Below are 72,089 nucleotides of genomic sequence, written 5' to 3' on the forward strand. Positions count from 1 at the left end.
CCCCCCCCCCCCCCCAAAAAAAAAATGGAGCACCAGCCGCCGCTGGAAGTAACTCCTCCCATGCAGTCACTCCTCCCTCCAGTGTAGCGTCTCCTCCTCCCATGCAGTCACTCCTCCCTCCAGTGTAGCGTCTCCTCCTCCCATGCAGTCACTCCTCCCTCCAGTGTAGCGTCTCCTCCTCCCATGCAGCGACTCCACCACCTCTCTCCTGTAGAGAACTGATAGGTTTGCAGATTTATTTTATTTTTATAGAGAGACAGTCTGAAGGCTAACAGCTCCTGCTTTGGAAAACCCAGCATGCTCTGGGGATTCTGCGTCATGGGAGCACCCTCTGTTACATGCGCAGGTGGCCTGTAGAAGTCATAATAACATTTTAATTCGGAATCAGAAGTGAAGAAACTTCCAAACAAAACATAACAGAACTGTGTATGGCTTGGGATGACAATACATTTTTGCATGAAAACCCATCCCCCCCCCCACCCCTCCCCCCTTTGCATGAACCCTTGCAATGATAATACAGTGCCTTGAAAAAGTATTCATACCCCTTGACATTTTGTCACATTTTGTCATGTTACAACCGAAAAGTCAATACTTTGTAGAACCCCCTTCCTCTACAAGTCTTTTTGGGGATGTCTCTACCAGCTTTGCACATCTAGAGAGGGACATTTATGCCCATTCTTCTTCTTTGCAAAATATCTCAAGCTCTGTCAGATTGGATGGAGAGCGTCTGTGAACAGCAATTTTCAAGTCTTGCCACAGATTCTCAATGTGATTTAGGTCTGGACTGTGACTGGGCCATTCTAACACATGAATATGCTTTGATCTAAACCATTCCATTGTAGCTCTGGCTGGATGTTTCGGGTCGTTGTCCTGCTGGAAGGTGAACCTCCGCCCCGGTCTCAAGTCTTTTACAGACTCTGATGCCCTTGACACATGGTCAGACTTTCTGGCAGGCAATCCAATCGTGTGTAGGCTAAACCGATCGTTTTTCATAACAAAAAAATCAGACGGACCTAGAAATAGAACACGTTTCAAATCTGTCCAACGGACTCAATTCCTATCGGGAAAACCGTTCGTCTGTGTGCTGCTCCGATGGACCAAATACAAAGCAAAAGGGAAGCTATTGGCTACTGGCTATTGAACTTCCTTTTTTTAGTCCTGTCTTACGTCATCACGTTCAAAAGGAACGGACTTTCGAATGGACATAGTCTGTTCGTGTGTGGCCAAGCCCGTTCGTTCGGAAAGTCCATCGGAGCTCCGCCGAAAGTCCGTCAGGAAGACCGTCGGACCTAGTCTGCTGGAAAGACCGGTTGTGCGTACGCGGGTTTTCTTCTAAGATTGTCCTGTATTTGTCTCCATCCATCTCCCCATTAACTCTGACCAGCTTCCCTGTCCCTGCTGAAGAAAAGCATCCCCACCACATGATGCTGCCACCACCATGTCTCACGGTGGGGATAGTGTGTTCAGGGTGATGTGCAGTGTTAGTTTCCCCCACACATAGCGTTTTACTTTTAGGCCAAAAAGTTGAATTTTGGTCTCCTCTGACCAGATCACCTTCTTCCCCATGTTTGCTGCCCCCTCCCCCACATGGCTTCTCACAAACTACAAACAGGACTTCTTATGACTTTCTTTCCCCAATGTCTTTCTTCTTGTTATTCTTCCATAAAGGGCAGATTTGTGGAGAGACGACTAATAGTTGTCCTGTGTAGTGATGGACGAACGTTTCGCCCGGCGGTCGTTTCGCGGCGAATTTCCGACATTCGCGGTCCGCACGTTCGAACGCCTTTTTCCGTCGTTCGCCGCGGCGGACTTACGTGTTTAATGTATACAAGAACTTTAACCTTTGGTGACACGTTTATCATGTGATACAGGACAGCCAATTGAGACATGACAGCACATGGACACTTGGACATTCCCCCTAACCTATAAATACACCCGATCCGGTGGCCATTTTACATTCTTTCTTCTGTTACGATAGGGACAGGTTCCTGTGTGGAGTAGGGAGAGATAAACCACTAGCTATTTGGTACACAAAAGTTCTTTTCAGGACTGGTATAGGTGTTAGGTGTTGATAGGTTTGCTGTGCTGCTGATTCTTGCAGCAGCCTGAGTGTCTTTTGTTAGTTTAGAGAAAGGGAAAGGACGGTGTATGCTACAGGGACAGCCAGATTAGTCTTTCATCATCATCATCATCATCATCATCATTAGCTGTTACTATCAAGGTCCACAAAAGAGCTGTTCCAGTAACCACTAATCGTTCTCTTTTTTTGCCAATTTGTATAGGGACAGGAAGGAAGCAGTGTTGTCAGGCAGTGAGGGTAATTTTAAAGACTTGCTGTTATTATTAGTTCCACAAAGGTTCTTTTCAGGACTGGTATCAGTGGTACAGTAATAGGCTTGTACATGTATAATATTCTTTCTTCCAAATATAGAAAGGATATTATACTTGACTGCTGCCCTTCTGCTGCAGTCTGCTAAACATTCACAACTCACTTGTTCCACAAAAGTTCTTATAAGGACTGGTAACTTGGTATAGGGTGCTACGGTACATAGGCTTGAGTGCGGTACAGTCTGCTGTTCTGTAAGGACCGCTATCGGTCCACAATAGATAGGGTTGACGTGCACCACTGCTGACCGCTGCCCTATACTGCAGCAGTCCTTCAGCGGTATAGGGACTGACGTACAGTCTGCTAAACACTAATACACAACCTGCTTGGTCCACAAAAGTTCTTATAAGGACTGGTAACTTGGTATAGGGTGCTACGGTACATAGGCTTGAGTGCGGTACAGTCTGCTGTTCTGTAAGGACCGCTATCGGTCCACAATAGATAGGGTTGACGTGCACCACTGCTGACCGCTGCCCTATACTGCAGCAGTCCTTCAGCGGTATAGGGACTGACGTACAGTCTGCTAAACACTAATACACAACCTGCTTGGTCCACAAAAGTTCTTATAAGGACTGGTAACTTGGTATAGGGTGCTACGGTACATAGGCTTGAGTGCGGTACAGTCTGCTGTTCTGTAAGGACCGCTATCGGTCCACAATAGATAGGGTTGACGTGCACCACTGCTGACCGCTGCCCTATACTGCAGCAGTCCTTCAGCGGTATAGGGACTGACGTACAGTCTGCTAAACACTAATACACAACCTGCTTGGTCCACAAAAGTTCTTATAAGGACTGGTAACTTGGTATAGGGTGCTACGGTACATAGGCTTGAGTGCGGTACAGTCTGCTGTTCTGTAAGGACCGCTATCGGTCCACAATAGATAGGGTTGACGTGCACCACTACTGACCGCTGCCCTATACTGCAGCAGTCCTTCAGCGGTATAGGGACTGACGTACAGTCTGCTAAACACTAATACACAACCTGCTTGGTCCACAAAAGTTCTTATAAGGACTGGTAACTTGGTATAGGGTGCTACGGTACATAGGCTTGAGTGCGGTACAGTCTGCTGTTCTGTAAGGACCGCTATCGGTCCACAATAGATAGGGTTGACGTGCACCACTGCTGACCGCTGCCCTATACTGCAGCAGTCCTTCAGCGGTATAGGGACTGACGTACAGTCTGCTAAACACTAATACACAACCTGCTTGGTCCACAAAAGTTCTTATAAGGACTGGTAACTTGGTATAGGGTGCTACGGTACATAGGCTTGAGTGCGGTACAGTCTGCTGTTCTGTAAGGACCGCTATCGGTCCACAATAGATAGGGTTGACGTGCACCACTGCTGACCGCTGCCCTATACTGCAGCAGTCCTTCAGCGGTATAGGGACTGACGTACAGTCTGCTAAACACTAATACACAACCTGCTTGGTCCACAAAAGTTCTTATAAGGACTGGTAACTTGGTATAGGGTGCTACGGTACATAGGCTTGAGTGCGGTACAGTCTGCTGTTCTGTAAGGACCGCTATAGGTCCACAATAGATAGGGTTGACGTGCACCACTGCTGACCGCTGCCCTATACTGCAGCAGTCCTTCAGCGGTATAGGGACTGACGTACAGTCTGCTCACTTCCTTGACCCAAAAAAGCACACCGTACTATATGCCCCTACCCTCCTCTTTGAAGAGGTTGAGCGGTGTCATATTTCTACTGGGGCTGCTTATGATATCCCTGTGCTGTGCTGACTTCCTCCTGGGGGTTCTTATTATGAAGGGATCACACTATCCCTGTGCTGTGCTGACTTCCTCCTGGGGGTTCTTATTATGAGGGGATCACACCATCCCTGTGCTGTGCTGACTTCCTCCTGGGGCTGCTTACGGTGCTGCTGTCAGTGCTGTATGTCACGGTGCTGCTGTCAGCGCTGTATGTCACGGTGCTGCTGTCAGCGCTGTATGTCACGGTGCTGCTGTCAGCGCTGTATGTCACGGTGCTGCTGTCAGCGCTGTATGTCACGGTGCTGCTGTCAGCGCTGTATGTCACGGTGCTGCTGTCAGCGCTGTATGTCACGGTGCTGCTGTCAGCGCTGTATGTCACGGTGCTGCTGTCAGTGCTCTGTATTACGGTGCTGCTGTCAGATGCCTCTATCACGGTGCATGTGTCATTCCGGTATGTCACGCTGCTGGTGATCATCTCCTGCACCCTCTTCTTTGCCTACCCTGGTCCCTGACCTTCCCTCTCCTCCATTGCCTTCATTAGCTCCATAGTCCTGAATTGTTAGAACAATTTCCCAAATAAAATAAAAATGCTTGTAGTTATCGATCCCAAATTCACCTCATACATGTATTATGTCATTGTCCAGATGGTGGGACTACGTTTTACCCCCTAATAATTACCACGTGGCCGCAAATTCGACATGAAGGTTTGCAAAGTTCGCCTCCCATTGAAGTCAATGGGGCCCGCGGCGAACGTTCGGTTTCGCGAACGTTTGGGTCCGTTCGCATTTCGCTTTCGCGAAACGTCCCGTCGGAAGTTCGTCCATCACTAGTCCTGTGGACAGATTCTCCCCCCTGAGCTGTGGATCTCTGCAGCTCCTCCAGAGTTACCATGGACCTCTTGGCTCTTCTCTGATGAATGCTCTCCTTGCCCGGCCCGGTCAGTTTAGGTGGACGGCCATGTCTTGGTAGGTTTACAGTTTTGCCATACTCTTTCCATTTCCTGATGATGGATTGAACAGAGCTCTGTGAGATGTTCAAAGCTTGGGAGATTTTTGTATAGCCTAACCCTGCTTTATACTTCTCCACAACTTTATCCCTGACCTGTCTGCTGTGTTCCTTGGCCTTCATGATGCTGTTTGTTCACAAAGGTTCTCTAACAAACATCTCAGGACTTCACAGAACAGCTGTATTTATACTGAGATTATGTGACACTTTGTGTTGGTCTATCACATAAAATCCCAATAAAATACATTTACGTATTTGGTTGTAAAATGACAAAATGTGGAAAATGTCATGGGGTATGAATACTTTTTCATGGCACCTTATGAAGGACAATGCTAGTCCTAGGAGGAAGATTTGGTCAAAGACATCACCCGGGATGCCTGGCACAGACTGAAGCTGTCAGGGAACTGTTATTTAGTGGCAGAAGTGCTTCCACTGCAAAATGACAGACTTAAGTGGGGTGGAAGGCTGTGTGAATCTTGGGTGTATCATTTGTGAATCTTGGGTGTATCATTTGTGAATCTTGGGTTATGGCTCTACCAATCTTGGTTGTAAGCTATGTGAATTTTAGGTGAAAGCTGTGAATATTGGGTGGAAGCTCTGTGAATCTGGAGTAGCAGCCCCTTTAAATCTTGGGTAAACACTGCAAAAATCTTGGGTGAAAGCTGTCTGAATCTTGGTGCCGAAGCTATGTGAATTTGGGGTGGAAGCTATGTGAATTTTGGGTTTCATACTGTGTGAATCTTGAGTGGAAGATGTGTGAATCTTGGGGTCAAAGCTGTGTGGATTTTAGACAGCAGCTGTGTGAATCTTAGGCAGCAGCTGTGTAAATCTTGGGTGGAAGCTCTGTGAATCTTGGTAGAAGTTATGTGAATCTTGGGTAGAAGCTATGTGAATCTTGAGTAGCAGCTCTGCAAATCTTGGGTTAACACTGTGAAAATCTTGGGCGGAAGCTCTGTGAATCCTGGGTAGAAGTTATGTGAATCTTGGATGGAAGCTATGTGAATCTTGGATGGAATCTTGGGTGGTAGCTATGTGAATCTTGGGTGGAAGCTGTGTGAATTTTGGGGTTGTAGCGTGTGAATCTTGGGTGGAAGTTATGTGAATATTGTGTGGAAGCTTTGTGAATATTGGTTTACAGCTGTGCTAATCTTGGCTGGAAGCTGTGTGAATCTTGGGTGAGGGCTCTGCCAATTTTGGGTGTAAGCTATGTGAAACTTTGGTGAAAGCTGTCAATATAGGGTGGAAGCTCTGTGAATCTTGAGTAGCAGCGCTACAAACCTTGGGTTAACACTGTGAAAATCTTGGGTGGAAGCTCTGTAAATCTTGGGTGAAAGCTGTCTGAATCTTGGGCGGAAGTTGTGTGAATCTTAGACAGCAGCTGTGTGAATCTTAGGCAGCAGCTGTGTGAATCTTGTGTGAAAGCTGTGTGAATCTTGGGGAAGGCTATGGAAATCTTGGGTGGAAGCTCTGTGAATCTTGGTAGAAGCTATGTGAATCTTGAGTAGCAGCTCTGCAAATCTTGGGTTAACACTGTGAAAATCTTGGGCGGAAGCTCTGTGAATCCTGGGTAGAAGTTATGTGAATCTTGCATGGAAGCTATGGGAATCTTGGATTGAAGCTATGCGAATCTTGGGTGGAAGCTGTGTGAATTTTGGGGTTGTAGCTTGTGAATCTTGGGTGGAAGTTATGTGAATAATCGGTGTAAGCTTTGTGAATATTGGTTTACAGCTGTGCTAATCTTGGCTGGAAGCTCTGTGAATCTTGGGTGTATCATTTGTGAATCTTGGATGATGGCTTTGCCAATTTTGGGTGTAAGCTATGTGAATCTTAGGTGAAAGCTGTGAATATAGGGGGGAAGCTCTGTGAATCTTGAGTAGCAGCGCTGCGAATCTTGGGTGGAAGCTCTGTAATTCTTGGGTGAAAGCTGTCTGAATCTTGGGTGGAAGCTATGTGAATCTTGGGGTGGAAGCTATGTAAATCTTGGGGTGGAAGCTATGTGAATCTTGGGGTGGAAGCTATGTGAATCTTGGGTTTCAAACTGTAAGAATCTTGGGTGGAAGATGTGTGAATCTTGGGGTGAAAGCTGTGTGAATCTTAGGCAGCAGCTGTGTGAATCTTAGATGAAAGCTGTGTGAATCTAGGGAGAAGGCTATGTGAATCTTGGGAGAAGGCTATGTGAATCTTGGGGGGAAGGCTGTGTGAATTTTCTGTGGAAGCTATGTAAATCTTGGGTGGAAGCTCTGTGAATCTTGGGTAGAAGTTATGTGAATCTTTGGGGTTGTAGCTTGTGAATATTGGGTGGAAGCTTTGTGAATATTGGGTGATGGCTCTGCGAATCTTGGGTGTAGGCAATGTGAATCTTAGGTGAAAGCTGTGATAATCTTGGGGAAAGGCTGTGTGAATTTTGTGTGGAAGCTCTGTGAATTTTGAGTAGCAGTTCTGCAAATCTTTGGTTAACACAGTGCACATCTTGGGTTGAAGCTCTGTAAATCTTGGGTAGAAGTTGTATGAATCTTGGGTTTGAAGCCGTGTGAATCTTGGATTTGAAGCTGTGTGAATCTTGGATGGAAGATGTGTGAATCTTGGGTGGAAGATATGTGAATCTAGGGTAAAAGCTGTGTGAATCTTGGGTGAAAGTTGTGTGAATCTTGGAATGAAAGTTGTGTGACTCTTGGGTGAAAGCTGTGTTAATCTTGGGGTGAAAGTTGTGTGACTCTTGGATGAAAGCTGTGTGAATCTTGGGTGAAAGTTGTTTGAATCTTGGGTGAAAGCTGCGTTAATCTAGGGGGGGAAAGTTGTGTGAATCTTGGGTGAAAGCTGTGTTAATCTTGGGGTGAAAGTTGTGTGACTCTTGGGTGAAAGCTGTGTTAATCTTGGGGTGAAAGTTGTGTGACTCTTGGATGAAAGCTGTGTGAATCTTGGGTGAAAGTTGTGTGAATCTTGGGTGAAAGCTGTGTTAATCTTGGGGTGAAAGTTGTGTGACTCTTGGATGAAAGCTGTGTGAATCTTGGGTGAAAGTTGTGTGAATCTTGGGTGAAAGCTGCGTTAATCTAGGGGGGGAAAGTTGTGTGAATCTTGGGTGAAAGCTGTGTTAATCTTGGGGTGAAAGTTGTGTGACTCTTGGGTGAAAGCTGTGTTAATCTTGGGGTGAAAGTTGTGTGACTCTTGGATGAAAGCTGTGTGAATCTTGGGTGAAAGTTGTGTGAATCTTGGGTGAAAGCTGTGTTAATCTTGGGGTGAAAGTTGTGTGACTCTTGGGTGAAAGCTGTGTGAATCTTGCATGCTGTAAATTTCTGGGAGCCATTCTTCGTCCTCCCATGTTCTCGGTGATAATCGCTCTCGGTGGTTTTATGTAGTGGATACACACAATTGACTTTCCCCTAAACCTTCTCTCCGTACTTTCCGCGTCCTCCTCTGTTCTCCTCCCGTCCGCAAACCGCAGGGGAGGGAAAACCGTCATTACGGCGGTGAAATGACAGACCTTGGCTCGGAGGTGAAAGGCCACGGACGCAGAAACGTCCCGCGGGATCCGTCTTCCTGCGGTCTAATCACAGGCTGGGATGAAAGAGGCGAAAATATACCAGGCAGCAAACCGCAGCGCGAGGACGTGAACCGTTCCAGGGGCGGAAACAGCTGGCCGAGCCAACGGAAACTGCGACTGTAAGAGAAGTGATAGGAGAAGAGCTCTCCATGGGGATAATCCCATTCCTGCTATTCATTCCGCTCCACTGGGACTAACACCCCCGGGGCCCTCGGTAAGGACCTCGCTGGTTTCCAAAGCAAATCTTTAACATGTGTAGGAAGATCGCAGTGCAAACTAAAACTATGGAATAATGGAAATAATCACCAAGTAATCAGCAGTGGAAAAGAACTGACATGTCAGCAAAAACTTCCATTGATACATCAGCAGTGGAAAATCACTGCCATGTGCCATATTGATACATCAGCAGTGGAAAATCACTGCCATGTGCCATATTGATACATCAGCAGTGGAAAATCACTGCCATGTGCCATATTGATACATCAGCAGTGGAAAATCACTGCCATGTGCAGGGGCGTTGCTAGGTCTACAAAAGATCTGGGGCTAGAGCCCATAGCAGCATACTAAAGAAAGTCATACACTTGGGTGGGCATAATAGGCAGTAATATACATGTATATATATATATATATATATATATATATATATATATATATATATATATATATATATATATATATATATATATCCCCAGAAAGACCCCCACTTAAATCAGGGTTCCCAGAGAGCCCCTCCTTACATCAGGGTCCCCAGAAAGCCTTCCCCTTGCATCAGGGTCCCCAGAGAGCCCTCCATTCCTATCAGGGTTCCCAGAGAGCTCCCCTTAAATCAGGGTCCTCAGAGAGTCTCCCCCTTAAATCAGGGTCCCCAGAGAGCCCCCCCTTACATCAGGGTCCCCAGAAAGCCTCCCCCTTGCATCAGGGTCCCCAGACTGCCCTCCGCTCGCATCAGGGTTCCCAGAGAGCCCCCCTTAAATCAGGGTCCTCAGAGAGTCTCCCCCTTAAATCAGGGTCCCCAGAGAGTCTCCCCCTTAAATCAGGGTCCCCAAAGAGCCTCCTCCTAAAAATCAGGATCCCAGAGAGCCTACCCCTTGCATCAGGGTCCCCAGAGAGCCTTCCTTCCCCTTGGGGACCGCTGCAGAGACTCAGGGCTATGGGCCCCAGATTCAGGGCTGTAGCCCCAAAAGCCACCCCCTAGCGACGCCAATGGCCATGTGCCATATTGATACACCAGCAGTGGAAAATCACTGCCATCTGCCATATTGATACATCAGCAGTGGAAAATCACTGCCCTGTGCCATATTGATACATCAGCAGTGGAAAATCACTGGGGTATAGCTGGGGGCTCTGGATGCGGCTCCAACTGTGGATACTGCTTGCTGACAGTTATTGAAAACAGCTGAGCACACTCCTTTTGTGTCAAATTTTTTTCCTGTGCTGGCCCAGCTCCTCCTCTGATCTCCCTACATAACCTTTTATGTAGCAGCTGTGGGAGGAGTGAAGTGGATTACTATGGCGTGTCACAATCCACACCATACCAGGAGTGCCTGGTATAGATTGGGGGGGGGGGGCCTCCAGGCCATTATTTTACCATTTTTCTATTGCTGGCAAATGAATTGTATTGCCGGGAATTCAAATGTTATTTGTCTCTTTTTTTTTCTCCTTTAGAAATGTCATTTTTGCTGCAGCAGGTTCTATACATGCTACGTTACTGGCAGACTAAGGGGAGCCCCCAGGCACTATATTTAAATGATAAAATCCACAACAGACCTGAAGTGCCTGGTATAGATTGTGGGGGGGGGGGGGGGGGGGGCACCATGCCATTTATTTTTTTTACAGTTTTTTTATTGCTGGCAAATGAATTGTATTGCCGAGAATGCAAATGTTATTTGACTTTTTTTTTCATTTAGAAATGTCATTTTTGCTGCAGCAGGTTCTATACATGCTACTTTACCATCAGACTAAGGGGACAACCCCCCCCCCCCCGCAATACCCGGACCCCCATACTTTTATGGAAAAATACTTGCATAGTGGCAGCCCGTTTATAAGGGGCGTAGGGGCACCGCTCCCCTAGTCCATGTCTGGACCTAATCTACATGCAGGGTGCAGGAAGCATGGATTCAAATGTTTTTTTTTCCCCGAAGCATGTGATTAGAGCCAAAGGCTCTAATTATCTTCAAAAAGGGTGGACTCGGGCTTTGTTCCCCCCCCCCCCCCCAAATGAAGCACCAGCTGCCACTGGACTTTTGATTTTTCCTGTTCCACCTTCTTAGACTTTAATAGAGTTTGCTGTCAGAAGTTTTTCTGGTGTTCAGGAGTTCTGGTGTGAACTTAACAGGGAGGTGTTCGGCCTATCTCTGTATACACCATAATGTCAAAAGTATTGGGACACACAGGGGGAGAGATTGCGGGTGGTGACAGGCACACGGAGAGCCTGAGGCGAGCTGCAGTGGCTTTGCAGGTGGGGGGGGGGGGGGGCGAGCCGCACCCAAGTGACACCTGTCGGCACACCCGGCCGCAACAATCCCCTTCTCTCATGGCAGTGATCAGTTTCAGCTCGGCTGTCTCACACAGCAGAGCAGAGATGAAGCCGCCTCCCCCTCCGTCTTTATGTTTACACATGGGGAGGGGACCCGACATGTCCCACCTGATCATCTGAGGACTGAGGTACAATACAGACCCTCCCTACAGTGCAGACCCCCCTACAATACAGACCCCCCCTCTACAATACAGACCCCCTACAGTGCAGACCCCCCCTACAATACAGACCCCCCTACAGTGCAGACACCCCTGCAATACAGACCCCCTTACAGTGCAGACCCCCCTCTACAATACAGACCCCCCTACAGTGCAGACACCCCTATAATACAGATCCCCCTCTACAATAGGGGGGTCTGTATTTTTTGCTGTCCGTTTTCCTTTGGGGAGATTTTCCTTCATTTCCTGTCCTAGAGACGACACCAGGAAGTGATAGGAAATCTCAGGTCAGAGTCCCTGAATTGTATTCAATGTTACACTCAGCATGAAGAGACATTGTTGCCACTTTTGTCTGCTACCAATGAAAGGACGGAATTCTTCTTTAATCCATCCAATGGGTGGTTCAGTAGAAGTCGGTGATAATTTGTCAGATCGGTTTACCCCCCGGATGCGTTTCGCCCAGTAATGCGCTCCAGGTGGCACGGGCAGGCAATAGTCGGATTCGCAGTCTGTCCGATGCAATCTTGCCGCCTCTGGCTCCTGTCTGGTCATAATCAGGAATGACGAGATGATTGCACCTATGTGTGGGGCGGAGGGGAAATTATTTTGTTTAGAGGTGCCAAGAAAAGCCGTAAAAAATGGTGGACCCCACAAACACCGCGAACGCAGCGCTCCGCGGCCAACGCCTGGAAGGGATACCGTCATTAGTACCAGGCAGCTGTCACGGCCAGAGATCGGCGCAGTGCGGATAATCCACCTTGAAACATTCTTGAGCGACCGCTGCTTCCATTTTTAACATCTATTAGTAATTTCATGATTGTTTCAGGATCTAAAGGATTAGAACAATGTGCTTTTAATTAATCCGGGCCCTGGGCAAAGAAGCCTGACAACCCCGAAATGTAACGTGGCAATGGCACTTCCAACATTAACTCCTTCCTTGTAGCTGCTGTCCAATGAGGCTGCCGTGCCGACAAGCATAAATTAAAGGTCACATCCACCCCAAAAAAAATATTATTTTGTCACCTCTCAGAGAAAATTACGCTGCACTGCTGTAATTTGTGTCTCTGCCCCTCCCACAGTGATGAGATTTCCTGCAGTATTTTCTGTCTCTGCCCCTCCCACAATGGGGAGATTTCCCTGCAGTAGTTTGTGTCTCTGCCCCTCCCACAATGGTGAGATTTCCTGCAGTAGTTTGTCTCTGCCCCTCCCACAATGGTGAGATTTCCTGCAGTGGTTTGTGTCTCTGCCCCTCCCACAATGGGGAGAATTCCCTGCAGTGGTTTGTGTCTCTGCCCCTCCCACAATGAGGAGAATTCCTGCAGTAATTTGTGTCTCTGCCCCTCCCACAATGGTGAGATTTCCTGCAGTAGTTTGTGTCTCTGCCCCTCCCACAATGGTGAGATTTCCTGCAGTAGTTTGTGTCTCTGCCCCTCCCACAATGGTGAGATTTCCCTGCAGTGGTTTGTGTCTCTGCCCCTCCCACAATGGGGAGAATTCCCTGCAGTAGTTTGTGTCTCTGCCCCTCCCACAATGGGGAGAATTCCCTGCAGTAATTTGTGTCTCTGCCCCTCCTACAATGGGGAGATTTCCCTGCAGTGGTTTGTGTCTCTGCCCCTCCCACAATGGGGAGATTTCCCTGCAGTAGTTTGTGTCTTTGCCCCTCCCACAATGGGGAGATTTCCTGCAATAGTTTGTGTCTCTGCCCCTCCCACAATGGTGAGATGTCCTGCAGTTGTTTGTGTATCTGCCCCTCCCACAATGAGATTTCTTGCTCTAATTTGTGTCTCTGCCCCTCCCACAGTGATGAGATTTCCTGCAGTATTTTCTGTCTCTGCCCCTCCCACAATGGTGAGATTCCCTGCAGTAGTTTGTGTCTCTGCCCCTCCCACAATGGGGAGACTTCCTGTAGTAGTTTGTGTCTCTGCCCCTCCCACAAAGGTGAGATTTCCTGTAGTAGTTTGTGTCTCTGCCCCTCCCACAATGGTGAGATTTCCTGCAGTAGTTTGTGTCTCTGCCCCTCCCACAATGGTGAGATTTCCCTGCAGTAGTTTGTGTCTCTGCCCCTCCCACAATGGTGAGATTTCCCTGCAGTAGTTTGTGTCTCTGCCCCTCCCACAATGGTGAGATTTCCCTGCAGTAGTTTGTGTCTCTGCCCCTCCCACAATGGGGAGATTTCCCTGCAGTAGTTTGTGTCTCTGCCCCTCCCACAATGGTGAGATTTCCCTGCAGTAGTCTGTGTCTCTGCCCCTCCCACAATGGTGAGATTTCCCTGCAGTAGTTTGTGTCTCTGCCCCTCCCACAATGGTGAGATTTCCTGCAGTGGTTTGTGTCTCTGCCCCTCCCACAATGAGGAGAATTCCTGCAGTAATTTGTGTCTCTGCCCCTCCCACAATGGGGAGATTTCCTGCAGTAGTTTGTGTCTCTGCCCCTCCCACAATGGGGAGATTTCCCTGCAGTAGTTTGTGTCTCTGCCCCTCCCACAATGGTGAGATTTCCCTGCAGTAGTTTGTGTCTCTGCCCCTCCCACAATGGTGAGATTTCCTGCAGTAGTTTGTGTCTCTGCCCCTCCCACAATGGGGAGACTTCCTTTAGTAGTTTGTGTCTCTGCCCCTCCCACAATGGGGAGACTTCCTGTAGTAGTTTGTGTCTCTGCCCCTCCCACAATGGTGAGATTTCCTGCAGTAGTTTGTGTCTCTGCCCCTCCCACAATGGTGAGATTTCCCTGCAGTGGTTTGTGTCTCTGCCCCTCCCACAATGGTGAGATTTCCCTGCAGTAGTTTGTGTCTCTGCCCCTCCCACAATGGTGAGATTTCCCTGCAGTAGTTTGTGTCTCTGCCCCTCCCACAATGGTGAGATTTCCTGCAGTGGTTTGTGTCTCTGCCCCTCCCACAATGAGGAGAATTCCTGCAGTAATTTGTGTCTCTGCCCCTCCCACAATGGGGAGATTTCCTGCAGTAGTTTGTGTATCTGCCCCTCCCACAATGGGGAGATTTCCCTGCAGTAGTTTGTGTCTCTGCCCCTCCCACAATGGTGAGATTTCCCTGCAGTAGTTTGTGTCTCTGCCCCTCCCACAATGGTGAGATTTCCTGCAGTAGTTTGTGTCTCTGCCCCTCCCACAATGGTGAGATTTCCCTGCAGTAGTTTGTGTCTCTGCCCCTCCCACAATGGTGAGATTTCCCTGCAGTAGTTTGTGTCTCTGCCCCTCCCACAATGGGGAGATTTCCCTGCAGTAGTTTGTGTCTCTGCCCCTCCCACAATGGTGAGATTTCCCTGCAGTAGTTTGTGTCTCTGCCCCTCCCACAATGGTGAGATTTCCCTGCAGTAGTTTGTGTCTCTGCCCCTCCCACAATGGTGAGATTTCCTGCAGTGGTTTGTGTCTCTGCCCCTCCCACAATGAGGAGAATTCCTGCAGTAGTTTGTGTCTCTGCCCCTCCCACAATGGGGAGATTTCCCTGCAGTAGTTTGTGTCTCTGCCCCTCCCACAATGGTGAGATTTCCCTGCAGTAGTTTGTGTCTCTGCCCCTCCCACAATGGTGAGATTTCCTGCAGTAGTTTGTGTCTCTGCCCCTCCCACAATGGGGAGACTTCCTTTAGTAGTTTGTGTCTCTGCCCCTCCCACAATGGGGAGACTTCCTGTAGTAGTTTGTGTCTCTGCCCCTCCCACAATGGTGAGATTTCCTGCAGTAGTTTGTGTCTCTGCCCCTCCCACAATGGTGAGATTTCCCTGCAGTGGTTTGTGTCTCTGCCCCTCCCACAATGGTGAGATTTCCCTGCAGTGGTTTGTGTCTCTGCCCCTCCCACAATGGTGAGATTTCCTGCAGTGGTTTGTGTCTCTGCCCCTCCCACAATGAGGAGAATTCCTGCAGTAATTTGTGTCTCTGCCCCTCCCACAATGGGGAGATTTCCTGCAGTAGTTTGTATCTCTGCCCCTCCCACAATGGGGAGATTTCCCTGCAGTAGTTTGTGTCTCTGCCCCTCCCACAATGGTGAGATTTCCCTGCAGTAGTTTGTGTCTCTGCCCCTCCCACAATGGTGAGATTTCCTGCAGTAGTTTGTGTCTCTGCCCCTCCCACAATGGGGAGACTTCCTTTAGTAGTTTGTGTCTCTGCCCCTCCCACAATGGGGAGACTTCCTGTAGTAGTTTGTGTCTCTGCCCCTCCCACAATGGTGAGATTTCCTGCAGTAGTTTGTGTCTCTGCCCCTCCCACAATGGTTAGATTTCCCTGCAGTGGTTTGTGTCTCTGCCCCTCCCACAATGGGGAGAATTCCCTGCAGTAATTTGTGTCTCTGCCCCTCCCACAATGGGGAGATTTCCCTGCAGTGGTTTGTGTCTGCCCCTCCCACAATGGGGAGATTTCCCTGCAGTAGTTTGTGTCTTTGCCCCTCCCACAATGGGGAGATTTCCTGCAATAGTTTGTGTCTCTGCCCCTCCCACAATGGTGAGATGTCCTGCAGTTGTTTGTGTATCTGCCCCTCCCACAATGAGATTTCTTGCTCTAATTTGTGTCTCTGCCCCTCCCACAGTGATGAGATTTCCTGCAGTATTTTCTGTCTCTGCCCCTCCCACAATGGTGAGATTCCCTGCAGTAGTTTGTGTCTCTGCCCCTCCCACAATGATGAGATTTCCTGCAGTAGTTTGTGTCTCTGCCCCTCCCACAATGGTGAGATTTCCTGCAGTAGTTTGTGTCTCTGCCCCTCCCAAAATGGGGAGATACCCTGCAGTAGTTTGTGTCTCTGCCCCTCCCACAATGGGGAGATACCCTGCAGTAGTTTGTGTCTCTGCCCCTCCCATAATGGGGAGATACCCTGCAGTAGTTTGTGTCTCTGCCCCTCCCACAATGGGGAGATACCCTGCAGTAGTTTGTGTCTCTGCCCCTCCCACAATAGGGAGATACCCTGCAGTAGTTTGTTTCTCTGCCCCTCCCACAATGGGGAGATTTCCCTGCAGTAGTTTGTGTCTCTGCCCCTCCCACAATGGTGAGATTTCCCCCAGTAGTTTGTGTCTCTGCCCCTCCCACAATGGTGAGATTTCCCCCAGTAGTTTGTGTCTCTGCCCCTCCCACAATGGGGAGATTTCCCTCAGTAGTTTGTGTCTCTGCCCCTCCCACAATGGGGAGATTTCCCTGCAGTAGTTTGTGTCTCTGCCCCTCCCACAATGGTGAGATTTCCTGCAGTGGTTTGTGTCTCTGCCCCTCCCACAATGAGGAGAATTCCTGCAGTAGTTTGTGTCTCTGCCCCTCCCACAATGGGGAGATTTCCCTGCAGTAGTTTGTGTCTCTGCCCCTCCCACAATGGTGAGATTTCCCTGCAGTAGTTTGTGTCTCTGCCCCTCCCACAATGGGGAGATTTCCCTCAGTAGTTTGTGTCTCTGCCCCTCCCACAATGGGGAGATTTCCCTGCAGTAGTTTGTGTCTCTGCCCCTCCCACAATGGGGAGATTTCCCTGCAGTAGTTTGTGTCTCTGCCCCTCCCACAATGGGGAGATTTCCCTCAGTAGTTTGTGTCTCTGCCCCTCCCACAATGGGGAGATTTCCCTGCAGTAGTTTGTGTCTCTGCCCCTCCCACAATGGGGAGATTTCCCTGCAGTAGTTTGTGTCTCTGCCCCTCCCACAATGGGGAGATTTCCCTGCAGTAGTTTGTGTCTCTGCCCCTCCCACAATGGGGAGATTTCCCTCAGTAGTTTGTGTCTCTGCCCCTCCCACAATGGGGAGATTTCCCTGCAGTAGTTTGTGTCTCTGCCCCTCCCACAATGGGGAGATTTCCCTGCAGTAGTTTGTGTCTCTGCCCCTCCCACAATGGGGAGATTTCCCTGCAGTAGTTTGTGTCTCTGCCCCTTCCACAATGGGGAGATTTCCCTGCAGTAGTTTGTAAGAGTTTCAGGAGAGTGGTAACTGGCCCGTTGAGACACGTTTGGGTGTTCAGTCATTTAATTGGCCAGAATATAAATTTATTCTGGCCACTGAAATAAACACTAAAGCCCTAAACGCACACTTCTAGATGCGTTTACACGTGTTTAGGCGCCTTTTGGATTTTTTTTTCCAATCTGGCTCCATATCACCTCTATCTACTGAATACATTTTTGCAGCACCGGATTCCGGGTGCAATTTCTGGAATATCAATGTGAGGACTTTAAGCGTTTAGCCCCCTTCCTCATACACCCCAACGCACAATAACGCACTACCGTTAGTTGTGGTGCACTACATTGCAAAAAGTGGCGCATGTCCATTTTTTGTGGACATTTTGGTGCATTTTCAGCCTTAGCGCAACACACGCCAATGAGTTAATGCCCAATTGCGTGTTGTGGCAACACACATGCATTGCTAAAAAAATTTTAAAACCCCCTACTTACCTGGTTCCGGATCCTGTACAGTTAAGATACTCACCGGCCCAGCGGATCCAGCACCGTTCTGCTGTGATCCATTTCTCTTCTGTGCCAAATCGGCGGAGCCTATTTGGGGAACTGGTTCACGGGCAGTGGGCCCCCAGAACTCCAGCCTGGATCCGCCACTGAAGTTTGGTTAAAATCTTGGGACAGTCCCGCAGAATCCGGGACAGTTGGGAGCTATGCTGTTGTGATATACTGCAATGCATGTACGATCCACATCCATTTTTTATGTTTTCTTGAGTTGCCAGCCTATTCTTATAAGTGGGCTGCCTGAGGGCCGGCAATTTGCTCCAGAACTCCAGCCTGGATCCACAGGACTCTGGGGTCTGGATCAAATCTCGGGACAGTCCCGCAGAATCTCCGGGACAGTTGGGAGCTACGCTGTTGTGTTATACTTCAATGCGTGTATGATGCATATCCATTTTTTATGTCGTCTTGAGTTGCCAGCCTATTCTTATAAGTGGGTTTCCCTAGGGCTTCAAAACTCCAGCCTGGATCGGAGGGACTCTGGGGCTTTGTTTAAATCTCGGGACAGTCCCGCAGAATACGGGACAGTTGATATACTGCATTTTGTGATATACTGCAATGCATGTATGATGCATATCTATTTGTTATGTTGTCTTGAGTTGCCAGCCTATTCTTATAAGTGGGCTGCCTTAGGGCCAGCAATGGGCCCCAGAACTCCAGCTTGGATAGGCAGGACTCTGGGGGTTGGTTGAAATCTCGGGACAGTCCCGCAGAATTCGGGACAGTTGGGAGCTATGCTGTTGTGGTGTACTGCAATGCATGTACGATCCACATCCATTTTTTATGTTTTCTTGAGTTGCCAGCCTATTCTTATAAGTGGGCTGCCTGAGGGCCGGCAATTCGCTCCAGAACTCCAGCCTGGATCCACAGGACTCTGGGGTTTGGATCAAATCTCGGGACAGTCCCGCAGAATCTCCGGGACAGTTGGGAGCTACGCTGTTGTGTTATACTTCAATGCGTGTATGATGCATATCCATTTTTTATGTCGTCTTGAGTTGCCAGCCTATTCTTATAAGTGGGTTTCCCTAGGGCTTCAAAACTCCAGCCTGGATCGGAGGGACTCTGGGGCTTTGTTTAAATCTCGGGACAGTCCCGCAGAATACGGGACAGTTGATATACTGCATTTTGTGATATACTGCAATGCATGTATGATGCATATCTATTTGTTATGTTGTCTTGAGTTGCCAGCCTATTCTTATAAGTGGGCTGCCTTAGGGCCAGCAATGGGCCCCAGAACTCCAGCTTGGATAGGCAGGACTCTGGGGGTTGGTTGAAATCTCGGGACAGTCCCGCAGAATTCGGGACAGTTGGGAGCTATGCTGTTGTGGTGTACTGCAATGCATGTACGATCCACATCCATTTTTTATGTTTTCTTGAGTTGCCAGCCTATTCTTATAAGTGGGCTGCCTGAGGGCCGGCAATTCGCTCCAGAACTCCAGCCTGGATCCACAGGACTCTGGGGTTTGGATCAAATCTCGGGACAGTCCCGCAGAATCTCCGGGACAGTTGGGAGCTACGCTGTTGTGTTATACTTCAATGCGTGTATGATGCATATCCATTTTTTATGTCGTCTTGAGTTGCCAGCCTATTCTTATAAGTGGGTTTCCCTAGGGCTTCAAAACTCCAGCCTGGATCGGAGGGACTCTGGGGCTTTGTTTAAATCTCGGGACAGTCCCGCAGAATACGGGACAGTTGATATACTGCATTTTGTGATATACTGCAATGCATGTATGATGCATATCTATTTGTTATGTTGTCTTGAGTTGCCAGCCTATTCTTATAAGTGGGCTGCCTTAGGGCCAGCAATGGGCCCCAGAACTCCAGCTTGGATAGGCAGGACTCTGGGGGTTGGTTGAAATCTCGGGACAGTCCCGCAGAATTCGGGACAGTTGGGAGCTATGCTGTTGTGGTGTACTGCAATGCATGTACGATCCACATCCATTTTTTATGTTTTCTTGAGTTGCCAGCCTATTCTTATAAGTGGGCTGCCTGAGGGCCGGCAATTCGCTCCAGAACTCCAGCCTGGATCCACAGGACTCTGGGGTTTGGATCAAATCTCGGGACAGTCCCGCAGAATCTCCGGGACAGTTGGGAGCTACGCTGTTGTGTTATACTTCAATGCGTGTATGATGCATATCCATTTTTTATGTCGTCTTGAGTTGCCAGCCTATTCTTATAAGTGGGCTTCCCTAGGGCTTCAAAACTCCAGCCTGGATCGGAGGGACTCTGGGGCTTTGTTTAAATCTCGGGACAGTCCCGCAGAATACGGGACAGTTGATATACTGCATTTTGTGATATACTGCAATGCATGTATGATGCATATCCATTTGTTATGTTGTCTTGAGCTGCCAGCCTATTCTTATAAGTGGGCTGCCTTAGGGCCAGCAATGGGCCCCAGAACTCCAGCTTGGATAGGCAGGAGTTTGGTTGAAATCTCGGGACAGTCCCGCAAGATCCGGGACAGTTAGGAGCTATGCCATAGTTTCCTTTTTTGTTTAAGAAACGTTATTAAATTGTCACACAGTGTGTTCATATTTCATGTCTAAGATTTACAGCCACTTTAATGCAATGCACAATAAAATGCATGCGTTAATGCAATGTACCAGGATGCCAAGGGGCCAACGGGCTAGGTTCATACCCAGCGTTTTGGGAACGTGCGTTTTTTTTGCGCACTTAGAGCAACCCAGTCATTTCAATGTGCTGCCCTACCAAAGTAACTTCTGTAGCTTCTCTGGTGCTGAGCGTTGCGCGTTTTGACATGTCTGCTTGCCACGTTTGGAGGCGCCATTGATAATGAATAGCACTGTGGGCACAGCGCTTCTTTTTTTTTTTTTTCGCACATTTTTGTGAATTCTGGAAATGCTAGGGTGTGAACGCAGCCTAGCTGAAATAATAAATACTCCCCCGATTGGTTGCCGTAGTTAACATTTTCATTTGTCCAGTGATACTCCTTTGGGCAGCGAGGAACACAGTGTCTCACAAAAGTAAGTACACCCCTCACATTTTTCTGTAAATCTTTTCTTCTATCTTTTCATGTGACAACACTGAAGAAATGACACTTGTCTACAATGTAAAGTAGTGAGTGTACAGCTTGTATAACAGTGTAAATTTGCCGTCCCCTCAAAATAACTCAACACACAGCCATTAATGTCTAAACCGCTGGCAACAAAAGTCAGTACACCCCTAAGTGAAAATTTCCAAATTGGGCCCAAAGTGTTAATATTTTGTGTGGCCGCCATTATTTTCCAGCACTGCCTTCACCCTCTTGGGCATGGAGGTCACCAGAGCTTCACAGGTTGTCACTGGAGTCCTCTTCCCATCCCCCATGATGACATCACAGAGCTGGTGGATGTTGGAGATCTTGCACTCCTCCACCTTCCGTTTGAGGATGTCCCACAGATGCTCAATAGGGTTTAGGTCTGGAGACATGCTTGGCCAGTCCATCACCTTTACCCTCAGCTTCTTTAGCAAGGCAGTGGTGGTCTTGGAGTGTTTGGGGTGGTTATCATGTTGGAATACTGCCCTGCAGTCCAGTCTCTGAAGGGAGGGGATCATGCTCTGCTTCAGTATGTCACAGTACATGTCGGCATTCATGGTCCCCTCAATGATCTGTAGCTCCCCAGTGCCGGCAGCACTCATGCAGCCCCAGACCATGACACTCCCACCACCATGCTTGACTGTAGACAAGACACACTTGTCTTTGTCCTCCTCACCTGGTTGCCCCCACACACGCTTGTCACCATCTGACACCAAATACGTTTATCTTGGGCTCATCAGACCACAGGACATGGTTCCAGTAATCCATGTCCTTAGTCTGCTTGTCTTCAAACTGTTTGTGGTCTTTCTTGTGCATCATCTTTAGAAGAGGCTTCCTTCTGGGATGACAGCCATGCAGACCAATTTGATGCAGTGTGCGGCGTATGGTCTGAGCACCGACAGGCTGACCCCCCCACCCCTACAACCTCTGCAGCAATGCTGGCAGCACTCATACATCTATTTCCCAAAGACAACCTCTGGATATGACGCTGAGCACGTGACCTCAACTTCTTTGGTGGACCATGGCGAGGCCTGTTCTGAGTGGAACCTGTCCTCTTATACCGCTGTATGGTCTTGGCCACCGTGCTGCAGCTCAGTTTCAGGGTCTTGGCAAACTTCTTATAGCCTAGGCCAGTGATGGCGAACCTTTTTGAGTCTGAGTGCCCAAACTGAAATAAATACGTTGGTTTTGTGTTGTAAAGTGCCAACACGGCAATTCGCGCGAGAGGGGTGCTGAGCAAAAGAGAGGGGGTGTGTGAGAGAGAGAAAGGGGGCTGTGAGAGAGAGAGAGAGAGAGAACACATAGAGAGAGAAAGGTGACAGAGAGTGAGGGGGGGACAGATAGATAGAGATAGGGGACACACACAGAGAGGGGGGGCACACGGGGGGCAGAGAGATAGGGGGGACAGAGAGATGGGGGCACAGAGGGGGAGGGGGGACAGAGAGGGAGAGGGGGGACAGAGAGGGAGGGGTGTGAGAGATGGGGCAGAGAGAGAGAGAGAGAGAGGGGGGACAGAGAGAGAGAGAGGGGGGGGGACAGAGAGAGAGAGAGGAGAGAGAGAGAGGGAGAGGGAGAGGGAGAGGGAGAGAGAGAGAGAGAGAGAGAGGGGGGGGCAGAGAGAGAGAGAGAGGGGGGGACAGAGAGAGGGGGGCGACAGAGAGAGAGAGGGGGGGGGGCAGAGAGAGAGAGGGGGGACAGAGAGAGAGAGGGGGGACAGAGAGAGAGAGGGGGGACAGAGAGAGAGAGGGGGGCGACAGAGAGAGAGAGGGGGGGCAGAGAGAGAGAGAGGGGGCAGAGAGAGAGAGAGGGGGGACAGAGAGAGAGAGGGGGGGCAGAGAGAGAGAGGGGGGGCAGAGAGAGAGAGAGGGGGGACACAGAGAGAGAGAGAGAGAGAGAGAGAGGGGGACACACAGAGAGAGAGGGGGGACACACAGAGAGAGAGGGGGGACAGAGAGAGAGAGAGAGGGGGGCACAGAGAGGGGGGCACAGAGAGGGGGAGCAGAAAGAGGGGGACACGGGGGCTGAAAAAGAGGAGAGCTGAGAGAAAGGGAGACCTCTAGCTCTGTCCTTATCTGCAATCCCTGCTCTGCCTCCCTGCCCCAGTTTTTGTCTGCAGGTATTCAGGGTATAATTGTGCCCGGTACCTGTCTTCATCCCTGTTCCATCCAGTGGCTCCCTCACAGCCTGCGCCTCTCATCTGTCCTTTTCTTCTGGGCCCACGGTCAGTCTGTTCTCCGGGCCTCACTGTTGAAGGAGGTTTGAGGATTCCAAGCTCCGAAAGGCACCAGGGATGCTGCGCCCCTCTTCAGCCATACAATGAAGCAGTGAAGCTCTTCTCTCCCTCCTGTGCGTGCTGTCAGGCCTGTAGCCTACCACACGGAGATTGTAGGGCTGCCCACTCACTCGTGCAGACAGTGTCCCCCTCACCTCGCCGCTGCTTGCTTCTCTCCCTCGCGTGCTCTCAGGTCTGTAGCCTTCCGCGCGGAGGCTGCGGAGCCACCCACTCACTCGTGCAGTTAATTTCCTGCACCTCGCCGCTGTTTGCTGCCATGTTCTCCCCACCGTGAACCAGGACCCTCTCGCGTGCCCACAGAGATGGCTCTGCGTGCCAGCTGTGGCACACGTGCCATAGGTTCGCCATCACTGGCCTAGGCCATCTTTGTAGAGCAACAATTCATTTTTTTTTCAGATCCTCAGAGAGTTCTTTGCCATGAGGTGCCATGTTGAACTTCCAGTGACCAGTATGAGAGAGTGAGAGCGATAACACCAAATTTAACACACCTGCTCCCCATTCACACCTGAGACCTTGTAACACTAACGGGTCATATGACACCGGGGGAGGGGAAAATGGCTAATTGGGCCCAATTTGGACATTTTCACTTAGGGGGTGCACCCACTTTTGTTGCCAGCGGTTTAGACATTAATGGCTGTGTGTTGAGTTATTTTGAGGGGACGGCAAATTTACACTGTTATACAAGCTGTACACTCACTACTTTACATTGTAGACAAGTGTCATTTCTTCAGTGTTGTCACATGAAAAGATAGAAGAAAAGATTTACAAAAATGTGAAGGGGTGTACTTACTTTTGTGAGAGATACCGCACATAGCCACAGCTCCTGTGTCCGCTATTCTTTTTCCCCCGGCCCCCGCCGCGCTTATTGGCTTAAAGCAGTTTTAAGCTCTGCTAATGATTGCTGGCTCCTGCGGGAACAATGGGGTTAATACAAAATGAAATTAACGCACCAAAGCCGTCACAGGCCAACGCCAGACAGCCATCCCGCCATCCCACCGGCCTCGCCAACGTGACTGAGGTTTGGACCCTTGTAAAAAAAAAAAAAATAAATAAAAAATAAAAGCAGCCCTAAGTGCAGCACACCTGCGTGGGAGCCATAAGGTTTATTAGGGATGGGAAACAGATGCCCCCCCCCCCCCCCCCCGTAGACGCTCCGCCAACAAAGACGCAGAGCAGTTATCACCGGCTGCCGTAAAAAAACATAAAATACGCCATCAGGCCGGAGCTGAAACCTGAGAAAGTGCGTGTAAATAAAGCAAGATCCCTGCGTCCAGACAGGAGGGCTCCCGGGCGCCCCCCGGCCGCGCCACATCGCCTCTTTGGTGACTCGTAGAGGTTGACCACAGAGAAGGAGGTCAGCGTCGCCCCGTCTGCAGGAGGAGCCCAACGCCTGGCCTGGTGTCACCGCTCTATGCGCTTAACCCTCCGAAGGGCCTTTAACCCCCCCCCTAATGTTGGTCAATGCGCCTGCCGTACCCTGACGCCGTGACTTGTCAGCAAACAGGGCAAGTGGTAAAGTGGACTTGTCATCTGACAAACATAGTCCTCTCCTGACAATGCCTACATCTGCTTTCTATCCAGAAGGATGGCACCATCTTTGTTTGTGCGTGGTCCGCGCTGCGGATTGAGTTGCCAGCTCTGAGATGACACAATCATGTAAATACTGGTGTCTGTACAGTTCTTGGCTGTGTTCACAAATGCTTGACACAGGTCGGCCCCTGTTACAGCCTCTTACTGGATAAAAGTTACAATGTTGCAGTCTGATCACTAGGGGAGAAGAGGAAATGCTTTTTCCCACCTGCAGCAGACTGATGACTTCATCTAAGTGTAGACAAGTTCAGTGACTGATAACATTATCTCAGCCTAGGCGAAGTCACGGATTGGAGCTCAAGGATGTTTTTTTTTTATGCTGAAAGGTGGAGACGTGTCCAGGATTTATTCATGCAGACTTGTAAGGTCACTGATAGTTCCACTTTATGCTCAACATAAAAACCGGAGAATGGCTGCTGATGAAGTGCCCAATCTGATTAAGTTACATCCCATTCATAGGCTGCAATGCATCTAAAATAACATGCAGCAGTGTCAGGGGCAGTAATAATAACCCTCAGCATTGGCGTCAGTGAATGCAATAATACCCCCCAGCATTGGTGTCAGTGAGTGCAATAACATCCCCTAGCATTGGTGTCAGTGGCTGCAATAATAACCCCCAGTATTGGTGTCAGTGGCTGCAATAATAACCCCCAGTATTGGTGTCAGTGGCTGCAATAATAACCCCCAGCATTGGTGTCAGTGGATGAAATAATAACCCCAAGCATTGGTGTCAGTGGCTGCAATAATATCCCCCAGCATTGGTGTCAGTGGCTGCAATAATAACCCCCAGCATTGGTGTCAGTGGCTGCAATGATAACCCCCAGCATTGGTGTCAGTGGATGCAATGATAACCCCCAGCATTGGTGTCAGTGGATGCAATGATAACCCCCAGCATTGGTGTCAGTGGATGCAATGATAACCCCCAGCATTGGTGTCAGTGGATGCAATAACTATCCCCAGCACTGGTGTCAGTGGCTGCATTAATTACCCACAGCACTGGTGTCAGTGGCTGCATTAATTACCCACAGCACTGGTGTCAGTGGGTGCAATAATAACCCCCAGCACTGGTGTCAGTGGGTGCAATAATAACCCCCAGCACTGGTGTCAGTGGCTGCAATAACCCCCAGCATTGGTGTCTGTGTGCACAATAATAACCCCCAGCATTGATGTCAATGGCTATACTAATAACCCCCAGCATTGGTGTCAGTGTGCACAATTATAGCCCCCAGTATTGGGGTCAGTGTGTGCAATAATAACCCCCAGCATTGGTGCCAGTTGGCATAATAATAACCCCCAGCATTGGTGCCACTGGGCATATTAATAACCCCCCCAGCATTGGTGCCACTGGGCATATTAATAACCCCCCCAGCATTGGTGCCAGTGACTGCAATAATAACCCCCATCACTGGTGTCAGTGAATGCAATAATAACCCTCAGGCCGCGTACACACGGGCGGACTGTTCGCCCAACCTTGTCCGCTGAACAGTGTTTGGGCGGACAGTCCGCTCGTGTGTGGGCTTTCAGCGGACAGTTTCAGCGGACAGTTGGACAGACAAAGTCTTTCGGAAATTCCGAAAAACTGTCCGCTGAAACTGTGTTTGAGCGAACAGTCCGCCCGTGTGTGGGCCTGTCCGCTGTACTTTCGAAATGAGCGGACTGTTCCCGCTCGGAAAGTCCGCCCATTTCGAGCGCGTGTACAGGTAGGCGGGGCCCGCGAAGGATACGTCGCGGGCTCCGCCGCCTGGAATGGGCTTAAAGGGGAACCCCAACGCCGAAAAAAATCGGCGTGGGGGTTCCCCCCAAGTCCAGACCAGACCCTTGTCCGAGCACGCTACCCGGCCGGCCAGGAAAGGGGGGCGAGCGAGCGCGCCCCCCCTCCTGAGCCGTACCAGGCCGCGTGCCCTCAACATGGGGGGTGCCTTGGGGAAGGGGGGGCCGCGCGGCCCCCCCACCCCAAAGCACCTTGTCCCCATGTTGATGAGGACAAGGGCCTCTTCCCGACAACCCTGGCCGTTGGTTGTCGGAGTCTGCGGGCGGGGGGCTTATCGGAATCCGGGAGCCCCCTTTAAGAAGGGGGCCCCCGGATACCGGCCCCCCACCCTATGTGAATGAGTATGGGGTACAATGTACCCCTACCCATTCACCTGTGAAATAAAGTACAAATAAAAACACAACACAGGGGAAAAAAATATTTTATTGCACAGCCGGGGGTCTTCCGTCTTCGGGGGTCTTCTCGCCGGACTCCTCCGCTATGTGTGTGTAGCTCTTTTGCTAGCGGAGGAGTCCGGCTTTCTTCCTCCCCGCCGCCGGCCTCTTCTCCCGACTTCGGGGGTCTTGTCCCCCTCTTCGGTTCTTCTGCCGGGCCACCGCGCCTGGTCCGGTGGCCCGGTCTTCTGTCGCCGTCTTCCGTTCTTCTGTCGCCGCCTTCGGTTCTTCTGCCGGGCCACCGCGCCTTCTTGTAGCTCTTTTACAGGCGGTGGCCCGGTCTTCTGTCGCCGTCGCCGCCGCCTTCCGTTCGTGTTCTTCTTCTTGTTCTTCTTCCAGGAGATGTTGACACGTCGCTCCCTCCGGCCGGAATGCCAGAGCCGCCCTGCGTTGCCACTTATATAGTGACAATGGGGCGGGGTCACATGGTATATGTCACATGGGTTGGTCACATGGGTTGATGTCACAATGTGACATCAACCCATGTGACCAACCCATGTGACATATACCATGTGACCCCGCCCCATTGTCACTATATAAGTGGCAACGCAGGGCGGCTCTGGCATTCCGGCCGGAGGGAGCGACGTGTCAACATCTCCTGGAAGAAGAACAAGAAGAAGAACACGAACGGAAGGCGGCGGCGACGGCGACAGAAGACCGGGCCACCGCCTGTAAAAGAGCTACAAGAAGGCGCGGTGGCCCGGCAGAAGAACCGAAGGCGGCGACAGAAGAACGGAAGACAGCGACAGAAGACCGGGCCACCGGACCAGGCGCGGTGGCCCGGCAGAAGAACCGAAGAGGGGGACAAGACCCCCGAAGTCGGGAGAAGAGGCCGGCGGCGGGGAGGAAGAAAGCCGGACTCCTCCGCTAGCAAAAGAGCTACACACACATAGCGGAGGAGTCCGGCGAGAAGACCCCCGAAGACGGAAGACCCCCGGCTGTGCAATAAAATATTTTTTCCCCCTGTGTTGTGTTTTTATTTGTACTTTATTTCACAGGTGAATGGGTAGGGGTACATTGTACCCCATACTCATTCACATAGGGTGGGGGGCCGGTATCCGGGGGCCCCCTTCTTAAAGGGGGCTCCCGGATTCCGATAAGCCCCCCGCCCGCAGACCCCGACAACCAACGGCCAGGGTTGTCGGGAAGAGGCCCTTGTCCTCATCAACATGGGGACAAGGTGCTTTGGGGTGGGGGGGCCGCGCGGCCCCCCCTTCCCCAAGGCACCCCCCATGTTGAGGGCACGCGGCCTGGTACGGCTCAGGAGGGGGGGCGCGCTCGCTCGCCCCCCTTTCCTGGCCGGCCGGGTAGCGTGCTCGGACAAGGGTCTGGTCTGGACTTGGGGGGAACCCCCACGCCGATTTTTTTCGGCGTTGGGGTTCCCCTTTAAGCCCATTCCAGGCGGCGGAGCCCGCGACGTATCCTTCGCGGGCCCCGCCTACCTGTACACGCGCTCGAAATGGGCGGATTTGCCTCCTCCTTACGTGGGCGAGTCCGTTCATTTCAAAAGTTGAGCGAACTGTTTGCCCAACCTTGTTCGTCAAACAGTCCGCTCGTGTGTGGGCAAGTCCGCTCATGCAAATTTTGAGCGGACTGTTTGACAAACTATTTGCCGAACAAGGTTGGGCGAACAGTCCGCGCGTGTGTACGCGGCCTCAGCGTTACTCTAAATGGGTGCAAAAATAACCCTCAGCATTAGTGTCAGTGGATGTAATAATAACGCCCAACATTGGTGTCAATGGGCGTAATAATAATAACCCCCAGCATCGGTGACAGTGACTGCAATAATAACACCTGTATTGGTGGTCAGTGTTATGCCATTTAATCTCCCCTTCACTGGAAGTCCTTGGCAATCACGAGTTTTCAAGCGGCCATTATGCATTTGTACCCAGCTCCACCAATACACTGAAATTGCACGTTGAAGGTGTTAATGTGGGTTGGCAGATGGCAGGACTGTGGGAATTAAATCTCTGGCGCCCAACAGATGGCGAGCCAGCCAGCACACAGTGGGCCACACAAATACTGTAGAGAGCCAGTGTGCCATGCTTTGGCTACCCAGGTATTTAAACCTTTGTGAGGTTATTTTGACAGTCTTTCTGTCCCGATGATCTGGTATCTTTTATTTAAAAAAAAAAAAAAAAATGTTTGGACTGGGTTTGGGTTTATTTGAGAAAGAACTATAGAATGCCCTTAACTGGGTTAATGACATAACAGAGTACAATGAGGTGTGAACCACAGGACTCTGACTTTCCTCAACTGGGGTTTGGCAAGCAACACAACTACTTCATTGTTGATCAACTTATCTCCTTCGATGACCTACTGCTTCACCACCAATGGAAAGGATGGTCAATCCTGGAAACCTCAGGTTCTTACATCTACTAGACATAACCGTAGCTCTATCAGCATGGACCTCATTGTTTTCCATGAGGTTTCATGGTTTTCCCATGCTTCAACTCATACCCTGGGTTTCACTGAGCCACTGCTTCACCACCGATGGTCACAGGAAGGTCCTTGACTGGAAAACCAGGCTCTTACATCTACTAGACATGATTGCAGCTCTAACAAGTGAGCATGGATCTCATTGTATTCCATGAGGTTTCCTGGTTTCCCCTTGCTTAAAACCTGGTTTAGTCTGGAGACCAAGAGTATAGGTCTCCCTGACCCACTGCTTCACCGCCGTTGGACACAGGAAGGTCCCTCGTTGGAAAACCAGGCTCTTACTTGTACTAGACATAAGTGCAGCTCTATCATATGAGCATGGACCTCACTGCTTTCCATGAGGTTTCCTGGTTTTCCAATGTTTCAAAACGTATCCTGAGTCTCCAGGCTAAACACGGAGACCCAAGGTATAGGTCTCACTGACCCATTTCTTCACCATCAATGGACACAGGTTGGTCCCTCCTTGGAAAACCAGGCTCTTACATCTACTAGGCATGATATCAAGTAAGCATGATCATTATTGTTTTCCATGAGATGTCCTGGTTTTCCTATGCTTCAAATCTGGGTTTAGCCTGGAAAGCTAGGGTATGGGTCTCACTGACCCACTGCTTTACCTCCCACGGACACTGGATGGTCCCTCATTGGAAAACCAGGCTCTTACCTCTACTAGACATGAGTGCAGATCTATCAGAAGGGTATGGACCTCATTGTTTCCCATGAGGTTTCCTAGTTTTCCTCTGCTTCAAATGTGGGTTTAGCCTGGAGACCCATGATATGGGTTTCACTGGCCCACTTCTTCACCATCCATAGAGACAGGATGGTCCCTCATTGGAAAACCAGGCTCTTACATCTACTAGACTAAAGTGCAGCTCTATCAGGTGAGACTGGACCCTTATTGTCTTCTAAGGTTTCCAATTTTTTTCCAATGCTTTACCTCATACCCTGGGTCTCGGAGCTACACTCGCACGGCACCCCCTGGTCAATTTCAGAAAGCTAATGCATCATGTGGAAAATATTCAACCTCCCTTCCCCCATTTCATTCTGAAAAGGCTATCTGCCTGGCTGTCATGATGATCCTCTTGCTTCATTACTTAACACTCCTGATTTGTACACCCTTCACTTGGATCAGTGATAGCCTACCTTGTTTTGTCTTCCAGGGCGCTATGGAAGAACTCAAACCTCAAGCGCCCAGCTGTTGATCACTGTAAGAGCTACTGTATCTCAAAGAGCTTAAACTCAAAACATAGCAGATCGCTCTATCCTCATACGTCCAAAATCCCACCCAAGGGGCTATGGTATTTATATAACAACGTTTCTTTTTCTATCTAAACTGTATCCCAATGGTCTTCAATATCTTGGGAGATATTGACGATTGAGCATGAAACCTCAGCAGCTGGGGCTGGGGGGGGAGGTGTAACGTCCTGCACACGTATCTATAATCTCCCGATCGTGTCGCCGGACGCAGAACCCGCTCTGATACAAAGCGTTAAATCCGCGACACGCTACAACGTCACACCTCAGGATTTCAGGGCCGGTAAAACACACAATGTGGCCATTTGTTTGGGGAGAGTAGGGGGAAGAGGAAAATCATAAAACCCCCCCTTCCCCCTCCCACTTTATGAGCTGTTGCATGATCAGCGCTTGTAGGCGACGTAGCAAGCCTCTAAATCACTTCGGCCAGCTGTTCCCGCTTCTCTGAGGCCCAGCAGGTGTATTGCCCAGCGGGGCTGTCCACCCCCCCCCTTCCCCCCCACCGCCCAGCGCACACATCACAAATAATAAGGCCTTCTGCGCACCGGCAATCTATCATAGTTATGGCCGTCCCGCCGAGGCTTGACTTCTCAGACTCAAGTTTGCTTTACATGAGCCCTTCTCTTCCCGCGGATTATTAGCTACACTCTCTGCGCGGCTTTTAATTGAATAACCTCTGTCCCCTGGTGAGGCGGGGGCCCCAAAGGGTGGGGTGGAGGGTGGTGGGGGGCGAGTCCCCTGTTTATTTGCATGGAGGGAAAAAATAATAGATGCATTGTGCTTTGGTGAAAGCAATTACCTGAGCCGGGCACATCTGGTGTGATTTAGGCTAATGGAAGAGGAGACCAGGTTTAGGGGCCCGGAGCACAGCGACAGGTGATAAGGGAGGCCGGCGGGCCCCACACACTACAAGTGCAGGAGCTGGACACCCAGGAGAAACGTGTTTACTTTCGGAAGGACTACCTACACTTATTGGGACTCATCCTTGAAAGAGGCCTTAAAGAGATCTGCTGAAATTAGACCAAAACTTTACATGTCTGCAAGAATAAATTCCCGACATGCCACCATATACAGCGAAAATATAATTAAAAAAAAGCTCCACCTTTTATCATAAAAAGTCACCCTTGAGCTCCAGTCAGTGACCTTGCCTAGGCTGAGGTGTGGTAATTGGTCATTGACCTTGCCCAGGATAAGGTGAGGTCATCAGTCATTGACCTTGCCTAGGCTGAGGTGTGGTCATTGGTCATTGACCTTGCCTAGGATAAGGTGAGGTCATCAGTCATTGACCTTGCCTAGGCTGAGGTGTAGTCATCAGTTGCTAACCTTGCCTAAGCTGAGGTGTGGTCATCAGTTACTGACCTTGCCTAGGCTGAGGTGTAGTCATCAGTTGCTGACCTTGCCTAAGCTGAGGTGTGGTCATGAGTCACTGTCCTTGCCTAGGCTGAGATGATGTAATCAGTCATTTACCTTGCATATGCTGAGGTGAGGTCATCATTCATTGATCTTGCTTAGACTGAGGTGGAGTCATCAGTCATTGACCTTGCCTAGGCTGAGGTGGGGTCATCAGTCATTGACCTTGCCTAGGCTGAGGTGGGGTCATCAGTCATTGACTTTGTCTATGGTGAGGTGAGGCCGCCAGTCCCTGACTTAGCCTAGGCTGAGTTGTGGCCATCAGTCATTGACCTTGCCTAGGCTGATGTGGGGTCTTCAATCATTTACCTTGCCTAGGGCTAGGCTGAAGTGAGGTCATCAGTAAATGACCTTGCCTAGGATGAGGTGGAGTCATCAGTTATTGACCTTGCTTAGGCTGAGATGTGGTCATCAGCCATTTACCTTGCATGTGCTGAGGTAAGGTCACCATTTACTGACCTTGCCTAGGCTGAGGTGTGGTGATCAGTCATTGACTTTGCCTAGGCTGAGGTGAGGTCACAAGTCATTGACTTTGATAACCACACCTCAGCCTAGGCAAAGTCAATGACTGATGACCACACCTCAGCCTAAGCAAGATCAGTGACTGATAACCACACCTCAGCCTAGGCAGTCATTGATCTTGCTTGGGCGGAGGTGTGGTCATCAGTCATTGACCTTGCCTAGACTGACGTGGGGTCATCAGTCATTTACCTTGCCTAGGCTGAGGTGAGGTCATCAGTCAATGACCACGCCTAGGATGAGGTGAGGCCATCATTCATTGACCTTGCCTAGGCTGAAGTGGAGTCATCAGGTATTGACCTTGCTTAGGCTGAGGTATGGTCATCAGTCCTTTACCTTTCCTAGACTGAGGCGAGGCCACCAGTCATTGACTTTGCCTAGGCAGAGGTGTGGTCCTTAGTCATTGACCTTCCCTAGGCTGATGTGGGGTCATCAGTCATTTACCTTGCCTAGGGTTAGGCTGAGGTGAGGTCATCAGTCAATGACCTTGCCTAGGCTAAGGTGGGGTCATTAGTCACTGACCTTGCCTAGGTTGAAGTGGGATCATTAGTCACTGACCTTGCCTATGCTGAGGAGAGGTCACCAGTCACTGACTTTGCCTAGGCTGAGGTGTGGTCATTAGTCATTGACCTTGCATAGGCTGAGGTGTGATCGTCAGTCATTGACCTTGCTTGGGCCTGAGGTGTGGTCACCCATCATTTACCTTGCATATGCTGAGGTGAGGTCATTAGTCATTGACTTTGCTGAGGCTGAGGTGTGGTCACCATTCATTGACCTTGCCTAGACTGAGGTGTGGTCATCAGTCATTGACCTTGCCTAGACTAAGGTGTGGTCATCAGTCACTGTCCTTGCCTAGGCTGAGGTGGAATCATCAGTCACTGACCTTGCCTAGACTGAGGTGGGGTCATCTCTCATTGACCTTGCCTAGGTTGAGGTGTGGTCATCAATAACTGACCTTACCTAGAGTGAGGTGTGGTCATCAGATTGACCTTGCCAAGGTTGAGGTGTAGCCATCAGTCATTGACCTTGCCTAGGCTGAGGTGTGGTCATCAGTCATTGACTTTACTAACCACACCTCAGCCTAAATAACTTGTGACCTCAACTCAGCATAGGCAGTCATTGATCTTGCTTAGGTGGAGGTGTGGTCATCAGTCATTGACCTTGCCTAGGCTGATGTGGGGTCATCAGTCATTTACCTTGCCTAAGCTGAGGTGAGGTCATCAGTCACTGACCTTGCCTAGGATGAGGTGGAGTCATCAGTCATTGACCTTGCCTAGGCTGAGGTGTAGCTCATCAGCCATTGACCGTGTTTAGGCTGAGGTGAGGTTATCAGTCATTGACCTTGCCTAGCCTGAGGTGTGGTCATTGATCATTGACCTTGCCTAGGCTGAGGTGCGGTCACCAGTTGTTGACCTTGCCTAGGCTGAAATGACTGACCTTGCCTAGGCTGAAATGACTGACCTTGCCTAGGCCGAGGTTGGGCACAGGCTTCAGGATTTACATGATTGTGCCATCTCTGAGCCGCCATTTCAGTCCAGGAAGAAGATGGTGACCCTAGATGAATGTATACAGACTCAAAAGTAGAAGCATTATTAGGACAGTGTTGTAGGATACACAACATCCGTCAGCAGCTCGTTCTACTTTTACTTTTGAGACTGTATACATTGTGCCATTATTTATCATTAATGGAGGGGGTGGAGCTTCAGCTTCCAAAAATGCGTCAGTTTTTTATCTATGATTGGCATAAGCTTGTATCTGGAAATGTATGATGTAAATGTATGACGGTGCGACCCTTCAGGTCCAGATGTCCTGATCCCTATGAGAAGATATGGCGGAATTGGGACTCCTCTTCCGTTCATCCACATTCCCCAGTACTCTCAGTAAGGCTTTTTCTTGGCCAGCCGGATTTGAAATTTCAGCTGAAATGGTAGAAAATTTTTAAACAGTGATGGAATGGTATTCATCCAAACTTTATTGTTGCAGTTTTCAATGGCAAATCCAAGTTGATCCATCCTGTCCGATGGTGGGTCCCCTCCTCCACCTGCCCCCTATCCCACCCCCCTGTTGCAGTGCAGGGTCAGGTAGGCTGTACGGGGCCCTATCATTCCCTATGGTGGCCCTGCATAGCAGTGTTAAAGCCCTGCAGATGGATACAGAGATATCGATCGTTTCCTGTGCAGGGCTCGCAACGTTTTCCTCCCTGTCCCTGGCCAGTAGGGGAAGGGGTGGGGGAGTCTCGGCACCCCCCGGCTACAGTAGGAATGGTTGTTATATTTTACGGTGTGATAAAACGGCACCTGAAGACGGATCGTTCACACGTGTGACTTTTATGCTCCGGTGTTACATTTACAATCGATTTGCAGTTCCGCCATTGTACAAATAAAAGGAGAACTTTCCACTGATACGTTGGCGGTGCGGAGGCTCATAACATTCGAGGGTGTGGAAAATGGTCTCACCTTCCTCGTTTTACTGTGTGGTTAGGGCCCGAGCTCCGGCAGAGCCAAGGATTCAGGAATAAATGAACAAATAGGCACCAGCCACACACAACCAATCAGTAACAAGTCGCCAATTCAATTGCGTAATGCAAGCATCCAACAGATTGGATAACATCTGATACATTATGAGGTTTCCTCATCCTATGAGGGTGTCGGTAACCTGGCAGATCAATAACAGTGGCTAGAAAGTAGACGGTAACCCTGGACGATGCCTGAATAAAGACGGTGCCATCCTTCTGGAGAGAAAAGCAGATGATTTGTTTCCTGGCTGAAGGATGTCCAGGATCATCTAGCCCAGGGGTCTCCAAACTGTGGCCTGATGATGGGGCACTATTCCTCCAACTGATACCAGTGATGGGGCACTATTCCGCCAACTGATACCAGTGATGGAGCACTATTCCTCCCACTGATACCAATGATGGGGCACTATTCCTCCCACAGATGCCAATTATGGGGCACTATTCCTCCCACTGATACCAGTGATGGAGCACTATTCCTCCCACTGATGCCAATGATGGGACACTATTCCTCCCACTGATGCCAATGATGGGACACTATTCCTCCCACTGACCAATTTGTTGAAGTTGTTGTCAACACATCCTGCAGCTATTCCAGGGTCGAAGGTTCCCAGGCCACTATCTCTACATGGGATTTCCATTTTATTGGCAATTGTGAACACTAGGATACCCTGGGACCATGTGTCCCCATTGTCGGACCCCCTTGTTATCACCAAATGTTGCAGCTATTCCAGGTTCGAAGGTTGTCAGATCCCGCACTCTACATGGAATTTCCATTTTTTGGCCATTGTGAACAGCAGGATGTCCCAGGATCCTTTGTACGTTACTACATCTTTTCCAGGGTCAGAGGTGGCCAGATCCCACACTGTATATTGGGGTTCCATTTTTATGGTCATTGTGAACACCAGGATACCGTCCCCGGGACCCTTTGTAAGTCATTATCACCAAATGCTGCAGCTATAGCAGGATCGAAGATTCCCAGATCCCGAAATCTACATGGGGTTTTCCATTTTTTGGCCATTGTGAACACCGGGATGTTCAGGTCCATTTTATCCCTTGTTGGACCTCTTGTTGTCACCACATGTTGCAGCTATTCCAGGATCGAAGGTTGCCGGATCTACATGGGGTTTTCATTTTTTGGCCATTGAGAATACCAGGATGTTCAGGACCATTTTATCCCTTGTTGGACCTCTTGTTGTCACCACATGTTGCAGCTATTCCAGGATCGAAGATTGCCAGATCCTGAACTCTACATGTGGTTTCCATTTTTTTTTTTGCCATTGTGAACACCGGGATATCCCAGGACCATTTTATCCCTCGTTGGACCTCTTGTTGTCACCACATGTTGCGGCTATTCCAGGGTTGAATATTGCCAGATCCCGCACTGCACACAGGGTTTCTCTTTTTATGGCCATTGTGAACATCATGGTGCCCCAGGACCCTTTGTATGTCGCTGCAACTATCCCATGGTCAGAAGGGGCCAGATCCCACACTGTATATGAGGTTTCCATTTTTATGGCCATTTGGGAACACTAGGATACCCCAGGGCCCATTGTAAGTCATTATCACCAAATGCTGCAGCTATAGCAGGATCGAAGATAGCCAGATCCCAAACTCTACATGGGGTTTCCATTTTTTGGTCATCGTGAACACCGGGATGTCCCAGGACCATTTTATCCCTTGTTGGACCCCTTGCTGTCACCACCTGTTGCAGCTATTCCAGGATCGAAGATTGCCAGATCCCAAACTCTAGATGGGGTTTCCATTTTTTGGTCATCGTGAACACCGGGATGTCCCAGGACCATTTTATCCCTTGTTGGACCCCTTGCTGTCACCACATGTTGCAGCTATTCCAGGATCGAAGATTGCCAGATCTCGAACTCTACATGGGGTTTCCATTTTTTTGGCCATTGTGAACACTGGGATGTCCCAGGACCATTTTATCCCTTGTTGGACCCCTTGCTGTCACCACATGTTGCAGCTATTCCAGGATCGAAGATTGCCAGATCCCAAACTCTACATGGGGTTTCCATTTTTTTGGCCATTGTGAACACGGGGATGTCCCAGGACCATTTTATCCCTTGTTGGACCCCTTGCTGTCACCACGTGTTTCAGCTATTCCAGGATCGAAGATTGCCAGATCCCGAACTCTACATGGGGTTTCCATTTTTTTGGCCATTGTGAATACCAGGATGTCCCAGGACCATTTTATCCCCTTGTTGTCACCACATATTGCAGCTATTCCAGGGTCAAAGGTTGCCAGATCCCGCACTGCACACGGGTATTCTATTTTTATGGCTATTGTGAACATCAGGGTGCCCCAGGACCCTTTGTATGTCGCTGCAGCTATCCCATGGTCAGAGGTGGCCAGATCCCACACTGTATATGGGGCTTATATTTTTTGCCCATTGTGAACACCAGGATTCCCCAGGACCCTTTGCCCCCCATTGTTGAATCCCTTGTTGTCACTACATGCTGAAACTTTTCTGGGGCCAAGGGTGGCCAGATTCCTACACTGCACACTGGGTTTTCATTTTTATGACCATTGTGAACACCAGGATACCCTGGGGCCCTTTGTAAGTCATTATCCCCACATGCTGCAGCTATTCCAGGATCGAAGATTGCCAGATCACGAACTCTACATGGGGTTTCCATTTTTTGGCCATTGTGAACATCGAGATGTCCCAGGACCATTTTAGCCCTTGTTGGACCCCTTGCTGTCACCACATGTTGCAGCTATTCCAGGGTTGAAGGTTGCCAGATCTTCATGGGGGGGGGGGTTTCCATTTTTATGGCAACTGCGAACATTAGGATACCCCGGGAACCATGTGCCCTCATTGTTGGGCCCCTTGTTCTCCCGACAGGCTACAGCTATTCCAGGGTCACAGGTGGCTGGATCCCGCACTGTACAAGGCCCTTTACATTTTTCTGCCCATCGCCAGCACATGCTAACAAGACGCACGAGGTCCCAACACCTGGCATCCAGTTATTCTTCGGCTGGGACACATGAAAAGAAATTTCTCTCGTTTTTACCCAGCAGGGAGAAGATGGAGTGCCAGAACTTCTCACTCTGACAGGCCGGAATAATATATAGCGCACATGGAGTGTGCAGCATGTGTGCGGCGATCAAACCTATCTGCCTGCTGTGCACCTCCCCCGACTGAACCTCCACATTACCCGTGTCCATCAGAACGCTCCTTTAAACACCAAAGCTTGAGATGTAATCCTATAACAATCGACCCCAGGTAACCCAGTGTGGCTCTTCCTTCTAATACCTAGGGACATTGAAGAGGTAGTGATGAGAGGGACCCCAGCTTGTTTCACCAGTGGTGGCACTTAGACCCCTTTCACACTGAGGCGTTTTTCAAGCGCTTTTGGGTAAAATTAGCGCCTGTAAAGCTCCTGAAAAACGGCTCCCCTGCAGTCTCAGGTGATGTGCTGGCAGGACGTTAAAAAAAAAAAACTCCTGCAAGCAGCATCTTTGTGTATACACCGCCGCTCCTCCACCGCTCCTCCACCGCTCCTCCACCGCTCCTCCACTTCTCCTCCACCACTCCTCCACCGCTCCTCCACCGCTACTCCACTTCTCCTCCACCACTCCTCCACCGCTCCTCCACCGCTCCTCCACTTCTCCTCCACCACTCCTCCACTTCTCCTCCACCGCTCCTCCACCGCTCCTCCACCGCTCCTCCACCACTCCTCCACTTCTCCTCCACCACTCCTCCACCGCTCCTCCACCGCTCCTCCACCGCTCCTCCACCACTCCTCCACCACCGCTCCTCCACCGTTCCTCCACCACCGCTCCTCCACCACTCCTCCACCACCACTCCTCCACTACTCCTCCACCGCTCCTCCACCGTTCCTCCATCACTCTTCCACTGCTCCTCCACCGTTCCTCCACCGTTTCTCCCCCGCTCCTCCACCGTTCCTCCACCACCGCTCCTCTACCGCTCCTCCACCACCACTCCTCCACTACTCCTCCACCGCTCCTCCACCGTTCCTCCATCGCTCTTCCACTGCTCCTCCACCGTTCCTCCACCGTTTCTCCCCCGCTCCTCCACCGTTCCTCCACCACCACTCCTCCACCACTCCTCCACCACTCCTCCACCGCTCCTCCACCGCTCCTCCACCGCTCCTCCACTTCTCCTCCACCGCTCCTCCACCACTCCTCCACTTCTCCTCCACTTCTCCTCCACCACTCCTCCACCGCTCCTCCACCGCTCCTCCACCTCTCCTCCACCTCTCCTCCACCGCTCCTCCACCTCTCCTCCACCGCTCCTCCACCGCTCCTCCACCGCTCCTCCACCGCTCCTCCACCGCTCCTCCACCTCTCCTCCACCGCTCCTCCACCGCTCCTCCACCTCTCCTCCACCGCTCCTCCACCGCTCCTCCACCGCTCCTCCACCTCTCCTCCACCGCTCCTCCACCGCTCCTCCACCGCTCCTCCACCGCTCCTCCACCTCTCCTCCACCACTCCTCCACCGCTCCTCCACCGCTCCTCCACCGCTCCTCCACCGCTCCTCCACCTCTCCTCCACCGCTCCTCCACCGCTCCTCCACCGCTCCTCCACCGCTCCTCCACCACTCCTCCACTTCTCCTCCACCGCTCCTCCACCGCTCCTCCACCGCTCCTCCACCACTCCTCCACCACCGCTCCTCCACCGTTCCTCCACCACCGCTCCTCCACCGCTCCTCCACCACCACTCCTCCACTACTCCTCCACCGCTCCTCCACCGTTCCTCCATCACTCTTCCACTGCTCCTCCACCGTTCCTCCACCGTTTCTCCCCCGCTCCTCCACCGTTCCTCCACCACCGCTCCTCCACCGCTCCTCCACCACCACTCCTCCACTACTCCTCCACCGCTCCTCCACCGTTCCTCCATCGCTCTTCCACTGCTCCTCCACCGCTCCACCACTCCTCCACCGCTCCTCCACCGCTCCTCCACCGCTTCTCCGCTGCTCTTCCACCACTCCTCCACTGCTCCTCCACCGCTCCACCACTCCTCCACCGCTCCTCCACCGCTCCTCCACCGCTTTTCCGCTGCTCTTCCACCACTCCTCCACTGCTCCTCCACCGCTCCTCCACTGCTTCTCCACCACTCCACCACTCCTCCATTCCTCCTCCAGCGTTTCTCCACCACTCCTCCACCACTCCTCCACCGCTCCTCCACCGCTCCTCCACCGCTCCTCCACCGCTCCTCCACCGCTTCTCCACTTCTCCTCCACCACTCCTCCACCACTCCTCCACCGCTCCTCCACCGCTCCTCCACTGCTCCTCCACCGCTCTTCCACCACTCCTCCACTGCTCCTCCACCGCTCCTCCACCACTCCTCCACCACTCCTCCACCGCTCCTCCACCGCTCCTCCACGGCTTCTCCGCTGCTCTTCCACCACTCCTCCACTGCTCCTCCACCGCTCCTCCACTGCTTCTCCACCACTCCACCACTCCTCCATTCCTCCTCCAGCGTTTCTCCACCACTCCTCCACCACTCCTCCACCACTCCTCCATTGCTCCTCCATTGCTCCTCCACCGCTCCTCCACCGCTCTTCCACCGCTCCTCCACCGCTCCTCCACCGCTCCTCCACCGCTCCTCCACCTCTCCTCCACCGCTCCTCCACCGCTCCTCCTCCACCGCTCCTCCACCGCTCCTCCACCGCTCCTCCACCGCTCTTCCCCTGCTCCTCCACTGCTCCTCCACCGCTCCACCACTCCTCCACCGCTCCTCCACTGCTCCTCCACCGCTTCTCCGCTGCTCTTCCACCACTCCTCCACTGCTCCTCCACCGCTCCTCCACTGCTCCTCCACCGCTCCTCCACCGCTCCTCCGCTGCTCTTCCACCACTCCTCCACTGCTCCTCCACCGCTCCTCCACCACTCCTCCACCGCTCCTCCACCGCTCCTCCACCGCTCCTCCACCGCTCCTCCACCGCTCCTCCACCGCTCCACCACTCCTCCATTGCTCCTCCAGCGTTTCTCCACCACTCCTCCACCACTCCTCCATCACTCCTCCATTGCTCCTCCACCGCTCTTCCACCACTCCTCCACCGCTCCTCCACTGCTCCTCCACCGCTCCTCCACCGCTCCTCCACTTCTCCTCCACCACTCCTCCACCGCTCCTCCACCACTCCTCCACTTCTCCTCCACCACTCCTCCACCGCTCCTCCACCGCTCCTCCACCGCTCCTCCACCGCTCCTCCACCGCTCCTCCACTTCTCCTCCACCACTCCTCCACCGCTCCTCCACCGCTCCTCCACTGCTCCTCCACCGCTCCTCCACCGTTCCTCCATCGCTCTTCCACTGCTCCTCCACCACTCCTCCACCGCTCCTTCACTGCTCCTCCACTGCTCCTCCACCGCTCCTACACCGCTCCTCCACCACTCCTCCACTGCTCCTCCACCGTTCCTCCACCACTCCTCCACCGCTCCTCCACTGCTCCTCCACCGCTCCTCCACCACTCCTCCACCGCTCCTCCACTGCTCCTCCACCGCTCCTCCACTGCTCCTCCACCGCTCCTCCACCACTCCTCCACCGCTCCTCCGCCACTCCTCCACCACTCCTCCACCGCTCTTCCCCTGCTCCTCCACTGCTCCTCCACCGCTCCACCACTCCTCCACCGCTCCTCCACTGCTCCTCCACCGCTTCTCCGCTGCTCTTCCACCACTCCTCCACTGCTCCTCCACCGCTCCTCCACTGCTCCTCCACCGCTTCTCCACCGCTCCTCCGCTGCTCTTCCACCACTCCTCCACTGCTCCTCCACCACTCCTCCACCGCTCCTCCACCGCTCCAACACTCCTCCATTGCTCCTCCAGCGTTTCTCCACCACTCCTCCACCACTCCTCCATCACTCCTCCATTGCTCCTCCACCGCTCCTCCACCGCTCTTCCACCACTCCTCCACCGCTCCTCCACTGCTCCTCCACCGCTCCTCCACCACCCCTCCACCGCTCCTCCACCGTTCCTCCACCGCTCCTCCACTGCTCCTCCACCGCTCCTCCACCGCTCCCCCACTGCTCCTCCACCGCTCCTCCACCACTCCTCCACCGTTCCTCCACTGCTCCTCCACCGCTCCTCCACCACTCCTCCACCGTTCCTCCACTGCTCCTCCACCGTTCCTCCAACACTCCTCCAACACTCCTCCATTGCTCCTCCACCGTTCCTCCACCACTCCTCCACTGCTCCTCCGCCGCTCCTCCACCACTCCTCCACCGCTCCTCCACTTCTCCTCCACCACTCCTCCACCACTCCTCCACCGCTCCTCCACCACTCCTCCACCTCTCCTCCACTTCTCCTCCACCACTCCTCCACCGCTCCTCCACCGCTCCTCCACCGCTCCTCCACCTCTCCTCCACCGCTCCTCCACCGCTCCTCCACCGCTCCTCCACCGCTCCTCCACCTCTCCTCCACCACTCCTCCACCACTCCTCCACCGCTCCTCCACCGCTCCACCACTCCTCCACCGCTCCTCCACCGCTTCTCCGCTGCTCTTCCACCACTCCTCCACTGCTCCTCCACCGCTCCACCACTCCTCCACCGCTCCTCCACCGCTCCTCCACCGCTTCTCCGCTGCTCTTCCACCACTCCTCCACTGCTCCTCCACCGCTCCTCCACTGCTTCTCCACCACTCCACCACTCCTCCATTCCTCCTCCAGCGTTTCTCCACCACTCCTCCACCACTCCTCCACCACTCCTCCATTGCTCCTCCACCGCTCCTCCACCGCTCTTCCACCGCTCCTCCACCGCTCCTCCACCGCTCCTCCACCGCTCTTCCACCACTCCTCCACTGCTCCTCCACTGCTCCTCCACCGCTCCACCACTCCTCCACCGCTCCTCCACCGCTCCTCCACCGCTTCTCCGCTGCTCTTCCACCACTCCTCCACTGCTCCTCCACCGCTCCTCCACTGCTTCTCCACCACTCCACCACTCCTCCATTCCTCCTCCAGCGTTTCTCCACCACTCCTCCACCACTCCTCCACCACTCCTCCATTGCTCCTCCACCGCTCCTCCACCGCTCTTCCACCGCTCCTCCACCGCTCCTCCACCGCTCCTCCACCGCTCCTCCACCGCTCCTCCACCTCTCCTCCACCGCTCCTCCACCGCTCCTCCACCGCTCCTCCACCGCTCCTCCACCGCTTCTCCACTTCTCCTCCACCGCTCCTCCACCGCTCCTCCACCGCTCCTCCACCACTCTTCCACCGCTCCTCCACCGCTCCTCCACCGCTCCTCCACCTCTCCTCCACCGCTCCTCCACCGCTTCTCCACTTCTCCTCCACCACTCCTCCACCGCTCCTCCACCGCTCCTCCACCGCTCCTCCACTGCTCCTCCACCGCTCTTCCACTGCTCCTCCACTGCTCCTCCACCGCTCCTCCACCGCTCCTTCACCGCTCCTCCACCGCTCCTCCACCGCTCCTCCACCGCTCCTCCACCGCTCCTCCATCGCTCTTCCACCGCTCCTCCACTGCTCCTCCACCGCTCCTCCACCGCTCCTCCACCGCTCCTCCACCGCTCCTCCACCGCTCCTCCACCGCTCCTCCACCGCTCTTCCCTTGCTCCTCCACTGCTCCTCCACCGCTCCACCACTCCTCCACCGCTCCACCACTGCTCCTCCACCGCTCCTCCACCGCTTCTCCGCTGCTCTTCCACCACTCCTCCACTGCTCCTCCACCACTCCTCCACTGCTCCTCCACCGCTTCTCCACCGCTCCTCCGCTGCTCTTCCACCACTCCTCCACTGCACCTCCACCGCTCCTCCACCGCTCCTTCACCGCTCCACCACTCCTCCATTGCTCCTCCAGCATTTCTCCACCACTCCTCCACCACTCCTCCACCACTCCTCCACCACTCCTCCACTGCTCCTCCACCGCTTCTCCACCGCTCCTCCGCTGCTCTTCCACCACTCCTCCACTGCTCCTCCACCACTCCTCCACCGCTCCTCCACCGCTCCAACACTCCTCCATTGCTCCTCCAGCGTTTCTCCACCACTCCTCCACCACTCCTCCATCACTCCTCCATTGCTCCTCCACCGCTCCTCCACCGCTCTTCCACCACTCCTCCACCGCTCCTCCACTGCTCCTCCACCGCTCCTCCACCACCCCTCCACCGCTCCTCCACCGTTCCTCCACCGCTCCTCCACTGCTCCGCCACCGCTCCTCCACCGCTCCCCCACCGCTCCTCCACCACTCCTCCACCGTTCCTCCACCGTTCCTCCAACACTCCTCCAACACTCCTCCATTGCTCCTCCAACACTCCTCCATTGCTCCTCCACCGTTCCTCCACCACTCCTCCACTGCTCCTCCGCCGCTCCTCCACCGCTCCTCCACCGCTCCTCCACTTCTCCTCCACCACTCCTCCACCGCTCCTCCACCACTCCTCCACCTCTCCTCCACTTCTCCTCCACCACTCCTCCACCGCTCCTCCACCGCTCCTCCACCACTCCTCCACCTCTCCTCCACCGCTCCTCCACCGCTCCTCCACCGCTCCTCCACCTCTCCTCCACCACTCCTCCACCACTCCTCCACCGCTCCTCCACCGCTCCTCCACCGCTCCACCACTCCTCCACCGCTCCTCCACCGCTTCTCCGCTGCTCCTCCACCACTCCTCCACTGCTCCTCCACCGCTCCACCACTCCTCCACCGCTCCTCCACCGCTCCTCCACCGCTTCTCCGCTGCTCTTCCACCACTCCTCCACTGCTCCTCCACCGCTCCTCCACTGCTTCTCCACCACTCCACCACTCCTCCATTCCTCCTCCAGCGTTTCTCCACCACTCCTCCATTGCTCCTCCACCGCTCCTCCACCGCTCTTCCATCACTCCTCCACCGCTCCTCCACCGCTCCTCCACCACTCCTCCACCGCTCCTCCACCGCTCCTCCACCGCTCCTCCACCGCTTCTCCACTTCTCCTCCACCACTCCTCCACCGCTCCTCCACCGCTCCTCCACCGCTCCTCCACCGCTCTTCCACCGCACTTCCACTGCTCCTCCACCGCTCCTCCACCGCTCCTCCACCTCTCCTCCACCGCTCCTCCACCGCTTCTCCACTTCTCCTCCACCACTCCTCCACCACTCCTCCACCGCTCCTCCACCGCTCCTCCACTGCTCCTCCACCGCTCCTCCACCACTCCTCCACCGCTCCTTCACCGCTCCTCCACTGCTCCTCCACCGCTCCTCCACCGCTCCTCCACCACTCCTCCACCGCTCCTCCATCGCTCTTCCACCGCTCCTCCACTGCTCCTCCACCGCTCCTCCACCACTCCTCCACCGCTCCTCCACCGCTCCTCCACCGCTCCTCCACCACTCCTCCACCACTCCTCCACCGCTCTTCCCTTGCTCCTCCACTGCTCCTCCACCGCTCCACCACTCCTCCACCGCTCCACCACTGCTCCTCCACCGCTCCTCCACCGCTTCTCCGCTGCTCTTCCACCACTCCTCCACTGCTCCTCCACCGCTCCTCCACTGCTCCTCCACCGCTTCTCCACCGCTCCTCCGCTGCTCTTCCACCACTCCTCCACTGCACCTCCACCGCTCCTCCACTGCTCCTCCACAGCTCCACCACTCCTCCATTGCTCCTCCAGCATTTCTCCACCACTCCTCCACCACTCCTCCACCACTCCTCCATTGCTCCTCCACAGCTCCTCCACCGCTCCTCCACCGCTCTTCCACCGCTCCTCCACCGCTCCTCCACCGCTCCTCCACCGCTCCTCCACCGCTCCTCCACTTCTCCTCCACCACTCCTCCACCGCTCCTCCACCACTCCTCCACTTCTCCTCCACCACTCCTCCCCCACTCCTCCACCGCTCCTCCACCGCTCCTCCACCGCTCCTCCACCGCTCTTCCACTGCTCCTCCACCGCTCCTCCACCGCTCCTTCACCGCTCCTCCACCTCTCCTCCACCGCTCCTCCACCGCTTCTCCACTTCTCCTCCACCACTCCTCCACCGCTCCTCCTCCGCTCCTACACCGCTCCTCCACTGCTCCTCCACCGCTCTTCCACTGCTCCTCCACTGCTCCTCCACCGCTCCTCCACCACTCCTCCACCGCTCCTTCACTGCTCCTCCACTGCTCCTCCACCGCTCCTCCACCGCTCCTCCACCGCTCCTCCACCGCTCCTCCACCACTCCTCCACTGCTCCTCCACCGTTCCTCCATCGCTCTTCCACCGCTCCTCCACTGCTCCTCCTCCGCTCCTCCACCACTCCTCCACCGCTCCTCCACTGCTCCTCCACCGCTCCTCCACCTCTCCTCCACCACTCCTCCACCGCTCTTCCCCTGCTCCTCCACTGCTCCTCCACCGCTCCACCACTCCTCCACCGCTCCTCCTCTGCTCCTCCACCGCTCCTCCACCGCTTCTCCACTGCTCTTCCACCACTCCTCCACTGCTCCTCCACCGCTCCTCCACTGCTCCTCCACCGCTTCTCCGCCGCTCCTCCGCTGCTCTTCCACCGCTCCTCCACTGCTCCTCCACCGCTCCTCCACCGCTCCTCCACCGCTCCACCACTCCTCCATTGCTCCTCCAGCATTTCTCCACCACTCCTCCACCTCTCCTCCACCACTCCTCCATTGCTCCTCCACCGCTCCTCCACCGCTCTTCCACCGCTCCTCCACTGCTCCTCCACCGCTCCTCCACCGCTCCTCCACCGCTCCTCCACTTCTCCACCACCACTCCTCCACCGCTCCTCCACCACTCCTCCACTTCTCCTCCACCACTCCTCCACCGCTCTTCCATCACTCCTCCACCGCTCCTCCACCGCTCCTCCACCACTCCTCCACCGCTCCTCCACCGCTCCTCCACCGCTCCTCCACCGCTTCTCCACTTCTCCTCCACCACTCCTCCACCGCTCCTCCACCGCTCCTCCACCGCTCCTCCACCGCTCTTCCACTGCTCTTCCACTGCTCCTCCACCGCTCCTCCACCGCTCCTCCACCTCTCCTCCACCGCTCCTTCACCGCTTCTCCACTTCTCCTCCACCACTCCTCCACCACTCCTCCACCGCTCCTCCACCGCTCCTCCACTGCTCCTCCACCGCTCCTCCACCACTCCTCCACCGCTCCTTCACCGCTCCTCCACTGCTCCTCCACCGCTCCTCCACCGCTCCTCCACCACTCCTCCACCGCTCCTCCATCGCTCTTCCACCGCTCCTCCACTGCTCCTCCACCGCTCCTCCACCACTCCTCCACCGCTCCTCCACCGCTCCTCCACCGCTCCTCCACCACTCCTCCACCACTCCTCCACCGCTCTTCCCTTGCTCCTCCACTGCTCCTCCACCGCTCCACCACTCCTCCACCGCTCCACCACTGCTCCTCCACCGCTCCTCCACCGCTTCTCCGCTGCTCTTCCACCACTCCTCCACTGCTCCTCCACCGCTCCTCCACTGCTCCTCCACCGCTTCTCCACCGCTCCTCCGCTGCTCTTCCACCACTCCTCCACTGCACCTCCACCGCTCCTCCACCGCTCCTCCACAGCTCCACCACTCCTCCATTGCTCCTCCAGCATTTCTCCACCACTCCTCCACCACTCCTCCACCACTCCTCCATTGCTCCTCCACAGCTCCTCCACCGCTCCTCCACCGCTCTTCCACCGCTCCTCCACCGCTCCTCCACCGCTCCTCCACCGCTCCTCCACTTCTCCTCCACCACTCCTCCACCGCTCCTCCACCACTCCTCCACTTCTCCTCCACCACTCCTCCCCCACTCCTCCACCGCTCCTCCACCGCTCCTCCACCGCTCCTCCACCGCTCTTCCACCGCTCCTCCACCGCTCCTCCACCGCTCCTCCACCGCTCCTTCACCGCTCCTCCACCTCTCCTCCACCGCTCCTCCACCGCTTCTCCACTTCTCCTCCACCACTCCTCCACCGCTCCTCCTCCGCTCCTACACCACTCCTCCACTGCTCCTCCACCGCTCTTCCACTGCTCCTCCACTGCTCCTCCACCGCTCCTCCACCACTCCTCCACCGCTCCTTCACTGCTCCTCCACTGCTCCTCCACCGCTCCTCCACCGCTCCTCCACCGCTCCTCCACCTCTCCTCCACCACTCCTCCACTGCTCCTCCACCGTTCCTCCATCGCTCTTCCACCGCTCCTCCACTGCTCCTCCTCCGCTCCTCCACCACTCCTCCACCGCTCCTCCACTGCTCCTCCACCGCTCCTCCACCTCTCCTCCACCACTCCTCCACCGCTCTTCCCCTGCTCCTCCACTGCTCCTCCACCGCTCCACCACTCCTCCACCGCTCCTCCACTGCTCCTCCACCGCTCCTCCACCGCTTCTCCACTGCTCTTCCACCACTCCTCCACTGCTCCTCCACCGCTCCTCCACTGCTCCTCCACCGCTTCTCCGCCGCTCCTCCGCTGCTCTTCCACCGCTCCTCCACTGCTCCTCCACCGCTCCTCCACCGCTCCTCCACCGCTCCACCACTCCTCCATTGCTCCTCCAGCATTTCTCCACCACTCCTCCACCTCTCCTCCACCACTCCTCCATTGCTCCTCCACCGCTCCTCCACCGCTCTTCCACCGCTCCTCCACTGCTCCTCCACCGCTCCTCCACCGCTCCTCCACCGCTCCTCCACTTCTCCACCACCACTCCTCCACCGCTCCTCCACCACTCCTCCACTTCTCCTCCACCACTCCTCCACCGCTCCTCCACCGCTCCTCCACCACTCCTCCACTGCTCCTCCACCGCTCCTCCACCGCTCCTCCACTTCTCCTCCACCACTCCTCCACCGCTCCTCCACCACTCCTCCACTGCTCCTCCACCGTTCCTCCATCGCTCTTCCACTGCTCCTCCACTGCTCCTCCACCGCTCCTCCACCGCTCCTTCACTGCTCCTCCACTGCTCCTCCACCTCTCCACCGCTCCTCCACCACTCCTCCACTGCTCCTCCACCGTTCCTCCATCGCTCTTCCACTGCTCCTCCACTGCTCCTCCACCGCTCCTCCACCACTCCTCCACCGCTCCTCCACTGCTCCTCCACCGCTCCTCCACCGCTCCTCCACCGCTCCACCACTCCTCCATTGCTCCTCCAGCGTTTCTCCACCACTCCTCCACCACTCCTCCACCACTCCTCCACCGCTCCTCCACCGCTCCTCCACCACTCCTCCACTGCTCCTCCACCGCTCCTCCACCGCTCCTCCACTTCTCCTCCACCACTCCTCCACCGCTCCTCCACCACTCCTTCACTGCTCCTCCACCGTTCCTCCATCGCTCTTCCACTGCTCCTCCACTGCTCCTCCACCGCTCCTCCACCACTCCTCCACCGCTCCTTCACTGCTCCTCCACTGCTCCTCCACCACTCCTCCACTTCTCCTCCACCACTCCTCCACCGCTCCTCCACCGCTCCTCCACTGCTCCTCCACTGCTCCTCCACCGTTCCTCCATCGTTCTTCCACTGCTCCTCCACTGCTCCTCCACCGCTCCTCCATCGCTCTTCCACTGCTCCTCCACTGCTCCTCCACCGCTCCTCCACCACTCCTCCACCGCTCCTTCACCGCTCCTCCACCGCTCCTCCACCGCTCCTCCACCGCTCCTCCACCGCTCCTCCACCGCTCCTCCACCGCTCCTCCACCGCTCCTCCACCGCTCCTCCACCGCTCCTCCACCGCTCCTCCACCGCTCCTCCACAACTCCTCCACCGCTCCTCCACCACTCCTCCACCACTCCTCCACCGCTCTTCCCCTGCTCCTCCACTGCTCCTCCACCGCTCCACCACTCCTCCACCGCTCCTCCACTGCTCCTCCACCGCTCCTCCACCGCTTCTCCGCTGCTCTTCCACCACTCCTCCACTGCTCCTCCACCGCTCCTCCACTGCTCCTCCACCGCTTCTCCACCGCTCCTCCGCTGCTCTTCCACCACTCCTCCACTGCTCCTCCACCGCTCCTCCACCGCTCCACCACTCCTCCATTGCTCCTCCAGCGTTTCTCCACCACTCCTCCACCACTCCTCCATCACTCCTCCATTGCTCCTCCACCGCTCCTCCACCGCTCTTCCACCACTCCTCCACCGCTCCTCCACCGCTCCTCCACCACCCCTCCACCATTCCTCCACCGCTCCTCCACTGCTCCGCCACCGCTCCTCCACCGCTCCCCCACTGCTCCTCCACCGCTCCTCCACCACTCCTCCAACACTCCTCCATTGCTCCTCCACCGTTCCTCCACCACTCCTCCACTGCTCCTCCGTCGCTCCTCCACCACTCCTCCACCGCTCCTCCACTTCTCCTCCACCACTCCTCCACCACTCCTCCACCGCTCCTCCACCACTCCTCCACCTCTCCTCCACTTCTCCTCCACCGCTCCTCCACCGCTCCTCCACCGCTCCTCCACCACTCCTCCACCACTCCTCCACCTCTCCTCCACCGCTCCTCCACCGCTCCTCCACCGCTCCTCCACCGCTCCTCCACCGCTCCTCCACCGCTCCTCCACCACTCCTCCACCTCTCCTCCACTTCTCCTCCACCACTCCTCCACCGCTCCTCCACCGCTCCTCCACCACTCCTCCACCTCTCCTCCACCGCTCCTCCACCGCTCCTCCACCGCTCCTACACCGCTCCTCCACCGCTCCTCCACCGCTCCACCACTCCTCCACCGCTCCTCCACCGCTCCTCCACCGCTTCTCCGCTGCTCTTCCACCACTCCTCCACTGCTCCTCCACCGCTCCTCCACCGCTCCTCCACCGCTCCTCCACTTCTCCTCCACCACTCCTCCACCGCTCCTCCACCACTCCTCCACTTCTCCTCCACCGCTCCTCCACCGCTCCTCCACCGCTTCTCCGCTGCTCTTCCACCACTCCTCCACTGCTCCTCCACCGCTCCTCCACCGCTCCTCCACCGCTCCTCCACTTCTCCTCCACCACTCCTCCACCGCTCCTCCACCACTCCTCCACTTCTCCTCCACCGCTCCTCCACCGCTCCTCCACCGCTCCTCCACCGCTCCTCCACTTCTCCTCCACCACTCCTCCACCGCTCCTCCACCGCTCCTCCACTGCTCCTCCACTGCTCCTCCACCAAACCTCCACCGCTCCTCCACTTCTCCTCCACCACTCCTCCACCGCTCCTCCACCGCTCCTCCACCGCTCCTCCACCGCTCTTCCACTGCTCCTCCACCGCTCCTCCACCGCTCCTCCACCGCTCCTCCACCGCTCCTCCACCGCTTCTCCACTTCTCCTCCACCACTCCTCCACCGCTCCTCCTCCGCTCCTCCACCACTCCTCCACTGCTCCTCCACCGCTCTTCCACTGCTCCTCCACTGCTCCTCCACCGCTCCTCCACCACTCCTCCACCGCTCCTTCACTGCTCCTCCACTGCTCCTCCACCGCTCCTCCACCGCTCCTCCACCACTCCTCCACTGCTCCTCCACCGTTCCTCCATCGCTCTTCCACCGCTCCTCCACTGCTCCTCCTCCGCTCCTCCACCACTCCTCCACCGCTCCTCCACTGCTCCTCCACCGCTCCTCCACCTCTCCTCCACCACTCCTCCACCACTCCTCCACCGCTCTTCCCCTGCTCCTCCACTGCTCCTCCACCGCTCCACCACTCCTCCACCGCTCCTCCACTGCTCCTCCACCGCTCCTCCACCGCTTCTCCGCTGCTCTTCCACCACTCCTCCACTGCTCCTCCACCGCTCCTCCACTGCTCCTCCACCGCTTCTCCACCGCTCCTCCGCTGCTCTTCCACCACTCCTCCACTGCTCCTCCACCGCTCCTCCACCGCTCCTCCACCGCTCCACCACTCCTCCATTGCTCCTCCAGCATTTCTCCACCACTCCTCCACCTCTCCTCCACCACTCCTCCATTGCTCCTCCACCGCTCCTCCACCGCTCCTCCACCGCTCTTCCACCGCTCCTCCACTGCTCCTCCACCGCTCCTCCACCGCTCCTCCACCGCTCCTCCACTTCTCCACCACCACTCCTCCACCGCTCCTCCACCACTCCTCCACTTCTCCTCCACCACTCCTCCACCACTCCTCCACCGCTCCTCCACCGCTCCTCCACCACTCCTCCACTGCTCCTCCACCGCTCCTCCACCGCTCCTCCACTTCTCCTCAACCACTCCTCCACCGCTCCTCCACCACTCCTCCACTGCTCCTCCACCGTTCCTCCATCGCTCTTCCACTGCTCCTCCACTGCTCCTCCACCGCTCCTCCACCGCTCCTTCACTGCTCCTCCACTGCTCCTCAACCTCTCCACCGCTCCTCCACCACTCCTCCACTGCTCCTCCACCGTTCCTCCATCGCTCTTCCACTGCTCCTCCACTGCTCCTCCACCGCTCCTCCACCACTCCTCCACCGCTCCTCCACCGCTCCTCCACCGCTCCTCCACCGCTCCTCCACCGCTCCACCACTCCTCCATTGCTCCTCCAGCGTTTCTCCACCACTCCTCCACCACTCCTCCACCGCTCCTCCACCGCTCCTCCACCGCTCCTCCACTGCTCCTCCACCGCTCCTCCACCGCTCCTCCACTTCTCCTCCACCACTCCTCCACCGCTCCTCCACCACTCCTCCACTGCTCCTCCACCGTTCCTCCATCGCTCTTCCACTGCTCCTCCACTGCTCCTCCACCGCTCCTCCACCACTCCTCCACCGCTCCTCCACTGCTCCTCCACCGTTCCTCCATCGCTCTTCCACTGCTCCTCCACTGCTCCTCCACCGCTCCTCCACCACTCCTCCACCGCTCCTCCACCACTCCTCCACCACTCCTCCACCGCTCTTCCCCTGCTCCTCCACTGCTCCTCCACCGCTCCACCACTCCTCCACCGCTCCTCCACTGCTCCTCCACCGCTCCTCCACCGCTTCTCCGCTGCTCTTCCACCACTCCTCCACTGCTCCTCCACCGCTCCTCCACTGCTCCTCCACCGCTTCTCCACCGCTCCTCCGCTGCTCTTCCACCACTCCTCCACTGCTCCTCCACCGCTCCTCCACCGCTCCTCCACCGCTCCACCACTCCTCCATTGCTCCTCCAGCGTTTCTCCACCACTCCTCCACCACTCCTCCATCACTCCTCCATTGCTCCTCCACCGCTCCTCCACCGCTCTTCCACCACTCCTCCACCGCTCCTCCACTGCTCCTCCACCGCTCCTCCACCACCCCTCCACCGCTCCTCCACCGTTCCTCCACCGCTCCTCCACTGCTCCGCCACCGCTCCTCCACCGCTCCCCCACTGCTCCTCCACCGCTCCTCCACCACTCCTCCACCGTTCCTCCACTGCTCCTCCACCGTTCCTCCAACACTCCTCCAACACTCCTCCATTGCTCCTCCACCGTTCCTCCACCACTCCTCCACTGCTCCTCCGCCGCTCCTCCACCACTCCTCCACCGCTCCTCCACTTCTCCTCCACCGCTCCTCCACCGCTCCTCCACCGCTCCTCCACCGCTCCTCCACCACTCCTCCACCTCTCCTCCACTTCTCCTCCACCACTCCTCCACCGCTCCTCCACCGCTCCTCCACCACTCCTCCACCACTCCTCCACCTCTCCTCCACCACTCCTCCACCGCTCCTCCACCGCTCCTCCACCGCTCCTCCACCTCTCCTCCACCGCTCCTCCACCGCTCCTCCACCGCTCCTCCACCGCTCCTCCACCGCTCCACCACTCCTCCACCGCTCCTCCACCGCTCCTCCACCGCTTCTCCGCTGCTCTTCCACCACTCCTCCACTGCTCCTCCACCGCTCCACCACTCCTCCACCGCTCCTCCACCGCTCCTCCACCGCTTCTCCGCTGCTCTTCCACCACTCCTCCACTGCTCCTCCACCGCTCCTCCACTGCTTCTCCACCACTCCACCACTCCTCCATTCCTCCTCCAGCGTTTCTCCACCACTCCTCCACCACTCCTCCACCACTCCTCCATTGCTCCTCCACCGCTCCTCCACCGCTCTTCCACCACTCCTCCACTGCTCCTCCACTGCTCCTCCACTGCTCCTCCACCGCTCCTCCACCGCTCCTCCACCGCTCCTCCACCTCTCCTCCACCACTCCTCCACCGCTCCTCCACCGCTCCTTCACCGCTCCTCCACCGCTCTTCCACCGCTCCTCCACCGCTCCTCCACCGCTCCTCCACCGCTTCTCCACTTCTCCTCCACCACTCCTCCACCGCTCCTCCACCGCTCCTCCACCGCTCCTCCACCGCTCCTCCACCGCTCTTCCACCGCTCCTCCACTGCTCCTCCACCGCTCCTCCACCGCTTCTCCACTTCTCCTCCACCACTCCTCCACCGCTCCTCCACCGCTCCTCCACCGCTCCTCCACCGCTCCTCCACCGCTCCTCCACCGCTCTTCCACCGCTCCTCCACCGCTCCTCCACTGCTCCTCCACCGCTCCTCCACCGCTTCTCCACCGCTCCTTCACCGCTCCTCCACCGCTCCTCCACCGCTCCTCCACCGCTCCTCCACCGCTCCTCCACCACTCCGCCACCGCTCGTCCACGACTCCTCCACCACTCCTCCACCGCTCTTCCCCTGCTCCTCCACTGCTCCTCCACCGCTCCACCACTCCTCCACCGCTCCTCCACTGCTCCTCCACCGCTCCTCCACCGCTTCTCCGCTGCTCTTCCACCACTCCTCCACTGCTCCTCCACCGCTCCTCCACTGCTCCTCCACCGATTCTCCACCGCTCCTCCGCTGCTCTTCCACCACTCCTCCACTGCTCCTCCACCGCTCCTCCACCGCTCCACCACTCCTCCATTGCTCCTCCAGCATTTCTCCACCACTCCTCCACCACTCCTCCACCACTCCTCCATTGCTCCTCCACCGCTCCTCCACCGCTCCTCCACCGCTCTTCCACCGCTCCTCCACCGCTCCTCCACCGCTCCTCCACCGCTCCTCCACCGCTCCTCCACTTCTCCTCCACCGCTCCTCCACCGCTCCTCCACCACTCCTCCACTTCTCCTCCACCGCTCCTCCACCGCTCCTCCACCGCTCCTCCACCGCTCCTCCACTTCTCCTCCACCACTCCTCCACCGCTCCTCCACCGTTCCTCCATCGCTCTTCCACTGCTCCTCCACTGCTCCTCCACCGCTCCTCCACCGCTCCTCCACCGCTCCTTCACCGCTCCTCCACTGCTCCTCCACCGCTCCTCCACCGCTCCTCCACCACTCCTCCACTGCTCCTCCACCGTTCCTCCATCGCTCTTCCACTGCTCCTCCACTGCTCCTCCACCGCTCCTCCACCACTCCTCCACCGCTCCTCCACTGCTCCTCCACCGCTCCTCCACCGCTCCTCCACCGCTCCTCCACCGCTCCACCACTCCTCCATTGCTCCTCCAGCGTTTCTCCACCACTCCTCCACCACTCCTCCACCACTCCTCCACCGCTCCTCCACCACTCCTCCACCGCTCCTCCACTGCTCCTCCACCGCTCCTCCACCGCTCCTCCACTTCTCCTCCTCCACCGCTCCTCCACCACTCCTCCACTGCTCCTCCACCGTTCCTCCATCGCTCTTCCACTGCTCCTCCACTGCTCCTCCACCGCTCCTCCACCACTCCTCCACCGCTCCTTCACTGCTCCTCCACTGCTCCTCCACCACTCCTCCACTTCTCCTCCACCACTCCTCCACCACTCCTCCACCGCTCCTCCACCGCTCCTCCACTGCTCCTCCACCGCTCCTCCACCGCTCCTCCACTTCTCCTCCACCACTCCTCCACCGCTCCTCCACCACTCCTCCACCGCTCCTCCACCGTTCCTCCATCGCTCTTCCACTGCTCCTCCACTGCTCCTCCACCACTCCTCCACCGCTCCTCCACCGCTCCTTCACTGCTCCTCCACTGCTCCTCCACCGCTCCTCCACCGCTCCTCCACCACTCCTCCACCACTCCTCCACCGCTCTTCCCCTGCTCCTCCACTGCTCCTCCACTGCTCCTCCACCGCTCCACCACTCCTCCACCGCTCCTCCACTGCTCCTCCACCGCTCCTCCACCGCTTCTCCGCTGCTTTTCCACCACTCCTCCACCGCTCCTCCACTGCTCCTCTACCGCTTCTCCACCGCTCCTCCGCTGCTCTTCCACCACTCCTCCACTGCTCCTCTACCGCTCCTCCACCGCTCCTCCACCGCTCCACCACTCCTCCATTGCTCCTCCAGCGTTTCTCCACCACTCCTCCATCACTCCTCCATTGCTCCTCCACCGCACCTCCACCGCTCTTCCACCACTCCTCCACCGCTCCTCCACTGCTCCTCCACTGCTCCTCCACCACCCCTCCACCGCTCCTCCACCGTTCCTCCACCGCTCCTCCACTGCTCCGCCACCGCTCCTCCACCGCTCCCCCACTGCTCCTCCACCGCTCCTCCACCACTCCTCCACCGTTCCTCCACTGCTCCTCCACCGTTCCTCCAACACTCCTCCAACACTCCTCCATTGCTCCTCCCCTGTTCCTCCACCACTCCTCCACTGCTCCTCCGCCGCTCCTCCACCACTCCTCCACCGCTCCTCCACTTCTCCTCCACCACTCCTCCACCACTCCTCCACCGCTCCTCCACCACTCCTCCACCTCTCCTCCACCACTCCTCCACCGCTCCTCCACCGCTCCTCCACCACTCCTCCACCTCTCCTCCACCACTCCTCCACCGCTCCTCCACCTCTCCTCCACCACTCCTCCACCACTCCTCCACCGCTCCTCCACCGCTCCACCACTCCTCCACCGCTCCTCCACCGCTCCTCCACCGCTTCTCCGCTGCTCTTCCACCACTCCTCCACTGCTCCTCCACCGCTCCACCACTCCTCCACCGCTCCTCCACCGCTCCTCCACCGCTTCTCCGCTGCTCTTCCACCACTCCTCCACTGCTCCTCCACCGCTCCTCCACTGCTTCTCCACCACTCCACCACTCCTCCATTCCTCCTCCAGCGTTTCTCCACCACTCCTCCACCACTCCTCCACCACTCCTCCGTTGCTCCTCCACCGCTCCTCCACCGCTCTTCCACCGCTCCTCCACCACTCCTCCACCGCTCCTCCACCGCTCCTCCACCGCTCCTCCACCGCTTCTCCACTTCTCCTCCACCACTCCTCCACCGCTCCTCCACCACTCCTCCACCGCTCCTCCACCGCTCCTCCACCGCTTCTCCACTTCTCCTCCACCACTCCTCCACCGCTCCTCCACCGCTCCTCCACCGCTCTTCCACCGCTCTTCCACCGCTCCTCCACCGCTCCTCCACCTCTCCTCCACCGCTCCTCCACCGCTTCTCCACTTCTCCTCCACCACTCCTCCACCACTCCTTCACCGCTCCTTCACCGCTCCTCCACCGCTCCTCCACCGCTCCTCCACCGCTCCTCCACCGCTTCTCCACTTCTCCTCCACCGCTCCTCCACCGCTCCTCCACCGCTCCTCCACCGCTCCTCCACCGCTCTTCCACCGCTCTTCCACCGCTCCTCCACCGCTCCTCCACCTCTCCTCCACCGCTCCTCCACCGCTTCTCCACTTCTCCTCCACCACTCCTCCACCGCTCCTTCACCGCTCCTTCACCGCTCCTTCACCGCTCCTCCTCCGCTCCTCCACCGCTCCTCCACCGCTCTTCCACCGCTCCTCCACCGCTCCTCCACCGCTCCTCCACCGCTCCTTCACCGCTCCTCCACCGCTCCTCCACCGCTCTTCCACCGCTCCTCCACCGCTCCTCCACCGCTCCTTCACCGCTCCTCCACCGCTCCTCCACCGCTCCTCCACCGCTCTTCCACCGCTCCTCCACCGCTCCTCCACCGCTCCTCCACCGCTCCTCCACCGCTCTTCCACCGCTCCTCCACCGCTCCTTCACCGCTCCTTCACCGCTCCTCCACCGCTCCTCCACCGCTCCTCCACCGCTCTTCCACCGCTCCTCCACCGCTCCTCCACCGCTCCTCCACCGCTCCTTCACCGCTCCTCCACCGCTCCTCCACCGCTCTTCCACCGCTCCTCCACCGCTCCTCCACCGTTCCTCCACCGTTCCTCCATCGCTCTTCCACCGCTCCTCCACCGCTCCTCCACCGCTCCTCCACCGCTCCTCCACCGCTCCTCCACCGCTCCTCCACCGCTCCTTCACCGCTCCTTCACCGCTCCTCCACCGCTCTTCCACCGCTCCTCCACCGCTCCTCCACCGTTCCTCCATCGCTCTTCCACCGCTCCTCCACCGCTCCTCCACCGCTCCTCCACCGCTCCTCCACCGCTCCTCCACCGCTCCTCCACTGCTCCTCCACCGCTCCTTCACCGCTCCTCCACTGCTCTTCCACCGCTCCTCCACCACTCCGCCACCGCTCGTCCACCACTCCTCCACCACTCCTCCACCGCTCTTCCCCTGCTCCTCCACTGCTCCTCCACCGCTCCACCACTCCTCCACCGCTCCTCCACTGCTCCTCCACCGCTCCTTAACCGCTTCTCCGCTGCTCTTCCACCACTCCTCCACTGCTCCTCCACCGCTCCTCCACTGCTCCTCCACCGATTCTCCACCGCTCCTCCGCTGCTCTTCCACCACTCCTCCACCGCTCCTCCACCGCTCCTCCACCGCTCCTCCACCGCTCCACCGCTCCTCCATTGCTCCTCCAGCATTTCTCCACCACTCCTCCACCACTCCTCCACCACTCCTCCATTGCTCCTCCACCGCTCCTCCACCGCTCCTCCACCGCTCTTCCACCACTCCTCCACTGCTCCTCCACCGCTCCTCCACCGCTCCTCCACCGCTCCTCCACTTCTCCTCCACTTCTCCTCCACTGTTCCTCCACCGCTCCTCCACCACTCCTCCACTTCTCCTCCACCGCTCCTCCACCGCTCCTCCACCGCTCCTCCACCGCTCTTCCACCACTCCTCCACTGCTCCTCCACCGCTCCTCCACCGCTCCTCCACCGCTCCTCCACTTCTCCTCCACTTCTCCTCCACTGTTCCTCCACCGCTCCTCCACCACTCCTCCACCTCTCCTCCACTGTTCCTCCACCGCTCCTCCACCACTCCTCCACCGCTCCTCCACTGCTCCTCCACCGCTCCTCCACCGCTCCTCCACCGCTCCTCCACTTCTCCTCCACTTCTCCTCCACTGTTCCTCCACCGCTCCTCCACCACTCCTCCACTGCTCCTCCACTGCTCCTCCACCGCTCCACCACTCCTCCACCGCTCCTCCACCGCTCCTCCACCGCTTCTCCGCTGCTCTTCCACCACTCCTCCACTGCTCCTCCACCGCTCCTCCACTGCTTCTCCACCACTCCACCACTCCTCCATTCCTCCTCCAGCGTTTCTCCACCACTCCTCCACCACTCCTCCACCACTCCTCCACTGCTCCTCCACCGCTCCTCCACCGCTCCTCCACCACTCCTCCACTGCTCCTCCACCGCTCCTCCACCGCTCCTCCACTTCTCCTCCACCACTCCTCCACCGCTCCTCCACCGCTCCTCCACTGCTCCTCCATCGTTCCTCCATCGCTCTTCCACTGCTCCTCCACCGCTCCTCCACCGCTCCTCCACCGCTCCTCCACCGCTCCTTCACTGCTCCTCCACTGCTCCTCCACCGCTCCTCCACTGCTCCTCCACCGCTCCTCCACCGCTCCTCCACCGCTCCTCCACCACTCCTCCACCGCTCTTCCCCTGCTCCTCCACTGCTCCTCCACCGCTTCTCCGCTGCTCTTCCACCACTCCTCCACTGCTCCTCCACCGCTCCTCCACTGCTCCTCCACCGCTTCTCCACCGCTCCTCCGCTGCTCTTCCACCACTCCTCCACTGCTCCTCCACCGCTCCTCCACCGCTCCTCCACCGCTCCTCCACCGCTCCTCCACCGCTCCACCACTCCTCCATTGCTCCTCCAGCGTTTCTCCACCACTCCTCCACCACTCCTCCATTGCTCCTCCACCGATCCTCCACCGCTCTTCCACCACTCCTCCACCGCTCCTCCACTGCTCCTCCACCGCTCCTCCACCACCCCTCCACCGCTCCTCCACCGTTCCTCCACCGCTCCTCCACTGCTCCGCCACCGCTCCTCCACCGCTCCCCCACTGCTCCTCCACTGCTCCTCCACCGTTCCCCCAACACTCCTCCAACACTCCTCCATTGCTCCTCCACCGTTCCTCCACCACTCCTCCACTGCTCCTCCACCGCTTCACCACTCCTCCACTGCTCCTCCACCGCTTCTCCACCGCTTCTGCCCATTGAAATGAATGGGCAGCGTCAACGAACCACCGGCAAAGTGCCACTGCAGGTGGATTAAAAACAACAGTAAAGTGCTGCTAAAAATAGCGCCACCGACGCCTCGGTGTGAAAGCACACTTAAGGAATGCCAAAAGTGGCCTCTGGGAAAAGTAGGAAGCAACTTTAGCATGCCATCATCTTTGTCCTGGGCGTATGATGACCTTGTCCTGTCACTGACATCTTTGCCCTGGGCATTTGATAACCTTGTCCCGTCACTGGCATCTTTTCCCTGGGCACTTGATGACCTTGTCCTGTCACTGGCATCTTTGCCCTGGGCACTTGATGACCTTGTCCTGTCACTGGCATCTTTGCCCTGGGCATTTGATAACCTTGTCCCATCACTGGCATCTTTTCCCTGGGCACTTGATGACCTTGTCCCGTCACTGTCATCTTTGCCCTGGGCACTTGATAACCTTGTCCCATCAATGGCATCTTTGCCCTGGGCGCTTGATAACCTTGTCCCGTCACTGTCATCTGGTGACCTTGTCCCATCACTGGCATCTTTGCCCTGGGTGCTTGATAACCTTGTCCCGTCACTGTCATCTTTGACCTGGGCACTTGATGACCTTGTCCCATCACTGTCATCTTTGCCCTGGGCACTTGATGACCTTGTCCCATCAATGGCATCTTTGCCCTGGGCGCTTGATAACCTTGTCCCATCACTGTCATCTGGTGACCTTGTCCCATCACTGGCATCTTTGCCCTGAGCGCTTGATGACCTTGTCCCGTCACTGTCATCTTTGCCCTGGGCACTTGATGACCTTGTCCCATCAATGGCATCTTTGCCCTGGGCGCTTGATAACCTTGTCCTATCACTGTCATCTGGTGACCTTGTCCCATCACTGGCATCTTTGCCTTGGGCGCTTGATGACCTTGTCCTGTCACTGACATCTTTACCCTGGGCATTTGATAACCTTGTCCCATCACTGTCATCTTTGCCCTGGGCACTTGATGACCTTGTCCCATCAATGGCATCTTTGCCCTGGGCACTTGATAACCTTGTCCCGTCACTGTCATCTGGTGACCTTGTCCCATCACTGGCATCTTTGCCCTGGGCACTTGATGGCCTTGTCCCATCAATGGCATCTTTGCCCTGGGCACTTGATAACCTTGTCCCGTCACTGTCATCTGGTGACCTTGTCCCATCACTGGCATCTTTGCCCTGGGCGCTTGATGACCTTGTCCCATCATTGTCATCTTTGTCTATGAGCTTTAATGACATCCCAGTCTTCGTCTGTAGGGCACAATATTGAGTTGGCTCCGCCCTTTGCAGCTTTGCAACTCTTCTGGGAAGGCCGTCCACAAGGTTTAGGAGTGTGCCTATGGGGATGTTTGACCATTCTTCCAGAAGAGCATTTGTGAGGTCAGGCACGGATGTTGGATGAGAAGGCCTGGCTCGTAGTCTCCGCCCTAATTCATCCCCAAAGTTTTTATATGGGGTTGAGGTCAGGACTCTGTGCAGGCCAGTCAAGTTCCTCCACCCCAGATTCGCTCATCCATGTCTTTATGGGCCTTGCTTTGTGCACTGGTGTGCAGTCATGTTGGAACAGGAAGGGGCCGTCCCCAAACTGTTCCCACAAAGTTGGGATTATGAAATTGTCCAAAATGTCTTGGTATGCTGATGCCTTAAGAGTTCCCTTCACTGGAACTAAGAGGCCAACCCAACCCCTGAAAAGTAACCCCCCACCCTCCACCAAATGATTTGATGCATTTGATGAATCCATGCATTACCATATGGGGGGGGGGGTGAAGAGAGGGGGTGGCGCCTGGGTGCCCCTAATAGACGGGCTGCAAATTCGCTAAATGCCACGATTCCTAGTATTTAGAAAAGAAAATCCATAAACAAATCCCATAGTTCGTAGACGCTATAACTTTTGTGGACACCAATTAATATACTAGACATATGCACTGCCGAAAAAAATTTGTTCGTTTTCCTTTTACTTTTATTCCTTTTTTTTCTTTCTTTTTCTAGGGTCATTCGTTATGATCTAATTCGAAAAAATTCATAAATTCGAAAAAATGTGTCAATTCGAAAAAAATTGTAAAATTCGAAAATTTGAAAATCTGAAAAATCTGAAATAATAACTAACTAATTATAACTTAACTATTACTAGCTATTAAAATAAATACATAAAATTATAGGTATTGGAATTTCCTTTCAAATTTGCCTATTAGAGTGCGAATTTATCCGAAGTTACAAATTACCCGAAATAACGAATGCCGCATCTAAACATATGGAACTGAAGGAATTGACAATAAATAATAATAAAAAGTTTTTAATATTAATATTGTTATTTATTATTATTAACTTGTTCCATTCGCTTAGATACGACATTTGTTATTTCGGATAATTCGTAACCTCAGATAAATTCATATTCGTTACATTCACTAACAGCCATATTTGAAAGGAAATTCCAATACCTATAATTTAATAGCTTAGTAATAGTTAAGTTATTATTAGTTAGTTATTATTTCAGATTTTCTAATTTTCTGGTTTTTGGATTTTCTCATTTTTAATTTGTAATTTTTCTAATTTAGAATTTTCTCATTTAGAATTTTCTAATTTCAAATTTTCTAATTTTGAATTTTCAAATTTTCTAATTTTGAATTTTCAAATTTTCTAATTTATCAAATTTTTTTAGACTTTACGAATTTATTAAATTTATACATTTTTAGAATTTTACGAATTCATAAATTTTTGAAAATTTACGAATTTACTAGTTTTCGAATTTATGAAATTTATACATTTTTAGAATTTTACAAATTTATACATTTTTTAAAATTTACAAATTTTCGAATTTATTAAATTTATACATTTTTTGAATTTTAAGAATTTATAAATTTTTTAAAATTTACGAATTTTCTAATTTTTGAATTTATGAAATTTATAAATTTTTCGAATTTTTACGAATTTATACATTTTTTAAAATGTATGAATTTACTAATTTTCAAATTCATGAAATTTATACATTTTTTGAATTTTACAAATTTATGAATTTTTTTCGAATTTATGAAATTTATAAATTTTTCGAATTTTAAGAATTCATGATTTTTTTTAAATTTACGAATTTACTAATTTTCAAATTTATGAAATGTATAATTTTTTTCGAATTTTACGAATTTATGATTTTTTTTAAAATTCACGAATTTACTCATTTTCGAATTTATGAAATTTATACATTTTACGAATTTATGATTTTTAAAAAATGTCTGAATTTACTCATTTTCGAATTTATGAAATTTATAAATTTTTTCGAATTTTACGAATTTATGAATTTTTTTAAATTCACGAATTTACAAATTTTCGAATTTATGAAATGTATACATTTTACGAATGTATGATTTTTTTTAAAATTTCCGAATTTACTAATTTTCGAATTTATGAAATTTATAAATTTTTTCGAATTTATGAATTTTTTTTCGAATTTACAAATTTTTCGAATTTACAATTTTTTTTCCTGAATTTACGAATTTTTGAATATATTCCAATTTACGAATATTCAGAAATGTTCATTAAAAAAGGTTTTCTGTAATTCGGATATTTCCGAATAATGAAATTCGACAAATTTGTTCAAAAAGAAAAAAACTAATCACACATGTCTACAATATAGGGATTTTTTTTTTTTTTTACCCAAAAATATTTTTTATTTTATTTGATATGCTTTATAAAAATATTTTTTTTTAAATTGTCTCTCTTGTTTGTTTATAACGTAAAAAATTAAAGTTGCAGAAGTGATCAAATACCAACAAAAGAAAGCTCGATTTGTGGGGAATTTAAAAAAAAAAAAAATTTTGGGGTACAACTTCGCACGACCGCGCAATTGTCAGTTAAAGTAATGCGGTGCCGTATCACAAGAAATGACCTGGTCATGAAGGGGGGTAAAAACCTTCCGGGATGGAAGTGGTTAAAGCGGAGAGACAGGATACCAAACAGACTGGAAAATATATGATGATTATTATTATTATTATAATACAGGATTTATTTAGCGCCAACAGTTTACATGCACTTCAATGACAGGTGCTCTTTATTCTTGCCTGCTTTAGTCCTGGGAATTGTGACCTGTCTGTGTGTGGATATGGACGTGTAACGTTATCTGCGGTCCGTGTCCACCACTTTACGATCAGAATATCTTCCAGCTCGGTCTCTGGAATGTCAGGCGGCACTTCCAGACGTTTTACAATTTCCCGCGGACTCTTCATCACCCATCCAGGACATCAGCACCTCGTCCTCGCTGCGCCCCGCCGCTGTAAAACTGTCCGGCTCAGATACACAGAACCCCCCTCCCCTCCCCTCCCCCCACCGGGATCGGTTTTACTACCGTCTGCTGCGCCGTGTGCTGACCCCAAAGATTTACTTTATAAATCGGTGTGCCGACATTTCTCAGCAATCAGCCGAGGAAAATCAGATGTTTCTGTGCCTTTTATTACAAATTTTCTCCTTTTATAAACAATGTTACTTTGTATCTCTCAGCTCTTATCTGATCGATGTTTATAAACAATGTTACTTTGTATCTCTCAGCTCTTATCTGATCGATGTTTATAAACAATGTTACTTTGTATCTCTCCATCTCTTATCTGATCAATGTTTATAAACAATGTTACTTTGTATCTCTCTATCTCCCGTCTGATCGATGTTTATAAACAATGTTACTTTGTATCTCTCCATCTCTTATCTGATCAATGTTTATAAACAATGTTAATTTGTATCTCTCTATCTCTTATCTGATCAATGTTTATAAACAATGTTACTTTGTATCTCTCTATCTCTTATCTGATCAATGTTTATAAACAATGTTGCTTTGTATCTCTCTATCTCTTATCTGATCAATGTTTATAAACAATGTTACTTTGTATCTCTCCATCTCTTATCTGATCAATGTTTAAAAACAATGTTACTTTGTATCTCTCTATCTCTTATCTGATCAATGTTTATAAACAATGTTACTTTGTATCTCTCCATCTCTTATCTGATCAATGTTTAAAAACAATGTTACTTTGTATCTCTCTATCTCTTATCTGATCAATGTTTATAAACAATGTTGCTTTGTATGTCTCTATCTCTTATCTGATCAATGTTTATAAACAATGTTACTTTGTATCTCTCTATCTCCCGTCTAATCGATGTTTATAAACAATGTTACTTTGTATCTCTCTATATCCTGTCTGATCAATGTTTATAAACAATGTTACTTTGTATCTCTCTATCTCCCGTCTGATCAATGTTTATAAACAATGTTACTTTGTATCTCTCTATCTCTTATCTGATCAATGTTTATAAACAATGTTACTTTGTATCACTCTATCTCCCATCTGATCGATGTTTATAAACAATGTTACTTTGTATCTCTCTATCTCCTCCGGGCCATCTTTAATATAGATTGGACTTTTCTTGCCCCCCCCCCCCATGCAGTTATGCTCTGCACCTGCTCTGAGACGTACAATAAATAGCAGCTAGACTCAAAATCAGTTTACTGAATCAGATCAGGCATCTATTGCGATTGGTTGCCAGAGGTTACAGTGTATCATTACCGCTCACTGACTGGTTGCTAGAGGTTACAGCACACATTACGGCTCACTGATTAGTTGCTAGAGGTTACAGTGTATCATTAACGCTCACTGACTGGTTGCTAGAGGTTACAGCACACATTACGGCTCACTGATTAGTTGCTAGAAGTTACAGTGTATCATTACCGCTCACTGACTGGTTGCTAGAGGTTACAGCACACATTACGGCTCACTGATTAGTTGCTAGAGGTTACAGTGTATCATTACCGCTCACTGACTGGTTGCTAGAGGTTACAGCACACATTACGGCTCACTCATTAGTTGCTAGAGGTTAAAGCACATGATTTCTGCTTGTTGATTGGTTGTTAGAGATTAATGTGGATATGACATCAGGGGGGCATGATATACATATCAATGCCACCGGCAAGTCTAGCCGGGACCCAGTACCACCGCAGGAGCCCTTTATAAGCGGCCTCTAGGGTGGTAGTGTTGAATGAACATTTCGTAATTGTTGACCAGGCTTTGCGCCAGTCCTCCCCCCTCTATACTAGATCCAAGGTCTCGCTCCCATTGTGTCACATAGGAAAGGGTCCATAAAGACCACCTACCATCAAGAGAGGAGTAAAGCAATAAGATAAGACCCCGCAGAATGTAAACAAGTATGTTTCGAAAGAAGTCTTGCGAAAAAGGAAAGGTGGAGGTATGACGAAGAGGCAAAATCCAATTGCGCGGTTGCAAATAGTGGAAGTGCTCAGGCCTGGAAATCTCGTATGTCTCCTGAAGGGCCTCCCACGACGGCAAAGAGCGCAAAGTCACAAAGTGATGCACCCTGGTGAAGCCATGAGGGGTCCACCAGGAGAAGGAGCGAGGTCCTTCCAACCCCCGGTAGGAAAAAGAGGATTATTGACAATTGGTAGAAGAGGTAAGAAAGGGGGCATCAAGTTCTCGGAATATCCAACAGAATCCAACAGCTTCAAGCTATGAAGCATTAAAGGGCTTAGCGTTACGGGACGTCATTTATGAGGAAGCCAAAGCAACGCTTCTAAAGAAATTGGGGGCAACAATGAGGTAGTTCCAAAAGCACCCATAATGGGACATCAGAGGTGGCAAGTAACATGGGCAGTTGAGAGATCTGAGCTGCCAAGTAACACTTGGTCATATTAGGAGCTCCCAAGCCACCTTGTAATCTATGGGTGTAGAGCGTCAATTAGACATCTGCAAAAGGAAAACATTTATTTCGTTTCGTTTCGTTTTAATTCGTTAATTCATTCATTTCGTTTAGTTATATTCGTTAACTTCTTTAAATTCGTTTTCGGATTTCGTTTAGTTTTCTACCGAATTCGAAAAAAATCGGCCACATTCGAAAATATTTCAACCAAATTTGAAAATATTTCTACCGGATTCGAAATGATTTCAACATGATTCGAGATGATTTCAACCGCATTCGAAATGATTTCAACACGATTCGATATTATTTCAACCGCATTCGAAAATATTTTGTGACCCGACTTTAGGGCCATGTATCTCGGGGTCACTTGGTGCTAGAAACTCCAAATTTGGATATGTTGTAGTGCTAGTACTATTGTGTTCGTATACCAAATTTGGGGTTTCTAGCTATATGTGACCCCGAGATATGTGGCCCCAAATTCGGCTCGCAAAATGTCATTCTCTGCTGCAGAAAAGTACTTGACATATTGCCTATATCTATTGGACTATAAGGCCGCGTACACACGGGCGGACTGTTCGCCCAACTTTGTCCGCTGAACAGTGTTTCAGCGGACAGTCCGCCCGTGTGTGGGCTTTCAGCGGACAGTTTCAGCGGACAGTTTGACGGACAAAGTCTTTCGGAAATTCCGAAAAACTGTCCGCTGAAACTTGGTTTGAGCGAACAGTCCGCCCGTGTGTAGGCTACTTTCGAAATGAGCAAACTGTTCCCGCTCGGAGGAAAGTCTGCTCATTTCGAGCGCGTGTGAAGGTAGGCGGGGCCCGCGACGGAGACGTCGCGGGCTCCGCCGCCTGGAATGGACTTAAAGGGGAACCCCAACGCCGAAAAAAATCGGCGTGGGGGTCCCCCCAAAGTCCACAACAGACCCTTGTCCGAGCACGCTACCCGGCCGGCCAGGAAAGGGGGGCGAGCGAGCGCGCCCCCCCTCCTGAGCCGTACCAGGCCGCGTGCCCTCAACATGGGGGGTGCCTTGGGGAAGGGGGGGCCGCACGGCCCCCCCACCCCAAAGCACCTTGTCCCCATGTTGATGAGGACAAGGGCCTCTTCCCGACAACCCTGGCCGTTGGTTGTCGGGGTCTGCGGGCGGGGGGCTTATCGGAATCCGGGAGCCCCCTTTAAGAAGGGGGCCCCCGGATACCGGCCCCCCACCCTATGTGAATGAGTATGGGGTACAATGTACCCCTACCCATTCACCTGTAAAATAAAAGTACCCCAAAAAAAAACACAACACACGAGAAAAAATATTTTATTGCACAGCTCCGGGGGTCTTCCGTCTTCGGGGGTCTTCTCGCCGGACTCCTCCGCTATCTTCGTGTAGCTCTTTTGCTAGCGGAGGAGTCCGGCTTTCTTCCTCCCCGCCGCCGGCCTCTTCTCCCGACTTCGGGGGTCTTGTCCCCCTCTTCGGTTCTTCTGCCGGGCCACCGCGCCTTCTTGTAGCTCTTTTGCAGGCGGTGGCTCGGTCTTCTGTCGCCGCCGCCTTCCGTTCTTCTGCCGGGCCACCGCGCCTTCTTATAGCTCTTTTGCAGGCGGTGGCCCGGTCTTCTGTCGCCGCTGTCGCCGTCGCTGCCTTCCGTTCTTCTTCTTCTTCTTGTTCTTCTTCTTCTTCTCCAGGAGATGTTGACACGACGCTCTCTCCGGCCGGAATGCCAGAGCCGCCCTGCGCTGCCACTTATATAGTGACAATGGGGCAGTGTCACATGGTATATGTCACATGGGTTGGTCACATGGGTTGATGTCACATGGTGACCCCGCCCCCTTACGATGTCATAGTCCCCATGTGACATCAACCCATGTGACCAACCCATGTGACATATACCATGTGACACCGCCCCATTGTCACTATATAAGTGGCAGCGCAGGGCGGCTCTGGCATTCCGGCCGGAGAGAGCGTCGTGTCAACATCTCCTGGAGAAGAAGAAGAAGAACAAGAAGAAGAAGAAGAACGGAAGGCGGCGACGGCGACAGCGGCGACAGAAGACCGGGCCACCGCCTGCAAAAGAGCTATAAGAAGGCGCGGTGGCCCGGCAGAAGAACGGAAGGCGGCAGCGACAGAAGACCGGGCCACCGCCTGTAAAAGAGCTATAAGAAGGCGCGGTGGCCCGGCAGAAGAACCAAAGAGGGGGACAAGACCCCCGAAGTCGGGAGAAGAGGCCGGCGGCGGGGAGGAACAAAGCTGGACTCCTCCGCTAGCAAAAGAGCTACACGAAGATAGCGGAGGAGTCCGGCGAGAAGACCCCCGAAGACGGAAGACCCCCGGAGCTGTGCAATAAAATATTTTTTCTCGTGTGTTGTGTTTTTTTTTTGGGTACTTTTATTTTACAGGTGAATGGGTAGGGGTACATTGTACCCCATACTCATTCACATAGGGTGGGGGGCCGGTATCCGGGGGCCCCCTTCTTAAAGGGGGCTCCCGGATTCCGATAAGCCCCCCGCCCGCAGACCCCGACAACCAACGGCCAGGGTTGTCGGGAAGAGGCCCTTGTCCTCATCAACATGGGGACAAGGTGCTTTGGGGTGGGGGGGGGGCGCGCGGCCCCCCCTTCCCCAAGGCACCCCCCATGTTGAGGGCACGCGGCCTGGTACGGCTCAGGGGGGGGCGCGCTCGCTCACCCCCCCCTTTCCTGGCCGGCCGGGTAGCGTGCTCGGACAAGGGTCTGTTGTGGACTTTGGGGGAACCCCCACGCCGATTTTTTTCGGCGTTGGGTGTCCCTTTAAGTCCATTCCAGGCGGCGGTGCCCGCGACGTCTCCTTCGCGGGCCCCGCCTACCTGTACACGCGCTCGAAATGGGCGGACTTGCCTCCGCCTTACGTGGGCGAGTCCGTTCATTTCAAAAGTTGAGCGAACTGTTTGGCAAACAGTTCGCTGAAACAGTCCGCTCGTGTGTGGGCAAGTCCGCTCATGCAAATTTTGAGCGGACTGTTGCGGCAACTGTTTGACGAACAAAGTTTCAGCGAACAGTCCCCGCGTGTGTACGCGGCCTAAGATTTACTTTGAGCTAACCTTTTGTTTCATTAGAACTTTAAAGAATTACCGAATTCATTCGTTATATTTCTTTCGTATTCGTTGTTATTCGTTATTTTTTTTAAAATGCAAAATTCAGCCGAATTTCGATTTGTTACGAAACGAATTGCACAAGCCTGGCGTCAATCTGGGAACTCTGGTGGCTTTTGTGAGCCCGTATAAACAGAAGGATTCTACTCTGTAAAAGACGTAGAAAGAGAAGGAGGGGACGTGTATGGGCAAGGGTTTCCGAAAGAAATAGAGGGCCTTGGGGAAGGAGCGTCATTTTTTAACCGCATGGATCCGGCCTATCCAAGAGAGGGAAGGAAATTGCCAGGAGTGTAGAAGAGAGGGTCGGGAAGTTCAGTAGAGGATAATAGTTGGCCGAGAACAAGGTGGAGTAAGAGGAAGAAGAGTTTAATCCCCAAATAATCTATGGAGTGGCATGCCCAGCGATAGGGGTATTGGGTCTTTAACCACTTTCAGCCCCGGACCATTTTTGCTGCCTTAAGACCAGACCACTTTTTGCGATTCGGGCACTGCGCCGCTTTAACTGACAGTTGCGCGGTCGTGCGACGTGGCTCCCAAACAAAATTGATGTCCTTTTTTTTTCCACAAATAGAGCTTTCTTTTGGTGGTATTTGATCACCCCTGCGGTTTTTACTTTTTACACTATAAACAAAAATAGAGCGACAATTTTGAAATAAACGCATTATTTTTTTACTTTTTTGTTATAATAAATATCCCCCAAAAATATATAAAAAACTATTTTTTTTCCCTCGGTTTAGGCCGATACGTATTCTACATATTTTTGGTAAAAAAAACCCGCAATAAGCGATTATTGATTGGTTTGCACAAAAGTTATAGCGTTTACAAAATAGGGGATAGTTTTATGGCATTTTTATTAATATTTTTTTTTTACTAGTAATGGCGGCGATCAGCGATTTTTATTGTGACTGCAACATTATGGTGGACACATCGGACACTTTTGACACATTTTTGGGACCATTGTCATTTATACAGCAATCACTGCTATACAAATGCAGTGATTTCTGTGTAAATGACACTGGCAGTGAAGGGGTTAACCAGTGTGTTCCTAGGGGCGTGTTACTAACTGTGGGGGGGCTGGGCTTTGTGTTAGTGAACGCTGATCTCTGCTCCAATCACATGGAGCAGAGATCAGCGTCGCTTGTTGCTAGGCAGAACGGGGAGATGCTGTTTACAACGGCATCTCCTTGTTCAGCCGCCCACCGTGAGACGATCGCAGGTATCCCCGCGGCGTTCGAGTCTGCGGGACCCGCGACCAGACTCACGGGGGGGGGTCCCGACTGACACGTGAGGGCGGCATTTTAAAATGGACGTACATGTACGCCAATATGCCTGCCCGTGGTATTCTGCCGATGTACATTGGCGTGCGCCGGTCGGGAAGTGGTTAAACGCGGGACTAGGTCGCCGTGAAGGGTGATGTTCGGCGCCGTGGTCTTACAGAGATTAATACAGAGATAATGGAAAATCCATTTTGGAATAAGGGCTGTAACATAACTTAAAGGGGTTGCAAAGGTTTGTTTTTTATTTTCTAAATAGGTTCCTTTAAGCTAGTGCATTGTTGGTTCACTTACCTTTTCCTTCGATTTCTCTTCTAAATGTTTTTTTTCTTTGTCTGAATATCTCACTTCCTGTTTCTCCTCAGTAAACTTCACACCATCATCCGAGTGGTGGTTAGTCAGCCAGAACAGCTTACTGAACAGCTTACTGAGGAGGAACAGGAAGTGAAAAATTCAGACAAAGAAAACAAAGAAAAAAAAACATTTAGAAGGGAAATCGAAGGAAAAGGTAAGTGAACCAACAATGCACTAGCTTAAAGGAACCTATTTAGAAAATAAAAAACAAACCTTTACAACCCCTTTAAAGTGGAAAAAGTGAAGCGCTGTGAATACTTTCCTGGATGAACCTGTAACAATCCGCCTTGCGATCTCGCTGAATAAAGTCCCCTTTTTCGCCGGCTCGCAGTGCAGAGTGCTGGGGAACGGAGCGACGCGTCTTGGTCACGGGGGGGGGGGGGGGGGGCACCTTTTAGTAGACAGGGCCCGGCTGAAAATTGTGATTTACACATCAGGAAGTTTCACTCAATCAGCAGCTCTGAACGAGAGGCCAGACCTCGCCTGGCTCCCTCAAGAAGATGCCTGGTTATTATGAGCGCCAGTGGCCGGGGCGTTTTATGGGCAGGATGTGTGCACACGCTGGGAGCCGGGAGGTGTGAATTGTACCGGCA

Source organism: Lithobates pipiens, unplaced genomic scaffold, assembly GCF_037356315.1.
Source record: "Lithobates pipiens isolate NorthernLeopardFrog02 unplaced genomic scaffold, aLitPip1_a1.2 Scaffold_16, whole genome shotgun sequence".
NCBI lineage: Eukaryota > Metazoa > Chordata > Amphibia > Anura > Ranidae > Lithobates > Lithobates pipiens.